Here is a 60,209-nt window from a genome sequence, read left to right as displayed (position 1 = left end):
CGGTTTTTGCTACTGACACCCACATGTAATAGCCCCACTGGTTACAGTCTTTTGAGGTCTGTTTAATTCGTGTTACAGAAGGCGTGGCACAAAGTGCACACTTACTATTTCTCATCAACGAACAGTAAGTATTCCAAGAGTTTACATCCCGACATTCCCTCCAATTCCTTTCGGTTTTGGTTTATGATACAAGGTGAAGGCTGAGTTCAGAAAGGTCATTAAGTTTGAGGACTGTCCTGGCTACTTTGAAATGTCTTGTATGAAATAATAATAACAATAGAGATGATGGTGATGATAATAATCACTCTTAAGCCTCGGGAGATGGCTTAGAGAGGAAATGGTGTTTGCCACCACACCTGAGGTCACCCTGGAAGTTACACAGTAGAGCAGAACCAACTCCAGAAAGTTGGCCTTTGACCGACAGACAGGCACTCATACTCAAAAGAAATACAATTTCTTTATTTGCTAATTATTACTTTTTGTTTTTTTCAAGGCAGGGTTTTTCTGTGTCCTTTTTCTCTGTGGACCAGGTGGCCTGTAGCTCAGAGGCCTTTGTTTCCTGAGTTATGGGGTTAGAGCTGTGCGCCACTACGCCGGGCAAATACACAGTCTTTTTTTTTTTTTTTTTTTTTTTGGTTTTTCGAGACAGGGTTTCTCTGTGGTTTTGGAGCCTGTCCTGGAACTAGCTCTTGTAGACCAGGCTGGTCTCGAACTCACAGAGATCCGCCTGCTTCTGCCTCCCGAGTGCTGGGATAATACATACAGTCTTAAAAAAAGATTCACTGTTGCTGGTCACCTTTTTAATTTGTTCAGGGTGCGGAAAGGCCAATTCAAGGCAATTTACGAGCTCAATTTTAGAAGCGCATCGGACAGAATTAAGGGAAATCAGGCTTCTGCATGTTGCTCTCAGCCACCCTGCAGAAGCAACGCATTTGAGAGAAGAAACCATCCACCTGACACCGCCCTCTAAGAGGATTTAAACCACCCCTCAGTCGATCAACCTCAGCCTCGACGGGCAGTCCGCGCAGGCTCGGAGCCGGGGCGTCGGAATCGCTCCCCCGGGCCGAGCCATTTCCCACAAGGCCGCGTTCCGGAAGCCGCCGGTCCTGTAGCGTGACTGGCTCGGTGGGGTAGCTCTCTCTTCGTCATCAGGAGGAAGCGGAGCTGGCAGCCGGCTCCCGGCCCGTCACCGAAGGCAGTTATGGGCGCCGTGCTCCCGGGTGAGTACCGGCGGCCGCCGCTCGCCCGGCCTGCCCACCCCGCCGCTCTCCGCTCCTCGGCCGGCCGGCGCCGCGGCGCCTTGGGCTGCGGGTGCTGTCAGTCCCCGGGGGCGGCGGGGGACTCGCGGGGCCCGCGTCCCCGGCCTGTGCGGCCAGCCTGCCCCGTGGTCACCGAGCAGTTGGAGGGGCCGGCGGGCGCCGGGAAGGGGGCTGGCAGGGCGGCTGGCGTGCGAGCTCCGGCCAGCGCCCGGTGACAGCATGCGGATTGGAAGCGCGCCCAGCTCTGTCACCTGTGGGTGACAGCCGACGTCCAAACGCGAGAGCCACGTTTCGGGGAGACCTGCTGACAAGGTTCTCCACACGCCTTTGCCGCGGCGCCGCTCAGGCAGAGGAAGACCGGGAGGGCAGGGGAGGAGAGCAGCCGGCTTAACATGAGAGGGAACAGGAGGAGTTTTGATTTCAGCGTGGCATGGAGTCGCGAGCGAGTAAATTGGGTCCAAGAGGCCCATTCATATCTGAAAATTCACCCGACAGAACATTTATGTTTTATAGCACCCCTTCCCACGATCCTTCAGTTGCCCTCTTAGCCGTCAGTAGCATCGACTGACTCCTCCACTCCTTGCCCTAATTAAAATTTGCCTTTCAAGTTTGCCTGTGCTGACTCAAAGGAAAAGGCAGGCAGTCCTTCAACCAGATTTTCTGGTGCTGTTTTCACAACTGTAGGCTTTTGACTTAATTGTCTACCTGCGTCCTTCCCACCTGCGGTTGTGCCTTCTCTTTTCAGGCGCTCTTCGTGTTTGGTCGTATGTGTGCCTGTTTTTTTGAGACAGCCTCACTCGGTGTGTAACTCTGGCTGGCCTGGAACTTTCTAACCGCCAGCTTTGCCGTAGCAGTGCTGGGTTTAAAGGAATGTGCCGTCGTGCCCAGGCTCCGGTACTGTGATGTATTAACGCAGGAAGTTTTTCTTGAGGACCCACTATGTACTGACAGTCTGCCGCAGGCATAGAAATACTGCCCAGAATCAGTTCTTTCTCCTAAAGTTCCAGATTGCAAAGAGAAAAACAGCATGTTTAGATTGTAGATTTGAAGATTTGAAAAGCAATTTACTACAGTAGAGAAACAGGTAAAGGAACAAAGAATAATGCGTATTTTCTTCCTTCCCTTCATTTCTCCTTCCCTTCCTCCTTTTTCTTCCCTCCCTTCTTTTCTCCCTCCCTTGTTCCCTCCCTCCCTCCCTTCTTTCCTCCCTCCCTCCCTCCCTTGTTCCCTCCCTCCCTCCCTTCTTTCCTCCCTCCCTTCTCCCCTCCCTCTCTTCTTTCCTCCCTTCCTCGTTCCCTCCCTCTCTTCTTCCCCCCCTCCCTCCTTCCCTCCCTCTCTTCTTTCCTCCCTTCCTCGTTCCCTCCCTCTCTTCTTTCCTCCCTCCCTCCTTCCCTCACTCCCTTCTTTCCTCCCTCCCTTCTTCCCTCCTCCCTCCCCCTCCTTCTCCCTCCCTCCCTTGTTTTGTTTTGAGACAGGTTTCTCTGTAGCTTTGCAGCCTGTCCTAGAACTTGCTCTCTAGACCAGGCTGGCCTCGAGCTCACTGAGATCACCTGCCTCTGCCTCCCAAGTGCTGGGATTAAAGGCTTGCGGCACCAGGCCTGGCACCAATGCACGTTTTCTTAAAGCTTCATTGAAGTGGAGAGGGAGGATTGCTAGGATGTGGCCTGAGGGAGAAAGCATTTTAGGTATCAGGCAGAAGTGGGCCAAGGAAGCACTGAAGAGATGATCTTGGTTGAAAGAGTTGTGCTCTCAGAACCAAAGAATGGAATTGTAGCGGCAGCTCCATTTTTGTTTCGGAATTTCTTCTTTCAGTGAATATCTTCATTTAAAAGGTTATTGCGAAAATCAGATATGGTGGTTTTGGAAGGGCACTGTCTAATTAGAATTCGTTAGCTGTTTATATTGATTCATTAACTGTTTATATTGAGGAATTATGAGTGGCAGGACTGCTAGTGCTTTGGAGCCAAATTAAAAGGGACAAGCCCCAGAGTATGATCTTGCACCTTTAGCTTTTTAATGAGTTCATTAGAGTGACATGATACAAATTGCATTTTTTGAAGATGAATCTTAATCTAATGTAGTAGAGATTAGAGGGGGGTTAGATTGGAGGTGAGAACTTGGATACTATTTATTTTTCTAAAATAGGATTGTATTTTTACAGCCTTACATGCTTTGTTCTCCTTTATTATGTTTTTATATTTATGGCAGAGTCTCATCAATCACAGGGTGGCGTCAGACTCAGTATGTAGTAATTGAGGATGACGCTGAATTCTTGACCCCCTGTCTGCACCTTCTGAATACCGGGATCACTGATGCCCCACTCCGCCTGGCTTGTGTGGTGCTGGAGCCTGAGCCAGAGCCCTGTGTGGTAGGCGAGCATTCTGTGTGGTGCTGGAGCCTGAGCCAGAGCTCTGTGTGGCAGGCGAGCATCCTGGGTGGTGCTGGAGCCTGAGCCAGAGCTCTGTGTGGCAGGCGAGCATCCTGGGTGGTGCTGGAGCCTGAGCCAGAGCTCTGTGTGGCAGGCGAGCATTCTGTGTGGTGCTGGAGCTGAGACAGAGCTCTGTGTGGCAGGCGAGCATCCTGGGTGGTGCTGGAGCCTGAGCCAGAGCTCTGTGTGGCAGGCGAGCATTCTGTGTGGTGCTGGAGCTGAGCCAGAGCTCTGTGTGGTAGGCGAGCATTCTGTGTGGTGCTGGAGCCTGAGCCAGAGCTCTGTGTGGCAAGTGTGCATTCTGTGTGGTGCTGGAGCCTGAGCCAGAGCCCTGTGTGGTAGGCGAGCATTCTGTGTGGTGCTGGAGCCTGAGCCAGAGCTCTGTGTGGTAGGCGAGCATTCTGTGTGGTGCTGGAGCCTGAGCCAGAGCTCTGTGTGGCAAGTGTGCATTCTGTGTGGTGCTGGAGCCTGAGCCAGAGCCCTGTGTGGTAGGCGAGCATTCTGTGTGGTGCTGGAGCCTGAGCCAGAGCTCTGTGTGGTAGGCGAGCATTCTGTGTGGTGCTGGAGCCTGAGCCAGAGCTCTGTGTGGCAGGCGAGCATCCTGGGTGGTGCTGGAGCTGAGACAGAGCTCTGTGTGGTAGGCGAGCATTCTGTGTGGTGCTGGAGCTGAGACAGAGCTCTGTGTGGCAGGCGAGCATCCTGGGTGGTGCTGGAGCCTGAGCCAGAGCTCTGTGTGGCAAGTGTGCATTCAACACTTGAGCTACATCTTTAGCTCCCAACCCCCCCCACACAATTTTTTTTAAATTTATTTTATTTTACATTTTAGGTGATCCTTGGTAAAGGGAGGGTTACCAGCTTAGACCAGTGGTTGCCTACCATTTGCCCAGCATGCAAACAAGGCTTGGATTTATAGCCAGCACTGGGAAGGACGGAAAGCTGGGTGAGGATTTCCCTTGGACAGGATGGTTGTTTCACTTAGCTGTCGCTCTTTCTTATATACAGGTGTCTTGAATGTCTTTAATAATACTATCTCATCAAGTCCTGAAGGATGGTGATGAAAGTTAAGGTTAGAATGAACTTAAAGTAGGCCCGAGTTGTAGTTTGTGGTAGAACACCTATAAAAAAGAACTAAGAGGAAACATTTTCTGCAGACACTACTTACCATTTGTGCAGTCAAACTTTTAGTAAGCGTCTCAGGTAAAAACAGCTGTTTAGGGGCTGGAGAGATGGCTCAGAGATTAAGAGCACTGGCTGCTCTTCCAGAGGTCCTGAGTTCAATTCCCAGCAACCACATGGTGGCTCACAACCATCTATGAGATCTGGTGCCCTCTTCTGGCGGGCAGGCATACATGCAGACAGAACATTGTATACATAATAAATTTAAAAAAAATTTTAAAAAAGCTGTTTACAGTGCTCATTGAGTTTTTAGTCATAATAAATGACTCTGAAGCATATAAAACACAGCTCAAAATCAGTATATCAAGATAGACTTGTAAGTTCTTTTAACACTCTTGATATTTTCTAATTTTGAGATTTTAGCTAAAAGGGCAAAGGTTTAATGTGTGGTTAGATTAGCCATAGACTTCCAAACTGGGTTTGTCAGTGACATGATTTCAATAGGCAGTCAGTTCTCGTCCATACCCAGAAGACAGGCTAGTAAAGAGAATTTTATGTTTGTTTTTAAGTTACCTTGCAAAACTTCAAACTCAGCAGATAATTTTCAGAACAATATTTATGTGATGAGGAGTTGAATATTTTTTAATGTTAGGCATTGAAGCATTTTAAGATAGGTCTAAGAAGATTGGGACCTTTGACCTTAACATTTCTTTTACAAAAAAAAAAAATCCCTTAGTCACTTCCCCATAGTCTGAACAACAGGATGATACTGTATTTCTATGCACTTAAGTGTTGTTATTAGCTTAGCTAGGTGGTGGTGGTACATGCCTTTAATTCCAGGAGGTAGAGTCAGGTAGATCTCCTGAGTTCGAGGCGAGCCTGGTCTATAGAGCAAGTTCCAGGACAGCCAGAGCTACACACAGACACACAGAAACCCTGTCACAAAAAAAAAAAAGAAAAGTTATTATTAAAACTTTGATGGTAGTGCCTTCCCTCTCTGAGGAATGAATGGGGGGGTGGAGTGGGGGATTAGGTGGAAGGGATGGGAGGAGGGGAGGGAGTGGGAACTGGGATTGGTATGTAAAATGAAAAATGATAGTTTTTTTGAAAAAAGAAAAAAATATATATAAAGTTTGATGGGGTATCCGTGGTGTTCCTGACTTGTAAGGTGCAATAGGCATGCAAAGCATTGAATGTGGCTTCTAACCATGGAAATCTTTCTTTTGTTTTTGTCAAGCCCGGTTTATCTTGTTCTCTAGATTGTAATTTTGTGTCAGTGAGCCATCCATGAAGTGCCAACATGGGAAAGAAACGAACAAAGGGGAAAAATGTTCCAGTTAAGGCTTCCTCAGAATCTGCAGGTATATTTTACCTTTTGTTGTTAAAGCCTGTTACTATACCTAAACGAATTTTATGTTAGATTTATTTTTATGTATACTGTGTAGGCAGAGTTTCTCTGTGTCTTTGTAGCTCTCCCAAATAACCATTCAGAGACTTATTAAATATAAATGCTTGGCCAATAGCTCAGACTTCTTACTAACTAATTAAATAACCCATATTTCTTATCTGTATTCTGCCACATTGCTCAATACCTTTTCTCAGTATGACAAATTCTTCTCCTTTCCTCGTCTCCTCCCAACTCTGAGAGACTCCTCTCCTTCACTCCTTTTTTCCCTGCAAATCCTGCCTAACCTCTACCTGTCCAGCTATTGGCCAGTCAACTCAACTTTAACCCAGTCACAGTAACACATATTCACACAGTGTAAAGGACTATTCCACAGTACTGGGTGCTTTTCCTTGTATGCATGTCTGTACTGTGTGAATGTAGTACTCGCAGAGGCCAGAAGAGGGCATCATATTCCCTGTATTAGCCAGTTCTGAGCCACTATGTAGGTGCTAGGACTCAAACCCAGGCCTCTTAGAAGAGTAGCCATTGCTCTTCTGATCATTTCTCCAGCCCCCCTAGGTGATACGTTAGGTGAGGTATATATTATTATGTAATCAGTGTTTTACTATTTATTTTAAAATTTTACTTTTGTTAAATGTACTGCCTGCTTGTAGCCTGTGCACCATGTGTGTGCAGTGCTTGTAAAAGGCCAGAAGAGGGTATCAGAGCCTCTGGAATTAGAGATAGTGGATGCCATGTTTGTAAAGGCCAGAAGAGGGCATCAGAGCCTCTGGAATTGGAGATAGTGGATGCCATGTTTGGTCCTGGGATTGGAACCACAGGGGCTTTGGAAGGGCAACACGTATTTCTGAACCACTGACGCGTCTTTCCAACCCTATTTACTTTTAAAAAAATTTTAATTTTATGTGTATGGGTCTTTTTACTGCATGTATGCTTTATGCATCATATTTGGGGAGTGCCTGTGGAGGGCAAAAGAGAGCCCTGGATGCTGGGAAGCTGGAGTTAGGCATGTTTGTGAGGCATCATGTGGCTGCTGGGGTTGGAAACACAGGTCCTCTAGACAGGGTTTCTCTGTGTAACAGTCCTGGCTGTCCTGGAACTTGCTTCGTAGACCAGGCTGGCCTCAAACTCACTGAGCTCTGTTTGCCTCTGCCTCCCAAGTGCTGGGATTAAAAGAGCATGCCGCCACTGCCCAGCTTGCTTGATTAGTTTCTAAGACTCTAGTTTCCATCAAACAATGCAAACCCTTCATCCCGAAGCCCTTCATTGTCTTGTCCTAACTTGATTTCCATTCACAAGCTGGCTGTCAGTTTTGCATTGTGTATGACTTCACCATTTAGGGAGATAGCATACATTATTTTTACATACTTTTACATGGGAATTAGTCCTTTCAGGTTGCCTTATTTATTCATTTATTTGAGATGAGGTCTTTTTATATAGTTTTTGCTGGCCTAGAATCCCATGTATAGACTAGACTGGCCTGAACTTACCAGAAATCTACTTGACTCTGTCTCCTCAGTGCTGGAGTTAAAAGGTGTGTACCCCCAGCCTGGTAGCTTTTCACTATTTGAGGACGTAGTTTTCAGTGTGGGGTGTAAGGTGAAAAGACCTGACTCCAGGGGCTGGAGAGGTGGCTCAGAGGTTTTGAGCACTGACAGCTCTTCTAGAGGACCTGAGTTCAATTCCCAGCAACCACATGGTGGCTCACAACCATCTGTAATGAGAGACCACAGAGTGCCCTCTTCTGGCCTGCAGGCATACATGCAGGCAAACGCTGTATACATAATAAATTAGCATAGTCATTCAGTAGTTACTTGCTCTTACATACTTAATTTTCTCATTTGTCATTAGGAATAATAGTGTCTTCCTTCTAGGTAATTATGAGGATTAGATGAGATGAGTATATGTAAAACAGTTTATAGGATCTATTTAACCAGTGTCAGAGACTTTGAGTACCGTAATACCCTTTAGTACTTGACCTTATCTACCTCGTGAAATTTTTGCGTCATTAGACTTTCCTTCTGTGTCAGATAGTCAGTTTGGGAAATTGTAATGCTTGCCTTATGTTTCTGCTCCTGATGGAATGAGCTGCCCCAGAAGGAAGAGGCGTGACTTGGTTACTTTTAGGTTCTCAGAATTAGGCTAGTGTCTGGTCTGTAATGGGATGTGACAGTATGAGTGAAGAACCCCTTTTCCTGTCCTTCAAAATTTAAAACAAAAATATGAAAATAACAAGATAAATGAAAATGAATTTACAGATGTGATTATATTTAAGGCATCACAACAAAATTTCTGTCCTTGAGAGATGGCTCAATTGGTTCAGAGTGCCTGCTGTTCAATCATAAGGACTGGAATTTGGATTGCAGCACCTACAAAACAAACCAGGGCTCCCACAGATGCTCCAAGAGATCAGCACTCCCCTGGCCTCTGGGCTCGCTCTGCATGCACACCCTCCTGTGCACGGTCACACACATACACAGAAATAAAAATAAGTCCCAGAAAATCCACTTCAAATTTGTGAAAACTTTTTCTCAGGAGAGTTTGGGTGTAGCTCAGTGGTAGTGTCTGTCCATGGTGTGAGGCCCCAGCCCTTCCCGTGTATCACAAAGGAGAAAGGAGATAGGAAAGTGCCGCTCATCCTTGTCATAGTGGTTCCCTTGGGAACATAGAGCTCAGTTGATAATGCCCGCCCTGACTTAGTGCCACTGCCACTACTCACCGTTGTGTAATATTCAAATGCCCGTCAGGGCAGTGAGTTCTCTGAGAGTCTGAAGCTCAGCTGTAGAGTAAATTTAATGTTGAAATTTGTATACATTCAGTATTAACAAGAAGGCTAGTTTGATCTTATATATTGCTCTCCCTCCCCCCTTTTTCCATAGAAACAATGTGCAGACACCTTAGAAAAGGGTTGGAACAAGGTAATTTGAAGAAAGCTTTAGTGAATGTGGAATGGAATATCTGCCAAGACTGTAAGACTGACAATAAAGTGAAAGATAAGCCCGAGGAAGAAGTGGAAGACCCTTCAGTTTGGCTCTGTCTTAAATGTGGCCACCAGGTACGCTTGAATTCTAATAGACATGAGATTGTAGGAAGCGCTGAGTTTTTTTTAGTAGGGCTTATGTAAAGACAGTCTGGTGGGCTGATGGCAGCGGGCACAGGTTGTGATCTCAGGCCAGCTGAATCTGAGACTAAACTTTTTCCTATGTTGGTATTTTGGGAGGGTTCTTTCAGGTACCGTGGTTGCAACAGTGAGGGAGCAGGAACAGGCAGAGAGAGATTAAGAAACAGTCGCAGGAGGACATTTGTATGTTGCAGAGAGACTCACTCTTGGGATGTGTCCTGAGTAGAAGAGAGGGGCTAGGCTAGGCCTTTGTGCCCATGCAGAACGGGCCCTGGTCCTGGAAAGAAATTATAGTCTTAATCACAGCAGCTCTGTAGATGGACCTTCTCTTCAGGAACACCAGCTCTCCAGTAACAAGAAGACTTATTAATTATAAAAGCTAGACCACAGCTCAGGCTTGTTACTAACTAGCTCCTACAACTTAAATTAACCCATTTCTACTAATCTACATATTGCCATATGGCTCATGTCTTTCCCTGTCCTCCAGCTTTCTCCCTCTGCATTTCCTGGTGACCTCTACCTTTCTTCTTCCCAGTATTCTCTCTGCCCTGAAAATCCTGCCTAGTTATTGGCCATTTAGCTTTTTATCAAATCACTCAGAATTACATTTCTTCACAGTGTACAAAAAGATTATTCCACAACACAGCTCCCTTCCATTGAGGATAACTCTGGGGTGGGTGGGTTGGGTTGCTACTGTCATCAAATTACATTTCAGGCTTCTAGAGAATGAGTACCTTGGTCTTAAGGCCTGATCAGGAATCTGGTATGTACTTCTCTGTAAACAGACTGTTACTTTTGTTTCCTGGCTGCCCAGACCCAAATTATCACACAGAAACTATATTAACTACAGCACTGTTTGGTTAACGGCTCAGGCATATTTCTAGCTAGCTCCTACATCTTAAATTAACCCATTTCTATTAGTCTGTGTATTGCCTCGTGGCTGTGGTGTTACCTCATTTTCTACATGTCTTCTTTCCTCAGTGGCTGGCTGGCGTCTGACCTGACACTGCCTTCTTTTTTTCTGTGTCTCTGCTTGGATTTCCCACCTGACTTTACTCTGCTAAGTCACTGGCGAAAACAACTATATTCATTAGACAATAAAAGCAACACATATACAGAAGGAAACCCCACATCATGTCTCAGTGTCTACTATGTATCATCCTGAATTACAGATAGTGGATGATACGGTCATGTGTTCAGACCCTTGGTTATCTGAGACAGGGACTTGATATGTAGCTCTGGCTAGCCTGGAACTCACTTTCCTGGAACTTACTATGCAGGCCAGGCTTGCCTTGAACTCACAGATCCACCAGCCTTGGCCTCTTCAGTGTTAAGGTAAAAGGCCATGCTCAACTGATGGCAAGTCTATGTTAGGAAACTGGACTCCTGGTCAGTCGTACCATGAAAACTACAAGATGAGACAGACAACCAATTATTTTAATTTTTGTTTGTTTTTGTTTATTCAAGACAAGGTTTCTCTGTGTAGCCCTGGCTATCCTGGGACTTGAACTATCATAGATAACTTGCCTTTGCCTCCCAAGTGCTGGTATCAAAGATGTGTACCTGACTTTTGCTCCATTTTTTTAAAATAAAAATATTTCTAAAATAAGAAATTAAGATTTTATTTGTGTATGTTTTTCTGGACAAGGTTTCTCTGTGTAGCTTTGGAGCTTGTTCTGACACTCGCTCTATAGACCAGGCTAGCCACAAACTCACAGAGATCCTCCTGTCTCTGCCTCCTGAGTGCTGAAACTAAAGGCATGCGCCCAGCTGAGTCTACTTTTTTTTAAGATTTATTTATTTATTTATTATGTATACAACATTCTGCCTCCATGTATGCCTGCAGGCCAGAAGAGAGCACCAGATCTCATTACAGATGGTTGTGAGCCACCATGTGGTTGCTGGGAATTGAACTCAGGACCTCTGGAAGAGAAGCCAGTACTCTTAACCACTGAGCCATCTCTCCAGCCCTACTTTTTTTTTTTAAACATATTTATTTATTTTGTGTGCATGTGTGTGTGGGCAAGTGAGGGATAGATCATGCCCTGGTGTGCCAGTGGAGGTCTGAAGACAGCTGGAAGGATTACTTTTTCCCGCCGGTCCTGAGGAATCAAATCCGAGTCTTGCCCATTGAGCCATCTTCACTAGCCCCTGACACTTTATTTTTAAGATCATGAGAATGACAAAAGTTCTTGAAGTGCTTCTTACTTTGTAACTGTAATCCCTGGGGGTTATATGTCAGTTTGGTGAGCTCTGGGGCTTTGAGTCTTATGATTGTAACTCCCTAGGGCTGTGGCAGAGATTCCCAGGAGCAGCATGCCTTGAAGCACTACTCCACACCAAGATCGGAGCCTCACTATCTGGTGCTTAGTTTGGACAACTGGAGCGTTTGGTGAGCTTCAACCCCTGTGCTGTTTGACTGGAGATTATTCAAAATACTGGAGAATGAAACTTTGGGAAATATTAAGAGCAGAAAGAAAGTAAACTGGTATTCATTTGTCTCTTAGTACTGCACAGACACAAAAATAAGTGCATAGAAGACACAGGGATCATTACCCCTTTAAAGACAGGGGCAGCGAGAACAAATTTCAAATAAATGCGCATATAGTAAAAGGATAATTAATTTCCACAAATCCATTGTCAGACCATTATGTTGTATTTCCAAAATTGTAATATTATTAAAACATTTTTATTTCATTGAAAACCATCTTTACAGCATGTATTCACTAAATCTCATTTGTCACTTTTAAAATGCATTAATTTTGTTGGCATAAGTCTGTAGTTTAAGTAATCCATACAAAAGACTGTGTGTAAGTCACTTATGTCAAGGTCAAATAGCATCTTCCTCTGTTGCTCACCACTTACAGCCTTGAAACAGTCTCTCTCACTGAAGGGGAAGGTTGTTGTTGGTTAGATGGTTCATTGGTTGGTTTGACTGGCTAGCCAGGGACAATCCTGGAGTTACAGGCAGGAACAGGCATACGGGGAATCAAAGCCAGATCCTCAGGCTGTGTAGCAAGTGCCCTTATTACACTGAGCCATCTCCCCAGACCAGAAAAGATTTAATGGACCGAGAGTGCAGCTCAGCTGCAGGGCACTTACCCAGCATGCATGAGATCTTGTGTTCCATTCCTAGAACTTCATATGGAGAGAAAAAAGACAAAAAAACACCTTTCGATTTAAAGATGTGTCCTGAATTTTGAATTTCCATGATAACTGATGCGTACGTAGTGCCATTGTAGTAAATTTTATTACTAAATCAGTCTTAAAATATACCTAGTTGTATTAAAGAGAACATGTTTTTCTTTTTAACTATGTCTGTGTAGATTTGGCTCATAAGTGCAGGTACCTGCAGAGTTTAGAAGTTAAAGGCCTCAGGCTGGAGAGATGGCTCAGAGGTTAAGAGCACTGGCTGCTCTTCCAGAGGTCCTGAGTTCAATTCCCAGCAACCACATGGTGGCTCACAACCATCTGTACTGAGATCTGGCGCCCTCCTCTGGCGTGTGGGCATACATCAAGGCAGAATGTTGTATACATAATAAATAAATAAATCTTTAAAAAAAGAAAAAAAAAAGAAGTTAAAGGCCTCTCAGAGCTGGAATTGTAGGTGGTTGTGAGCCGGCCAGCAAGGGTGCTGGGAACTAAACTCGACTCTTCTGGAAAAGCAGTGCATACTCATAACTATTGAGCTGTTTCTCCAGCTCTCCGAAATCAGTCGTGTATCTTCAGTTTCTCTCTCCGTTTCTTAGGTTATCATGTTCATGATGTGTTTGTGTTGTGTGTGTGTACATATGTGAGCACTCTTGTGCAAACTCAGGCTTGCCACAGTGCATGCGTCAAGAATCAGTTCTCGCATCCATTGGGTTCTGGGGATTGAGCTCAAGTTTTCAGGATCTTGAGGCAAGCACTTTTATCCACCTAGCCATTGACAGCCCTACTTTCATTATTTTTAGTAGAATAATTGGACAATTAACCATCTTTGGTTCTCCAGAGTAAATAATTTGTCTCTCCCTCTTATAGTTGTCCATTTGTCAATTTTCTTCTCTGGTTGTAGGTGCTACAAGTGTGACGAGGAAGTCAAGTACTGTAGTTCAAACCGGCTGGGCCAAGTGGTCGACTTTGTTAGAAAACAAGCTAGCGCTACAACTCGAAAGCCAGGTGAAAGTCTGTTTCCTAATGCATACACTGACGGTGATTTGTGTAGCTGCTTTTATTTACTCATTCATTCCTTTATTTTATTATTATTTTTTTTTGAGACAGGGTTTCTCTTTGTAGTCCTGGCTGTCCTGGAACTTGCAATGTAGACCAGGCTGGCCTCGATTCTCTTGTCTCTGCCTTTCAAGTCCTGGGGTTAAAGATGCACCCCAGTGCAGCCAGCCGTTCATTTACTTTTTTGAGATCACACCTTTCTGTAGATAAAGCTGTCCTTGAGTTTGTGAGGCACCTGCCTCAGCCTTCTGTGTACTGGGATCACTGGGATTACTGCTGCATGGCTCCACACTGGTTAATTTGTTACCTTATTACACATAGCAGGTAATATTAACTATGATGTGTTTTAAACTGAAAAGCTATTTTTGTTATAATTAAATAGGATGTAATAATGATCTATTCATAAGTGATTAAAAGGCCGGACTAAGGTCCTTGGAGGTCAAAGGAAGTAGGCACTGCTGACTCTGACCGAGAACTTACTGCAGACCATGTGTGTGTATAAAGGAATCATAATTTTTTTCTAGTTTTCTTCTACTGAAAGTAGTTTTTTTATCCAATATATTCTGATTACCATTTTCACCCTCCCAATCCCTAACCCCTCTCAGATTCTCTTCACGTTTCCTCCCATCCAAATCTACATCCTTTCTCCTTAGAAAACAAACAGGAATCTAGATGATGATGATGATGACAAAATAATAAGGTAAAACACAAACAAGTTGGCAAAGGACAAAACAAACATAAGGAAAACATCCAAAGGAAAATCATAAGAACACATGTTCACAGAAATCTCATAGAAACACAAAACTAGAAATCATAATAGATACTCAAGGGCTGTAATGGGAAAAACAAGCCCAGATATAGCATTAGTAAACAGAGAACCCTCCAAAGATGCCACTGAATTCATTGTGTTGGTTAGGTACTGCTGGCATGCTAGAGAGGTGGTTCAGCAGTTAAGAGCATTGACTGTTCTTCCAGAGGTCCTGAGTTCAATTTCCATGGTAGCTGACCACCACCTGTAATGAGATCTGGTGCCCTCTTCTGGTCTGCAGGGACACATACAGGCAGAACATGAATCTTTAAAAAATGAATCTTTAAAAAAAATGGTTTCCGGGTAAGGCTTGATTTTTTTCATTTTTTGAGTGGTTATCAATTAGTGATAGCTTCTGGGTTAGGGGTGGGGTCATGTCTACTTCCATTCTCAGTACTGGGACCCCATCTGGTAAAGACCCCTGCAGGCCCTGTGTTCTGGAATCTCAGGAGATTGTGGTGGCTTCTGAGACCCTATCAGGTTGGCCACTTTGGATTTCTGGATCCCAGGTAGAAAGTGTTTCTAGGTATTTGGAGTGGGCTGGAAGGGGATGGTGCTCAGAGGGTCCACAGGAGGAAGGAAAGCTGAGTAGTCCTCTGGGAATGGGCACAGAGGAAGGAGAGGCCAGAGCAGATAGTCTGCCACAAAGCTGGGGGTAAAGACTGGGAAACTGGAGTTCGAAGACAGGAAGGAGAGTAGATCACCTACCTGATCCCCTGGCTGTCTACAGGCCTTTGGCTTTCCTGGAAGGGCCTCCTGTTGTTAATCAGACTTGAGACAAAGGGATGGTTTGAGGGGAGCTGTCGGATATCTGCCCAGACCCCTGGGAATGGGGCCAGAGATGGTCTGCTGCAAAACTGGGGATAAGATTTGGGGATTGGACTTGGAGGGTAGGTAGGAGAGTGAAGATTGCCTACCTCATTTCTTGGCCGGTGTGGGAAGCAGGTTTCTAGGGAATGCTATAGACTTAATTTTACTGTATTTAGTGATACATTTTTTAATAGAAGATTTTCAGTCTATCAGTAAATAACATGAACACACACATACATTGGTTTTTAGGCAGAGGTTGTGTTTTGTATTGGGGAATGGTCTCTTGTACACTAACTAGCCTGAACTTACCTAGGTCCACTTGCCTCTGCCTCCCAAGTGCTGGGATTGAAGGCGTGTGCCACCATGTCGGGCTAGAGGTAACTGACCTTACATGTATTCAAGAATGACACTGTGCTTTTCACTCAGCAGCAGCCTCTCTAGCTCTCAGTGGCATTTTCTAAAGTCAGCTTCTTAGGTATTTCTGAGAAGTAAATGAATTGGCATGCTGTACAGCATTTGCTTTAAGTTTATTTTTTAGATACTTGTGTTGACAAGTATCTTTTTTAAGCCAGAGTTGTTTATTCACGTCAGAATTTAGTTTTGGTTAGTAGAATTCATTTAAACATATTGTGTTTGCATTCTTGTTTTATGTCCTAATTCTACAAAGTAATATACATAAATGTATAAAGAATATTTATGTAATGAGGGATGATTTTATACCAAAGCATATGCTACTCTCACACCTGTCAAACCAGCTTCTATCCGCACTTCTGCTTGTTTATCTCTTCTGTGAGTTTACCACTACTTACTAAATATCAGTCAAATCTGTGCCAATAATTGACACTAGCTAAAATAGAAAATTCTAGTACATTGGCATGTGCATATTCTATACTTTGCCAACTCTTCTTTTTCTCCCCTTTAAAGCAGAGAAAGATAATGGATACATTGAACTTGAAAATAAAAAGTTGGAAAAAGAGAGTAAAAATGAACAAGAGCGAGAGAAATCGGAAAACATGGCTAAAGAAAATATTCCCATGGACTCTGCTTCCCAGATAACCATGAAAGGACTCAGTAATTTGGGAAATACTTGTTTCTTCAATGCTGTTATGCAGGTGACAGAGTTCTTTCTCTTCTTCCCTCAGGCTCTGAAACTTAGAGTTGTATTCCCCTCCCCTCCCCAGAATATGTTAATTCTGCATATTCAAAGTAACACGTGTTTATTGCATGTAATAAACTCTGGTAGCACTGGTGATAGAATGGCATTTTAAGCAGTCGTGGCCCCTGCTTTCATGAGTCATGAGTTTGGATCAGGAAAACACAGGGCAACCTGGTACAGAAAGAAGTATATTGTCAGAATGGTAGTGAGTGGTGACGAGACCGTTGAGATGTGGGAACAGGTATCTCCGTCCCAGTCTTAGCAGGAGACCGAGTCTGTGAACCATGGAGAGCCGGGAGAAGAGCCTGTTGTAGTGGCTCCTTGCCTAGGTAGAGAGATAATAAAGAGTCAGTGTTGGTTGTGCTCTGTTTTGCTAGAACAAACTCTTCAATGTTTGAATGACTTGATTATGTAATTAATCGCCCTTTTATTTCCACCCTGCACTGTAGAATTTGTCCCAAACACCAGTGCTTAGAGAACTACTAAAAGAAGTGAGAATGTCTGGAACAATTGTGAGAATAGAGCCACCCGACCTGGCACTTACAGTACGTATTTGATTCCATGGAACTTGATAACTTTTATTTTTGAGACAAGATCTCACTTTGTAGCTCTGTCCTGGAATTTGTTCTGTAGACCAAGCTGGCCTTGAACTCGGAGAGATCCATCTGCCTCTGCTTCTGAGTGCCGGGATTAAAGGCTGCATGACCACCAGTCATTTCTAACTCATTTTAAGAAAGGTTCTTAAAAAAAAAAGAAAGAAAGAAAGGTTCTTGCTTCTGGCCTGACAGTTCCTTTGTATCTGACCTCAAGTCTTGGCAGGCTTTCTGTCTTAGCCTTCCATGTTATGGGGTTGGAGGTGTGTGTATACCATCATGCTAAGCCAGATTTTTTACATAACTGACCTGGGAAGATGTCTCTGTGACAGGCTTGCTGCCAAGCCTGAGTACCTGAGTCTAGTCATTGGGATTGAGAATTCACTCCCCAGATATTGTTTTCTGACTTCCACACTTGTCACAGCACAGCGTGTGTGTCTACTTCTATGCATGAAATAAAAACATGTCAATAAATAAATAAAATTGTTTTAAGTATCTTCTTTGTAAATGTCCATATTCCAAGTTGTTTTGAGGAATTGAAACTCATTCTACCTTTTCTCCTTGGTTTTATTTCAATCTAAGGTAAACAATTCAGAACTAATAGCTGTTACAAGGACCTTATGTTTGCTTGCTGTGAGCTTACCATGTTTCTTTTGTGCGTGTGTGTGTTTTCTACCCTGTTTTGGGAATGTTGATAATTGTGAAGCCCAGTTCTGTACTGGGGTTTTGTTTTGTTTTTTTTAAATTCTTATATTTATTTATTATGTATACAATATTCTGTGTGTATGTCTGCAGGCCAAAAGAGGGCACCAGACCTCGTTACAGATGGTTGTGAGCCACCATGTGGTTGCTGGGAATTGAACTCAGGACCTTTGGAAGAATAGGCAATGCTCTTAACCACTGAGCCATCTCTCCAGCCCCTTTTTTTTGACATTTTCAATGAGACCTAAGTGCTATGTAGTCAAATAAATTTTACCTTCTTCATTGTTGTTAGATGCATTTTGCCTTTGCTTTCTTAATTAATAGTGTTAAGTTCCTATCCACTTAAAACTAAGATAAAGCTCAATTTTCCTTTAAAATATTTTTTATTATCATTTGTGTGAGGGGTAAGTGTGTCTCTGTGTGTGTGTGTGGTATGCCATGGTGTGCGTGTGGAGGTCAGAGACTTCATGGAGTGGATTCCTAACCTTCCATCTTCGTGCACGTTCTGGGGATTGAACTCAAGTTGTTAGGCATGCCCAATAAGTACTTTAATCACTGAGCCTTTTTGTTGGCCCAGAGCTGAATTTTTGAACAGGAAGTTTATCTCTTGGTTTATATTTTGGATGTTTACATTGGGCAGCTCCATCAATATCAATTGGCTTGTTACATTTTGGGAAAGTAAATGATCGTAATGTTTGAGTGAAATAATTTTTATTCCTACTTTTAGGAACCTTTAGAAGTAAACCTTGAGCCTCCAGGACCTCTTACTTTAGCTATGAGCCAGTTTCTTAATGAGATGCAAGAGAACAAAAAGCGAATTGTAACACCTAAAGAGCTCTTTTCTCAGGTCTGTAAAAAGTGAGTATCCACTTGGCTGTGCTTTCAGTGAATCAGTAAGATGCTGAGAAAACAATTTCAGAACCATATTTCATTCCAAGTTAAAGAAGCATCCTTCATGTGGTAATTAAATCTGCTTCGGGTGTTCTTATAGTAGACACAATTTTTTTAATATAATTTATTTAACTTTATATCATGTGTGTTGGTGTGAAGGTGTCAGATCCCCTGGGACTGGAGTTACAGACAGTTGTGAGCTGCCATGTGGGTGTTGGAATTGAACCTGGATCCTCTGGAAGAGGAGCCAGTACTCTTAACCCCTGAGCCATCTCTCCAGCCCCAGTAGACACAAATTTTGAGAAAACTCCACTTTTACTTGGGATGAAACTCTAAGACTTTAAAATGAGCTTTGTAAAGTAGTAGAGTCATCAGTGCTTTTCTTTCTTCTGTTTTGTCTTCAGAGCAACACGTTTTACAGGGTGCCAGCAACAAGACAGCCAGGAACTACTTCGCTACTTACTGGATGGCATGAGAGCGGAAGAACACCAAGTTAGCATACTCTGAGAATCCTGTGTTGTAATTTCATGGGCTCACCTGCCATTTCCTGCCAGTCACAGAGGCCACTGTGCTTTTAAACACTTACTTACCAGGTTTTCCAGCCAATATGCTTCTTCATTAGAATAAGTGAAGAGGATTAAAATGGTTCTCTTAATCTAGATGTTTTTGTTTACTCGCTGCTTGCAACGATGCCGTCTTTAAAGGCTCGCTCGTTACACTAGACCCCACCTGGAGAGACGCAGAACACTTGGAACTCCTTGTTGCAGCGCATTCTCACTTTACTAAGAGTCTGGGGACAGTTTTTGTAACTGAAAACTTTTGTTAATTACCAGTATATGTAATGCATTTTGGAAGTATGAATTTAATTAATTGCACTAGTAACAGTAATGATTCATTTAATTCTGTACTTATCCCAGGCACTGCTCTGTCTCATATGAATTATCTGAGTTCTTGAGCCATCCTATGAAGTAGATTATTTTCTTACCCCATAGGCTGGTGTAGAGGTGTTCCATCTTAGTTCAAATCACTCGGTGATGACAGAGCAGGACGGTGTGCTAGAGCTGGTTCTTGTAGCTGTGCTGTGGCCTCACTAGCACTGTCAGTGTCGTCCTGAGGTGGTGGCGTGTTCTGTAAAGCAGTGTTGAATAGGTTGAAGGTCTCAAAATGCTAACACCATACCTGTATCCAGAAGTTTGCTTTATAGGCTTAATAGGCATAATTTTTCTTAGCTCCTTGAATTAATTTTGATTTATTTGAATTAATTTATGATTATCTTAGTAAATTTGGGGAGCTACATCTCGATCCTTTCTTGAATTTATTACATATTTTCTAAGGAAAATAACTTTAAAATTTAATAGTATATATATATTCATTTTATTACTTTTAGAGAGTGAGTAAAGGAATTCTTAAAGCATTTGGTAATTCTACTGAAAAATTGGATGAAGAAGTAAAAAATAAAGTTAAAGGTAATGTCTGACTTTTTGAACTAAAACACTATAGTTGAATTCTTCTGTACCATAGGACAAGATTACTGGCACATATGTTTGAAACACTGAATTATTTTAAACACAGTTTATCCATGTCACTATGAGTTTTAAAAATTAATTGGTCTTCCCAGTGGTCAATATTTTAGAGAAGTTTAACTTGTGAAATATTCTTTTTATACATTAATATATTGAGACCTATAAAGATAGAATTAAGATAACATCACAGTTTTTCAAAAATTGAATTATGACTAACCATAGCTCAGACAGGCCTAGAATTCACAGCTCTTTCGCCTTAACCACTTGAGTGCTGGAATTATGGGCGTGAGCCATCACAATTGGCTTTGTCCATAGGACTCTGTGATGACGGGGTTCTCCTGCAGAGACAGAACTACCTACATGTAGCTACCGAGCACTGGGCACAGGACTGATGAAACACAAGAACTACCTTTGATTTTCATTTAATTTTTGTCAAATGACCATGGTGACTAACGGATACCTCCTTGGCATCCTGTAGAGCCTGGCCAGTAACCAAATAGTGGCTACTGGACTGTCTGTTGTAATACCACTTGAATAATGCTTATGCATTTCATGAATTTTGAAAATTAAGTGATGAGATATTAAGCTACTCTGACTTTAAACATGTCAAGTATTGCCAGTACTGGAGGAAATCAAAGGGAACATTCTGCCTGATAGTGTGCAGAGTTTGTTTTGTTCTTAATTATAAAAAAGTTCAGTTTTAGAGCTCATAAACCAAGTTACGCATTTTCTTTTCCTAAACTGCAGTCTCTTGTCAGTTGTATTCAAGTGTTCATGCTGGATGGAACAAGGCAGTGGTCCTAGCAGCTAGCAGAGTTCGAGCCTGTCATTTTAGACACGATAATAGAAAGTCTTACTGAGTTGTAGCTTGTTCTTTACTAATAAATAGACTTTAAATAACAAGGTTGGGCTGGAGAGATGGCTCCATGGTTAAGAGCACTGGCTGCTTTTTCAGAGGTCCTGAGTTCAATTGCCAGCAACCACATGATGGCTCACAACCATCTGTAATGAGTTCTGGTGCCCTCATCTGGCATGCGGGCATACATGGAGGCAGAATGTTGTACACATAAAAAAAAAAAACAAACCCAAAAAACCCAAGGTGATTGTGTTAATTGTTTGCTCAGTGGTAGAATATAAAGGCTAATTTCCACAGCTTACAAATGCAACACATAATTATGAATAGTGGGAAGAATGTTTAGGGACAGAACATTAAAATTTAGATAAGTAATTTAAACTCTTCTCAATTTTAAGAAATTGTAATTTTGTTGTTGCAGACTATGAAAAGAAAAAGACAATCCCAAGTTTTGTGGACCGCATCTTTGGTGGCGAACTGACTAGTACAATCATGTGTGATGAATGCAGGACTGTAAGTGGGTGTCATGTGCAGTGGGCTTAGGCATTAACACTCACTGAGGACAGATAATCTAGAACAGATGCATCTGATTAAATATGGGGTTGTTGGTTTGTTTTGAGATGAGGTCTTGCTGAGTATTCCACATTGGCCAGGAACACACACACCACAGAATGCATCCTGCCTCAGCTTCTTGAGTGCTGGGATTATAAGTGTGTACCTCCATGCCCAGCCCTTATAGGATATTCTTTATTGATATTTATGATTCTTCACTGGAAATATAGCACCCCTAAAATCTTTGGTAAATTACAGTAACTATAATTTTTTCCCCAGTTCAAGGTCCTCAACATTCTGTACTTTTTAATTTCAAATTTTCTTAGTCATTTGCTTATTAAATCCCACCTTCTACCCTTCATCCTAATAGGTAATGTTTAATGTGAGTGTCTTTCTCTCCAGGATGGGGATAATCTAATAGTAAGATTTAACATGATTTTTTCCTTTTCCTTCCATTGCCTCTTTGATCGGTTAAGGTCTCCTTGGTGCACGAATCTTTCCTTGATTTGTCTCTCCCAGTTTTAGATGATCAGGTAAGACTATCCTATTTTATCAAACAAAATTTATTTACTTATGTGTTTATTTTGCCTTTCTTAGCTTTTATGAGGAACACCCTCACACTTTGTAAGGGTGTTTGTATTACCAGCAGCATATGAAGAAAATTTCCAGGGTCTGTTAGAGAAGGAATAATTTTTAGGATTTGAAAAAAAAGAGACTGCATTCTTTTAGGATTTTCAAGACAGGGTCTCTCTGTAGCTTCGGAGCCTGTCCTAGAACTCCCTCTGTAGACAAGGCTGGCCTTGAATTCACATTCTCCTGCCTCTGCCTCCTGAGTGCTGGGATTAGAGGCATAAGGCACCACTGCCTAATGGACTATATTCTTTATTAGAAAGCTGTGTTTACAATTCTTAATAGGTATTAAATTGATTGTATTACACATAGGGAAGTATTTTTTTCTGTTTTCATTGTTTAAGACTAATCACAAGTTCCTTGTAGTCTTAATTACATAAAGAATAAATAGAAATTATTATCTTAGTTTTATACTGCATTAATTTGGTTCCTTTTAAGTGGTTATAAGATAACAAAAGAGCATTGCCTGGTACGGTTTCCCATGCCTTTCCTTTAATCTCAGTTCTGGGGAGTCAGAGAGAAGCATATCTCTGAACTCAAGGCTGGCCTTTTCTATATAGGGAGTTCTAATAAATAAATGAGCATTGAATAAATTATTCAAGTTAGTGTAAATTAGGAACCCTTTGCTCTGTTACTTAAATAGTTAGTCTTACCAAACTAACTTTACTTACTTCCTCTAAGACTATCATTTACGTGCAGAAAAACAAAACAAAAAACAAAAAAACAACAACAAAGGAATTCTATGGTGTGATGAAGAAACCACTTAAAGTACATTTACAAAAGGACATTTATACAACATTTTATGACTTGTATCCGATACAATTCATCACACTCATTTCTAATATACTTACAGATGACACGTCTTGCTTGAGATAATAATGTATGTATGTGTTTATCTTTGGGTGTATGTGCCCTGACTGCAGGTGTCTTTGGAACGCTGGAGCTGGAGATATGGTGGTTTGAGTCAGCTGACATGAGTGCCGTACCTAGCTACTGAGCCGTCTCTTCAGCCCCTGATATTGCCCTTTTACTGTTGTGTTTCATATTTTCTCAGCATGTGATGATTGCTGTCTTTATATAAATTTTCATGTATCATGAAATTAAAAATGGTAAGAGGGTCTGGAGTGATGGTTCAGCAGTTAAAAGCACTGGCAGCTCTTCCAGAGGACCTGGGTTCACTTCCTGTCATCCATATGGCAGTGCACAGCTGTAACTTCAGTTCCGGGGGATCTGGAACTCTTAAGTAGACATAGATGCAGGCAAAACACCAGTGTACATAAAAAATAAATCTTAAACAAATGATAAGGGAGTAAAATACTAAGCTACATAAATTTTCTTTCAACATAATAGTGGTAATATTTTGTTTTTCTTCATATTTTAAGAGTGGTAAGAAAAACACAAATGATAAAAACGTGAAAAAGACAATGGAAGAAGAAGATAAAGACAGTGAGGAAGAAAAAGATGACAGCTACATGAAAACAAGAAGTGATATGCCTTCAGGAACCAGCAAGCACATACAGAAAAAAGCAAAGAAGCAAGCCAAAAAGCAAGCCAAGGTGGGTAACTACAGGGGAGTTATGCTTTTTCTTTATTGTGTATTTACTTACTTGTTAGTTTTAATTTAAAAGATTTAGTTAACATGCAGAATGGTGGCTGTTAGCACTGTATTTTTTGTTTTGTTGAAATTTTATTTATATTATGTGAATGGGTGTTTGGTTTACATGTCTGTGCAGCACACATACGCCCGGTGACCATACAGGCCAGAAGAGGGCATCAGATTCCCTGATGTTACAGATGGTTGTGAGCTGCCCTGAGGATCCTAGGTCTCGAGAAGAGCAGCCTGTGCTTTCAACCAGTGGGCCATTTCCTTAGTCCCTATGTAGACTTCATTCTTATTTGCCCTTTTCTTCCCCACCTCTCCCCCTATGCAGACAAAAAGGTAAATTCAGTAGGGAAATTTTACTGGCCTTGTACATATAGCTTCTTTATGTCTTTTTTCCTTCAAGAATTTTTATGTATCCTGTATCCAAAATAAGTTGTCAGTTTGTTGTCTTTTTAGTGAGACTGATTGGTAATTGCAACTCATAGATACATATTCCTGCAGAGTTGCCATAGTTCCTTTTCTATTGCTCCAACAATATGCCATGAACAAGGCAACTTAAAGTGTTGAAGTTGGCTTACAGTTTCAGAGGATTAGAGTTCACATCTTTTGTTTCTTGAGACAGGGTTTCTCTGTGTAACAGCCCTGGCTGTCCTGGAATTCACTCTGTAGACCAGGCTGGCCTTGAACTCATGGAGATATCTTAATACCTCTGCCTCCTGAGTGCTGGGATTAAAGGTTTGGACCACCATCACCTAGCCCAGAGCTCACATCTTGATTTTACAACCATGAAGCAGAGAAAGAGCACTGGGAATGGCATTGGCTTTTGAAACCTCATTGCCTGCCCTCAGTAACACACCTCTTCCCACAAGGCCACACCTCCTAATCCTTCCTTTCTACATGGTTCCACCAACTGGGGATCAAATACCGAAGCGTGTACCTATGAAGGGCATTTTCATTCAAACCACCAGAGTGTTGTGAGAACCACCACTCTGTCTAATTCTTGACTTATCAGTTCTAAGTCATAGAACTCATAGCTCACTTCTCAACAGTACGCATCATCTCTTGTATTGTTACCTCCACAATAGCCCGGTGTTTGGTGAATAGTAATTATTATTGATTTCATTTAAAAAACTTATTGTTAGGCCGGGCGGTGGTGGCGCACGCCTTTAATCCCAGCACTCGGGAGGCAGAGGCAGGTGGATCTGTGTGAGTTCGAGACCAGCCTGGTCTACAAGAGCTAGTTCCAGGACAGGCTCCAAAACCACAGAGAAACCCTGTCTCGAAAAACCAAAAAAAAAAAAAAAAAAAAAAAAAACACTTATTGTTATAATTTATTTGAACTCTGATAGTAAAGGAATTTTTAAAATCAGAATTTGAGAGTGAACATTTCTTATGATTTTTTTTGAAAAGCAACAAAACCTGATGTGGGTGGTATCTACTTTCCCTACCTTTCTCTCTTTACTTCCTTCTCTCTCACTTTATATATATTATACTTTTTACACAGAACCAACGAAGGCAACAAAAAATTCAAGAGAAAGTTCTTCACTTAAATGATATCTGTACCACTGACCATACTGAAGACAATGAACACGAAGTCGAAATGTCACTTCCGGGAGAAGCGGCAGTGGATATTGAGTCCAACCATGGTTCTCAGGAGGTTTTACATACAGAACTTTATGTTATTGAGAAAGATTTCAATGGCCAAGAGAAAATGATAGAAAGTACAACTGACAGTACAACTGACAGTCAGAAATGTCCAGAGGCACTAGGTGTGAAAAGTGTCAACACTGAGTGTGATCTGGTGATTTCGACACCTGCTACTGAATGTACTAGGGTTTTAAAGGATGCCTTTCTAGAGGAAAGGACCAATGGAGAACTTGACATTACCAGTGGTTTAAAAAACCTTAATTTGAATGCTGCTATTCATCCTGATGAAATAAATATAGAGATTCTGAATGACAGTCATTCTTCTGTGACAAAGGTGTATGAGGTCATGAATGAGGACCCAGAAACTGCCTTCTGCACCCTTGCCAATCGGGAAGCTTTCAGTGCTGATGAGTGTTCAATCCAGCATTGCTTGTATCAGTTCACCCGTAATGAGAAGCTTCAAGATGCAAATAAACTGCTTTGTGAAGTATGCACAAGACGGCAGGGTCATGGACCAAAGACAAATATAAAAGGTATTTAGAGTTTTTCTTGCTCTAAAAATTGATATTAAAGTGTATATTCTGCAAGGAGAATATTTGTAAATTATGGTCACATTGGGATTTGGAGAGTTACTAGTGCCCTCTTGCATGTAAATGTCCTAACAGAAGGAAAAACTTTATTGGCGTGGCTAGTACACTGGCAACTAGCAGCAATATAGTGGACTAGCTTTTCCCAGTCTCTTCTGTGTGGGTACACTTCCCACTGGAATGCCGTCATAACAGTGACCGATTCTCTGCATCCTCGTTTCCTCGTTGGCTCTAGTGATGGCCTTCATCTCCCTTACTCCCAGGAAGTCAGACTTGAAGTTTTCAGTGTACTTATGTGGCACATTCAGAATAAAGGGACCAGGCTTTCTTATCTCCCTTAAACATGGAACTGATAATATCCTCTTGCCTTGCCCAAAAGGGGCAGGGTGTCACAGATTGTTAAAGATCTTCATTAGAGTTGAAATATTTTTTTTTAAATATTTGTTTATTATGTATACAATGTTCTGTCTGTATATGCCTGCAGACCAGGAGAGGGCACCAGACCTCATTCCAGATGGTTGTGAGCCACCATGTGGTTGCTGGGAATTGAACTCAGGACCTTTGGAAGAGCAGGCAATGCTCTTAACCACTGAGCCATCTCTCCAGCCCCAAGAGTTGAAATATTTTAAAGTCATTTATTTACATGTAGATACAAAGAATAAGGAATGTTGCTTTTAGAGACTTTTAGAGCAGACAATGTGAAGCAAGCCAAAATCTGTAGACCTCTTATATTCCACTTTTGATAGTTTGTAAATTAAAATGTTTTTTCCTTAGTCATTTTTTATGGAGGGAGATATGCCATACCTCCACCTCCAGACATCTTGCTGATGTTCCAGTTCTTAAAGACTTTAGTTTTTGGCTAAGAATGAATTTAGCAACTTGTACATTTTACTAGTGAGTTGTACTTTAAGCCTTTAAAAGAAAGTTTTTTTGTTTTTGTTTTTTTTTTTTTTTTGAGACACTCTCTTCTTCGGTAACTCTTGTCTGTTTTCAAACTTGCCATCCTCCTGCCTCTACCTCCCAAGTACTGGCATTATAGGCATGTGCCATCATGTTTTTCCACCCCTCAAAAACTTTTTTTTTAGGCCGGGCGGTGGTGGCGCACACCTTTAATCCCAGCACTCGGGAGGCAGAGGCAGGCGGATCTCTGTGAGTTCGAGGCCAGCCTGGACTACAAGAGCTAGTTCCAGGACAGGAACCAAAAGCTACAGAGAAACCCTGTCTCAAAACAAACAAACAAAAAAACAAAAAAAAACGTTTTTAGTGGTGGTATAAATGATTTGATGATGTAGAACACTTACTTCCATCCCCAATTAAATGTTTGGCTTTACTACATGACATTCTTCTGACGCGGTGCATTCAGAGCCAATTACTGTTTTTGTTGTTGTTTGTTTTGGTTTTTAGAGACAGATTTCTCTGTAGCTTTGGAGTTTCTCCTGGAACTAGCTCTCGAAGACCAGGTTGGCCTCAAACTCACAGAGATCCGTCTGCCTCTGCCTTTTGAGTGCTGGGATTAAAGGCGTGCGCCACCACCGCCTGCCGCTCACAGTCAATTACTGCTTCTAAGTTTATATTTATACCAAGAAAATACCTTGATTTTGACTCTTGTTTAATAGAAACACAAATATTACCACATTCTTTGTAGAAGTTTGTTAATCCTGTTTTAGAATTTGAGATGATTTTATAGCAAACCGATTGTTTTGTTGCTAGCATCTTGCGTTTCTGTAGGTGAGAGGAAACATGTTTACACCAATGCAAAGAAGCAGATGCTGGTTTCCCATGCTCCTCCAGTCCTCACTCTCCATTTGAAGAGATTTCAGCAGGTACCCATGCAACGCCTACTTTATCTCTTTCTGTATTTGCTGCTGCTTTTTCTTAATTCTAACTTCAAAAGGAGTGGGAAAATCAGAAGAGACATATATGTAGGTTTGTCAAAGTAAGAAATTTAGATAGTCCTAGGTTTCTAGAACTCATTGAGATTTATAGTATCTTACTCTAAGCTTAACTTCAGATTAGAAAAACACAGGTTTACTGCCTAAATGTTTTTCTGTTTTGTGTATTATATCTACTTTTACTGATTGATAAAAAGACATTCATTGGATTTTCATATTTTTTTTAATTTTTATTTTTATTTTTCGAGACAGGGTTTCTCCGTAGCTTTTGGTTCCTGTCCTGGAACTAGCTCTTGTAGACCAGGCTGGCCTCGAACTCACAGAGATCCACCTGCCTCTGCCTCCCGAGTGCTGGGATTAAAGGAGTGCGCCACCACCGCCCGGCGATTTTCATAATTTCTATGGCATTATCTTTCCTGAAAGATTTGGTATAATACAACTTTCAAATCCTCCAGGATTTTATGGGTGTTTTCCCTCTTACTGGTCAAGCATTGTCTTGACTTACTGGTTGTATTTTACGAGGAATTGTGTAAACATGGTAAGAACATGAGCTGAAAAGTATTTCACAGGGAAATAGTCTGCTATTGCTGAATTTTAGGAACACATTGGAGGTGACTAAGGCAGAATCCGGGAGATCTCATCAGAGTAGTTTCGGTGGTATGTGGTACTTGAAGAAAAACCTAGGTCAGGCGGTGGTGGCACTCGCCTTTAATCCCAGCACTCGGGAGACAGAGGCAGGTGGATCTCTGTGAGTTCAAGTCCAGCCTTGTCTACAAGAGCTACAGGCTCCAAAGCTACAGAAGAACCCTGTCTCAAACACACACACACACACACACACACACACACACACACACACACAGTCTCCTTAGAAAGGTGACTAGGGCTGGGTGTTGGGAGTTCTTTGGGCTTTAGAGGGGATAATTATTTATTCTATACAGTTTTTCCAGAAAAGAACTTAATCTGTAATCCTCCTCCTTTAGGCTGGTTTTAACCTACGCAAAGTTAACAAACACATAAAGTTCCCGGAAATCTTGGATTTGGCTCCTTTTTGTACTCTTAAATGTAAGGTATGTAAAAATGGTTTTTAAAAGAAATTGTTGAGAAATCATAACCCACCAAATATGTATTTCAAATTAAATGTAAAGCTGATGCCAGTTTTGAAGAAAGGCTGGAGATGAAGCTCAGTGATTGCTTAGAATTCTTTTAGAGTAGTACTTTGATCATTATACCTTTATAATTTTAAGATCTGTGATGAAGGCACCATGACTTTGTCTTTCAGAAGATCTCAAGATTAGAGAAGCTATCTATGCTGCTGTGTTTGCACTATGTTAATGTAAGCTTATGAACCCCTGATGTGTAAAAACTGAAGTGCTGAATGCCTTCTTATTCTGGAACGATTTCAGAGTTGAGGTGTAGTGAATTGTCATTTTTACTACTAGGTGCTGTGGTTGCTGCTTCATAGGCTACTTCAGACTATACAGCAGACAATCAAGACTCAAGGATACTTGAGGTTAAAGACACAGAGGAGTTGAAGTGAGAGTTGAAGGAGTAGACCATTAGAGAGACTGGGCTGGGTCTCTGGACTGAGTTCAAAATCCAGTCCATTATGGCACTGAAAAGGCCAAGCGTGTCACCAGGGCATGTACCTCTGGGGAAATGCAGGAGGTACAGAATGCAGAGTTGGACTGGTAAAGAAGTGACTTTCAACAAGGGCACAAAGGAAAACAGCCTCTGCCTGAGGGAATTTGCATTTGTCAAGGCCTGTGGTACCTTGGGCCTTAATAAGCAGCCTCCACTCTGGGTGGGAAAGTAAAGTCCAAGTAATTTTCTTTTTGCATAATCTAAATGTTAGCCTTCTACAAGGTTTATATTGGTGGAGAACCAGGATTATGGCCAGGGGTATTAAGGAATTCTAAGGCATTAAGCAATTCTTTAACTGGAGAACAGAAAGGTGTTGTGTAAGACACTGTGAATGTGTCTTGCCAAAGCATCTGTATAAATGGGGTAATAATAACACTGGGTTATTATTATTTTTTAAAGAATGTTGCTGAAGAAAGTACAAGAGTACTGTATTCCTTATATGGAGTTGTTGAACACAGTGGTACTATGAGGTCAGGGCATTACACTGCCTACACCAAGGCAAGAACTGCAAGTAGTCGTCTTTCTAATCTTGTTCTTCATGGTGACATTCCACAAGGTAAGATAATTCCACAAGTTATCTTGGATAGCAGAGACGTTTTGTAGATTATGCCAAAGCCAAAATGACTAGCCTCAATCTTTCCTTTTGTGTTTCCTAACAGACTGTGAAATGGAATCGACTAAAGGGCAGTGGTTTCACATCAGCGACACATTTGTGCAAGCTGTGCCTCTAGCCAAAGTACTAAACTCACAAGCGTATCTCCTATTTTATGAGAGAATACTGTAGTAACAAAAGTGCTTTCTCTGAAATACATCTATGGCTTTTATATTGGCTACATAACAAAGATAACAATAAAAAGTTAAACTATAAATTATGTTCACATAAGTAAACAACAGTTTATTTAAATACCTATTCATAAGTTTTTGTATTGTCATACTGATTTTTATTGTCTTATCAAAGGAAATTTGAAATACTAAAATCCTGTTTTTAATCTGATTGGGTGGTAGTTCTCGACCTATCAATAAAATGATTTTTAAGTTATATATTAATAACTTAACTTTTAAGTTATATATTACTGTACCCCTACTTGCAGCAAAATGTTTCATTTTTCTAGTGTTGGTTATAGATCATCTACATTATGTTTGCAGTAGTGACTGGAAACAATGTGAAATCCTGCCGTCAGCGTGCACTAACTGTAGCATGGTTCAGATGACCCGAGCAGACATGCAGTTATCTCATAGCTATGCTGTGGACTCAGTGCTGCCTCTACATGCCAGCAAAATCTTGTTAAGTATGTGGTGGGAAAGCTTTCAAAGCTGTGGGTTTGAGGGAATAACTTTGGAAATTTAGTCTATAGTCTAGAGGTTAACACATTTAAAAAAAAATATTTTCCAGTCTGTTTTGGTGTCTGGTAACAATTATTTAATCTGCCATCCCTTTGTAGAAAGCAACTGCCATACATGGTATGGTTATAGCAACTTATTTTCAGAAGCAGATCAGGTAAAGCGAACAGTCATGTAAGCAACTTGCCTTGTTCATAGCTTATGTGTTTAAAAAGCTTGACATAAGCAGTAATTGATCAGATAGGTATAACAGTAACACATTTATTTTACCATCCAGGAAGAATACAAACACAAATACTTCTTAATTTAGGGAGACTAAGAAAAGATTAGGGAAGTTTCCGCTCCACAAATAAACTGCTTCACGTACAACAGAAAGTCCCTCAGTCATTTTGGTCATCATCCCAGTCTTTCTTCCCACTTGGAGGTTTGGGCCCACCAGCTGGTTTTGCCATGATGATCTGAAAAACAAAAAGCCAAGTTAAGTCCAGTAAACTCAAGCTTTGCAGTGAAGACAATTTTCTGTCAGCAATGTTAGAATTACCATTCGGTATCAACACTCTTCATCTCTATAACCACAATCAGAAGTGCTGTATCTATTATTAAGTTTCACGAAAATTTCTCCTATGCCCTGCTGCCTGTCACTCTCCATCCAACTTTTGTTGAACCTCAAAGTTTCCTGTCTCGTCAGTGCTGAGTCTCCCTGGGATGTGCCTGTTTCTGACCCTTCCAGGCCAAGTAGAGAGATTACAGATGTACTCAACTTTAACTTTTTTACTTAGGTCTTCAGGGCAAGCTTTCCATCTGAGCCATTTCCCCTAACCTGAAAACCTATTAAGTTTAAGACAAGGTTTTGCTTTGTAGAACCGGCTGGCTTGGAACTCAAAGATCTGCCTGCCTTTCTCCCAAGTGCTGGAATTAAAGGAGTGTTACACTACTTTTGAAAGATTCAGTTTTCTCACTCACCTGATCCACTCTAAGTACAGTAACAGCAGCATTAGTGGCCAATTTAATAGCCCAGTATTTTCCCAAGTAAGTATCTAAAATACTGGCTTCTAGCATATCCTTTACAGCCGGAATTTCAGCCTGTCAACACAAAACTATGTTAATTTCTTGCATGTGAAAATGTTTATGCCCAACATGAAAAAACTACAAGGCTCCTAAAATATATCTTATATTTTATACAACCCCACCCCAAAGCTGTCAATAAAACTAAAATTTCCTATTAGATAAACTTAACAACCATTAAGAAAATTACTTGTAGAATCAGATGGCTAAGTTACAATTCCCCCCTTTACACATGCTACTTCTATGTTTGAACTGTGTATGCACAGAAATTAAATTTAATAACTACCTCAATATCCAATCCCACATTTTTGTTTCCTTCTTGGTGCACTGCATAAAGTTTAGAGATAACTTCGTTGGCCTTCACGCCAGAATTTTCTGCCAATGCACGTGGAATAGCTTCGAATGCTTCAGCAAACTTCTTAATAGCATACTGTTCAAGTCCGGGACATGTCTGAAACAAAATGTGTGTATCAATGCATCATATTAGAAAAGGGTTGGGCAGTAGTGGCTCACGCCTTTAATCCCAGCACGCGGGAGTCAGAGGCAGGCAGATCTCTGAGTTCGAGGCCAGCCTGGTCTACAAGAGCTAGTTCCAGGACAGGCTCCTGAGCTACAGAGAAACCCTGTCTCGAAAAACAAACAGAAATAGACAGAAAGTGAATTTATTAAAGTGATACCTCTCCATATGATGTAATTTGTTTGGCCAATTCAATTTCTGTTGCTCCACCTCCAGGTACAAGACGCTTATCCTATAAAAAATGTAAAACACTAACATGAATTATTTCTTCAAACCATAGTCTTTAGAGCACCGTTGCTCAAAACTTGAGTATACATTTAGGGAAATCAAGTGACTGTCAAACTTTGAAGGCTAGTAATCCATAAATACAGCACTGATAGTGCTTCAGCAGTGGGAGGCAGCATACACTCAGGAATAGCTTTGCCTGCTACTTTCTAGTTTGTACAATTAGTTTTTGAAGGTAATATATTCATTAGCAACTGATGTGTTAAATCACATACATTTGAGTCTGCCAACTGTGTTTTCAAGAAATCAAAAATTTCTGAAATTGCGAATACTGACCCTTGTGAGAACTTTGAAAGTATTAACTCCATCATCTACTGCCCTTTCTATATCATCCATCAGATTATCTGTAGAACCTCGAAGAACTATAGTAGAAATGGCACCATCTTCTTTCTCTGCCAATAAATAATTTTTAGATTAAATGAAAGAAAGCATACCTTATAATTGTACAAAACACACCTTACCATTATGACATACCATGCTTAAAAACAACCACCTGTGTGTCTCCAACTTCTGAGAGGTAAACACTGTCACAATGTCCCATTTCCTCAAGGACTGGAGGAGTCTATAAGAAAATGATCCTTATAGTAAAATTTCAAATGTGTTAGTATAAATTCAAATGTATTCACGTATTTGTTTTTTTAAAATACATACCAATCTAGGAAGAGCTGTAGCACCAACTGTTTTACACAGTCTTCTGAGATCCCACTTTGAGTTCAGCCTTCAAAAGGAAAGTTAGTAGAAACTTTAATTCAATCACATTAACATAAAATGCAGAAAATAACTGGACAAGGTGGTACATGCCTTTAATCTCATAAGATAGGAGACAGGCAGATTTTTTTGTTTTTGTTTTTTCTAATAGCACCGGCTGTCCTGGAACTCGAGATTCACCTGCCTCTGCTTCCTGAATGTTAGGATTAAAGGCATGCGCCCCCACCACCCAGCAAGATCTCTTTGCCTTCAAGGTCAGCTAGAGCTGTATCAAAACTACATCGCTTTATTCTAACTAAATACATCCACACTGGACTGAATTAGGAAGCCAAGACGCAGAATGTTAACAAACTAGCCAGCAATGCCACATCTGAAGTATATAACAGTTAAAGATATAAAAGCTGGGGCCAGTTTAACAGTGCACACCTTTGATCTCAGCACTTGGAAGGAGAGACAGGTACAACAGTCTATGTAGTTCCAGGCTAACCAGGGCTACATAGTAAGAACCTGTTTCAGGTAAGTACTTAAACATTTACAGCATTATCTTAGGAATTAGCAGGGTACTGTAGTCTCATAGACTTCTAACCAGGGGCCGTGTGTGTATGTGTGTATGTATAAATAAAAATCCCCTTTAATATGTGCAATTGTACAATCTGTAAGAAAGAGCACAGATTTTACTGTGTCTGGTTTGGTGCTAGATAGTAAAAAGTTTTTGCATGTGCTCAATGAAAAGGCATTTTTCCTGACTCTCACCCTCGCTGATAAACAATTCAGTAAGATGGTACCTTTTTGCTTTTATTTATTTATTAAAGATTTCTGCCTCCTCCCCGCTACCACCTCCCATTTCCCTCCCCCTCCCCCGATCAAGTCCCCCTCCCTCATCAGCCCTAAGAGCAATCAGGGTTCCCTGACCTGTGGGAAGTCCAAGGACCACCCACCTCCATCCAGGTCTAGTAAGGTGAGCATCCAAACTGCCTAGGCTCCCCCAAAGCCAGTACGTGCAGTAGGATCAAAAACCCATTGCCATTGTTCTTGAGTTCTTAACCCTTAAGCTGTTCTTTTGCCCGAAATGCTTTTTTTCTCCCCTCTGGTTCTTGGACCCCCACAGCTTAATTGTATGTTCTACCTGCCCCTCCTTGGTAAATCCTTTCTGCTTGAACTAAGACCTTCATTTTCCATTTCTCAACTGTCTATCAATTCAATTAGCTCAGCATTTCCCCAAGAATTTTTAGTATCAGACTCTTACCTCACCAACATGATATTGTACTTGTTAGCATAATGAAGAGCCATGTCTGCCACTTTGCCACCTGTTACTATGACATTTGCACCAGTGCTGGCAATAGCTTTCACCTGCGCATCCATAAGATTTTCTTCTCCCTTGCTAAAGTTCATCAGTTCTTCAGCAGTCTTTATCAGCACTGTTCCCTGGAAAACAATCAAGCTCTCTAAAACCATTTGATTTTAGTGTTCAAAATTCTAAGATGGTTTACTTAATAACTTAAAGACTTGGAGAAAATAAATGCTTTATTATGAAACAAAACACATAACGTATAAATTTAGATCCTTGGAGCTTGTTCCTATACTTCCTTATGCTAAAGTCAATGCATGTGCACTGTGATATGCACACTGATGCAGTTAAAAAAACAATTCTCTTTAGAAATGTCAGCCAGATAGTTATCTTTTTTCAAATACTAATTAGTATCACCGAAACAATCAGTCCTCAAATTTTCCTTGAAACCCAGACTATACAACCATTTCCCCTCAATCCTGTAAAATCAACAACTTCAATCTGCTCTTAAGAATGTTTGGCACAAATCCAACTACTTAGGAATCCAAAACATGTGGTTCATTTTCAAATTAATATTTTAATCAAAAGACATTTATGAATGTCAACATTCATAAAAAGTGATTTCACCAAGGGTTTACAAGATGCTCATAGTATGAGCTGTTTGAATATGAAGAGCTGTACATAAGAATACAAACACTCCTAGCACACAATGTCTTTAGTATTTGGTAGCTGAAGCAAATATTCATACTTTAAAAAAATCTACAATTTCCAGTTTATTATGAAGTACATACTGGCTGAAGAGCTAATCCCACTTCAACCCAAACTTACTTTTCAATCTCATACCTTAGTCTCTGTAATCATGCCATCAAAGGGACAAGAGTACACTGCTATTTTTGCATCTTTGACAGATGTTACATCACCTTCGGTTTCCTTCTTAAAAACCATGCCATGCAATACTGAAGATGAATAGATCCCAGAGCCCTAAGGAGTCAAAACACCAAAACTGTCAATGAAGTTAAGTTTTAAACTAAAGTATGCTAAGGCTAACAGGATCAGACAGTGGGCATAAACAAACCATTCCTCTCAAGGTTACACAATAAGCTACTACTGTGGAGGGAAGGCACTTCAGCGTGTTGGGAAAACTAAGTTAGATAGCAATCAAGCCATGTATTTGTCTAATGACCAAGCACTTTGCACTAATGCACCAGGTAGAATTGTTATAACAGACAGACTAGAAAATCAAAGGCAACCATCACTGCAGTCCCGTTCTATTACAGTATTCTAATCCCTAAATATCAGGGGGAAATGATGACTTCACAAGAAAATGCACTTTAATAGCTAGCAACATCATAATTTATTAACACCAAATGTTATAAAATGATGCCATAAAACAGTGGGTCAGAACCCCTTTGAGAGTTGCATATCCTACATATCAATATTTACAATTCATAACAGTAGCAAAATTAAACCTATGAAGTACCAACGAAAATAATGCTACAGCTGGGGGTCCCCACAACATGAGGAACTGTATTAAATGGTTGTGGCATTAGGAAGGTTGAGAACCACTGCCTTACAAAGATAGTTAAGTGTCGGGCGGTGGGGGCGCACACCTCGAATCCCAGCACTCGGCAGGCAGAGGCAGGTGGATCTCTGTGAGTTCAAGGCCAGCCTGATCTACAAGAGCTAGTTCCAGGACAGTTAGAACTATACAGAGAAACCTTGTCTCGAACTAAAACCAAAAGACCATTAAATACTAAGTCTAAAACAGGGTGAAACTTAGGGGCAGAGAAATGGCTCAGTGGTTAAGAACACTGGTTTTCTTCCAGAGGACCCAGATTTGATTACTGACCCCCAAAGGGTAGCTCAAAACCATCTGTAACTCTAGTCCCAAGAGATGATGCCTTCTTCTGGCATCCACAGAAACTGCAAAGTTTACAGACATAAACAGCTGGCAAAACTCACATAAACAAGTCTTTAAAAAAAAAAAAAGGAGCAAAACAATTTTGGAGCAAGGCAATAGGCAAAATAATCGATCTTGTACTGAGAATGTAGCTCCATGGTAGAGTTCTTCCCTAACACACCCAAAGCTCTGGGTTCAAGTCCCAGTACTGAAAAAACAACCCCCTCTTCCAAGACCTATTTGGATAATGGCAATGCGTTTTTGAAACTTACCAGAATCTTACATACTCTGATGTTATCAACATTGAAATTGCCAGAATCAGGAAAAATAGATACTGTCAAGAAGATGAAACATATTTTTTAGACAACAAAGATATCTCAGTCATAATTAAAGAGAATGTATTTTGGATTTTTTTCTTTTACTGGTATAACTTACCACATGCCTGAGCAATAAGCTTGGCCAGAAATGCTTCATTCCCGTACTGCTTACTCATTACAGAGGTTCGAAGCAGAGATGACACTTCATCAACATCTCGAAGGTTTTTTGCAGAACAACATACCAAATCAGGAAGAATCTCATGAGCTTTTTTACAAGCTATTTCATAGCCTGATATTACCTAAACCATGAAGAAAAATACTTACTTTAATAGACATAATTTTGACATGACATACTCTGATAACCCAATAAATGTATTTTCAACATAAAGTAACAAAAGTGTTTGTAGAGGACACATGGTAGAGCCAATAGTATGGACTATAATAGCTTTGACAACAACACAAAGTTCAATTCTGATTCTATCACTTAAGTGTTATAGGGTCCTGAGCAAGATTTCTCTATCTCAAATCTCTCTTCATATGAAATAGATTGAGTTTAAGAAGGTTTAGCAATAGGATTCTTCTGAGGACAAAATCTGTACCACATGTGAAGCATATGGTCATTGCCTAGCACAGTGTAAGCTACTCAATATTAGCTATTACTAGTGGACTTGAAGTTTATTTTAAACTTAATTCATTTGTATATGGTAAATATGGGAGAAATGTGAAGTATGTGTACAGTGTACGCTTCTATAAATATCTATAAATATCCAGGTGTAGCATGACGGCTGGAAGGAGATTTCAGGTGTCCTGCTCTATCTCTGACATATTCCCTTTACACAGACTCTCAATCTGAAGCAAAATGGCTGACCAGCAAGTTCCAGTGCCTCCCACAGTGCTGTAATTACAGGCATACCTGAGCAATACATGGGTTCTAGGGATCTGAACTCAGGTCCTGTGCTTGTCCTTGAGTTATCGCCCTAGTCCTGAACCTTCAACTTTAAGCAACAAGTAATCAACTAAAGTACAGAATACTTGCCTCTGATACTGAAAGACCAATCCTCAAAAGTTCTTCAGCTAGTTCCAACAGAGCTCCAGCAAATACCAGAACAAAGTTTGTGCCATCCCCGACCTCTTGTTCTTGCATATGAGAGGCCATCACGATCATTTTTGCAGCAGGATGTTGTACCTGATATAAAGAGATTATCAAGTAAATACTTTTTTTGGGGGGAAGGCAGTTCAAGACAGGATTTCTCTGTTACAGCTCTGGCTGTCCTGGAACTTGCTTTGTAGACCAGACTGGCCTCAAATTCACTGAGATCCACCTGCCTCTTCTGAATGCTGGTATTAAAGGCAGACTTTGAACTTTTGATCCTTTTGCCTCCGCATCCCGAGGCAAAGATTAAAAGTGTGTGCCAACCATGCTCAATTTATAGTGTAGGAAATTAAACCCTAGGCAGACACCCTACAAACTAAAATGCACCCTCATGTCTGAAAGTAAATTTTAAAAAATAATGAAAATTCCTGAGTTCTTAGGAGTTAATTTTAGATACTCTTCAATTTAATGGGGACTGAAGCCAGGTTTTGTGTTTGCTAGGCAAGTATTGTTATCACTGAACTATATCCCTAGACCACCTTTAGATTTTTCCAAACCAAGGAGGAAGACAAACTCTAAGCCAACACTGCAGTTTCTACACTTGGACAGTACCCCCATTTCTGAAAGTGCCTGGAGACCACAAGAGCATGTTAGAGCCCTCAGAGTTGGGGTTACATGTGGCTGTGAGCTGCCTGATGTGGGTGCTGGCAACCGAGCAGTAAGTGCTCTTGATCATCAGGTCATCTCTCCAGTCCTACTCAGTACTTTTTTTAATTCCTGAGAATGTTAACATGGTGTAAGATACACATTTACCACAAAAATTCCTCCACAAATATTCTGAAGCTAATTTGTCCTTAGCATATCATTTTTTAAGATGTTAAAGGAATGTTACTTTTTTCCCCCATTTTCTTTAAAGCAGACTTAAGTTTTCGTCCAGTACTTTTAAGGCAATGCTTTGGAAAATTCTCTAAAGCTGAGCAAGTACACATAAAACTACAGTTTAATAGAATGAGAAATAGGTGTCAAACATTCCTCTTATCCCTGCTTTAAGTATCTGTTCTGCAGACTCTTTGACATCAAAATGGCAGCAAAACAAAGTTCCAACTGGTTCTTTAAAAAAGCATCAATATTTACCATCTAGTTTTTTATCACGAGGACATCAGTATTAGTATCACTCTCCAGAGTAACAAGTTTGCTAGTCACAGCAGCACTCCACGACCCTCCATAAACAAGTAACCGACAGTCAACTGTTGGCCACTTACAAATCTTCAGACCAGCTTGAGGAAGAAGCAGCCCTTTACCATCTAACTGAAATAAGGCTACACCAGTGTCAGAACTGGGTTTCTTTTTGGATGGCTTTGGAAAAACTTACTTCTAGCTCTCTTAAAATAGTCGCTGCGTCATTTGTCACGAACAACTTCTCCAGGCGATTGATGACCATTTTATTCATTCCTCAAAAAAGAGTTGCAAAGAGAAATAATTCATTATTATTCAAACATTCTCCTCCATAATCCAGAAAGAACATGGTCCAGAAGCTGTACTGATTTTCACCCTCCATGCGCACACATGCTCTGCATTTTCAGATCTATCAAGAGCCCATGGGCTTTCGCTGACTGAACATCCAGTTAGCATGTAGGAAGCACTCAACACATAGAAATTAACACACACAAAATTAACATACTTAAAAACACACTTGCCTTATGCTTAATTCTCTAGTCTAGCTTTAGTTCAACTAAGAGTTTGCTTAAACTATGTCAAATTTTGAAACTGCTCAGCCTTTTCCATTATAAAGAGCTATGTCAACAGTGAAAGTGCTGTATTTTCCTATCACCTAACAGTACCATTTTTAAAAATTTTTCTAGAAAGCTAAATTTCAGATGGAAAGTTAGAAGCACACCAGTGCCATCAAAACAACTGGCAAGAATTGCCCTATAATTTACCGCCCTGAGGACAAACACAAGACAGAAGTTAACACACAATCACCCCAAGTCTTTTACAGCCTGAATTTGGCCATTACCATTTGGTCCATATGCTGTACGGGTGGTCTGAGCAAGCTCCTTGCAGGCTTGTATATTTCTATACACAGCCTCTTCTAATCCTGAAAAATGCTGAAAAGGAAAACATCTGCTTAAATAGGGTCATGAAGAACTCCCAAACACAGAGGATCTGCTCATCATGTTTCTAACAAAGCTCTAGGATCACATAAGCACTTAACACGGAGTCTGGAGTCAAACAGTCTTTGAGTCCCCCCCCCCCCCCCCCCCACCAACTTAGTACAGGGCCCAGGCAATTTTTCCTGTATGTAAATCAATGAAATAACTAACATTCCCTACTTGACAAATTGTTCAGAAACACCTACCTGTAGAGATTATTTCATTTGTATTTTAATAAATAAAGCTTGCCTGAAGATCAGAGAGTAAAACAGCCCCACTGGTCAGCATTATTAAGACCAGGCAGTGGTGACACACACCTTTAATCCCAGTAGCAACACTAGCTTGCCACAGAAACTGGGCAGTAGTGGTGCACACCTTTAATCCCAGCCCTAGAGAGGATTATAAAACAGGAGGAAACAGCTCTCACACACAGTCTCATTCTGAAATTCCTGGAGGTTAGAATCACCATTTCAGACTGAGGTAGAACTTAAGAGCCAGTGACTGGCTGTTTTGCTTCAGATTTAACTGCAGTATCTGTTTCTGGGTTTTTTACTAATCGTCCTACACATACCTACTGAAGAACTATCCTTCCCTCTCACCTCTACCCAGGGACCGAACCCAGGAACTCAATCTACCATTAAGCTACAATCCCAGTCAATTAATACTAGCTTTTTATTTGAAATTCTTTTGGGGACTTGGGTTGTCTTCACTTCAGTCTTCAGCACCGATTTACACGTATCTCCACCCATCTCCGTTAAAGTACTAGTTTCTGAATGAGACAAATGCTTTTAAATGTATCATTTTCTCAATCTAAGTGAGGGAGGTGCAAACCTAAGCTGGAAGCCATGACACCCATTCCACATCAACACAAAGGAAATTGCCAATATCATTAAATACTGACAACCACTTAGTATACACAAGCTATCAGCAAAATGCTCTCTTAAACTGTTAAGTCTCCTCTATTTCCCCTAAAACTTTAAATTCAATTCATCTGTCTATTTCTACAAGTCTTAGTACTATGGGAAACAAAGAAATTATCTGGCTCCATATACAGTGTGATACTTTAGAAAAAAAAATCACTTTCCTGAAATTATATCCAAGAGAGAACACTATTTTATCTGGGTCGGGGCTTCACTTGTCCTGTGGGCTACAACGTGGGATAGTCAGAATTCAAAGATATTACTACTATCTTTTGGCCTAGTCTACTCAATTTAGATAAGATAAAGAAAACACGATCTCGAGAGGTAGGTTTTCAGTAAAATTAAGTTGGGGATCAGGTATCTACGGAGGATCATATGGAAGGAAGCCACCATGAGCAGGCCCAATGGTTGCTATACCATGCCGGGCTCTGTCCCTTCCATCTTACAACCCCCCGAGCCGTGCACCAACCGGCTCATCAGTCGCGCCCAAGTCGATCAACTGCACCGCCAGCTCCCGTTAAGGGCGGGGCCCTGAGCGCCATCCCACAGAGAGGAATGCAGAGCTGGGGTGCGAACCCGCCGCCTTGCTCCGTCCGCTCGGGCCAACCCTGATCGTGGAGTAAAGGCTTGCCCGCTAGAAAGGGAGGCGTGCTGGGCGTCAGCGGCCCGGCATGAAGAGCACGCCTCCCTTTCTGGAACCTTCCCTCTCCCAGTCTCACGCCCGCAGTCCTTTCGCGGGCGCCTCAAGCGCGGGCCCGCTCTTCCACCGCCTTCACTCTCGACGTCACTTACTTTTGCTCCATCCTTGAGCATCTGGGCAAAGCCCGGGGCCTTGGGGACGTGGAGCGCCATGGCTAGCCCGCAATCAACCGCTCACGCGCTCGGAGGAAGCGAGGTGCGCGCACAGCCTGCTGGGAACGCCGCTTTGCGTCCCCTCACGCTTGTCTACGCCGGCCGCCCCGCCCCTTCCCCCGCCCGCTTTCCTGAAGGGTCGCGAGAACGAGCGTGGGGGAGCGCTAGAGCGGCTCCGGCAGCCAGACCCAATCTGCAGATCCCCGATCAGGGCGAACGATTAGGCCGAGCACCGAGCGCGCGCTCTCGGCGCCTGCGCCACCGCCGCAGACGGCGGTGCCTCGCTCGCGCTTGTTCTAAGTAAACTCTGGTCTGGATGTTTGGCTTGTGACGGTTTCTGAGGCGGGCATTCCACTTCTTAACCCTGCAGATCCAGTTTGCCTTTTCCTCTCTGCCCTTCGTCCCTGCAAACTCCCACTGGCCGTCCTCTGTGTGCTGGCCACTGTAGGAAGCACTGAAGGCTGGAAGGTGATGATTAAAGTGGTATTAGGGATTTCAACCTGTGGAGTGCCCACGTGTGGGCATTTCTGTGTGGTATGCCTAAGTGTAGTTATCTTTGTTATTGGTCAAACTTACACATGAATATTATCTCCATTTTATAGGAGGGAAATTGACGTTCACTATGTTAGTAATAAGCCAGAGGTTACCAAGCCAGTAAATTTTAAGGCGAGGATTCCTACCCCAGGCTGGCTGATTGCAAAGTGTGCGTAGTTAAGCACTTTACTTTCTTCCCCCAGGCGGTGGTGGCGCACGCCTTTAATCCCAGCACTAGGGAGGCAGAGGCAGGCGGATCTTTGAGTTCAAGCCAGCCTGGTCTACAGAGTAAGTTCCAGGATAGCTAGGGTTGTTACACAGAGAAACCCTGTCTCAAAAAACCAAAGAACAAACAAACAAAAAGTTTGGAAAGAACTGTGAGTGCCACTCTCTAAAAAAAGTTATTTTTAATAGTCTTATGTTAGCCTGCGGTGGTCACTGTTACATTTTTAATGTTTAGTCGTTTGTCTGATTTATAATATTAACAACTATTGATAACTAAAGTACACATGAACAAAAGATTATTGACGGGCTCTATATTTTAAAGCACATATAGGCATTCTATAACTGTAGAGTAGGTGAGTCCTGGTTAAGGAGGACAGTCCAAGACTTTCTCAAGGATTAGCTAAGAAAATTAAAGCTCCTGTCTCAGAAGAACATCATTTATGAGCATAGCTGGCACCAAAGCGAAAGGGGATTTAAAATGATAACCTGATTCGTTAAAAGTGACTACGAGGAATTAAATCTTGGGAAAAATTTAATGATTAGATCATGAAAATCAAACTTGAGTTCAAGAGAACTGATGAATTTTCACTAAAAGTTTACAATAAAATTGGACTTTGCCTTAGTTGTAATAAACAGTAAACGGGAAGAATTAAAAATCACTTTAAATCTAGTATATGATCTTAGATTTTAATTGCCAATAATTCCTTTTAAATGAAGGTTTGTTAATTCCGTGTAATTTGGGTTAAACTGTATTTGTAATTGCAGAGTCGTGATAGCAAGGGGGAAATTTCTACTGGGCTTAAGCAGAATACGTGTCACCCAGAAAAGAAAGCAAACACAAACCCTTAGTGTGACTCCAGTCAGGTCTAGCCCGGGCTGTCACACTAGTGTCTCTGCCTGCTTGGTTCTACTCTGGGTCTTCTTGCCTCGGTAGCCAAACAGCTCACCCTGGTTTCTTCCCTCCAAGTTTCATTCTCTAGGCAGGGCTCTCTGGAGGCCTCCAGGGTCTGGGACATGACAATGGCTTTAACGTGCAGCCTGAGAGGCCAGTTGTTCCTGATGCCCACTGTGCCTAGCAAACCTTTCCATCTCTTGCGGCTCAGTCAACTCCATCCACAGAAGTAAGCCTAGCGTTTTCCTTGACAAGCCTGGTTATCATTCTGATGGCTTCTGCCCTTCTCCGTCACATGTCACTCGGTTGCAGTGATAAAAGCCTCTCTCAACAGAGGATAAGTGCTGCATGAACTGAACTTCCAATTGGATATTGAGTGGAATAAGAGCTCCATATCTAATTCCCAGGTGGACTGCTGCCCAACAAATGAGAATCAAAATATTAGTATCCTAAAATTCACAGGCTGAAGTCCTCCCCATCAACAGCGTGAGACATTTGGGTAGGTAATTGGCTCATAAGAGAAAACACTTTTGAGTGGATAGCACCCTTATAAAATATATTTAAGAGAACTTCTTGCTCTTCCACCGTGTGATGGCACCTAAGAACCAGAAGGTAGGCTTTCACTGAACCTATCCACACTTTGATCTTGAATTTCTCAGCCCCCAAGACTGAGGAATGAAATTCTGTTATTGGTGAGCCACTCAGGGTGGTGTTTTGTTAGCAGTCTAGTACGGGGAAGGTGTGGTCTCTGTCTTCTTACCTACTTATCATACAGTCAGACAGACAACAGAACACAGCAGAAAACGTGCCCCATTTATAAAAGATTAAGGATTCAAGATGTCTGAGATTTAAATTCAAGAGTACTTGCTGTTAGCATAGTGGTTCTCAACCTGTGGGCTGCCAGCCCTTCGAGGTCTCATTAGAGCTTTACAGTACGATTCATGACAGTAACAAAATTACAGTTACGAAGTAGCAACAAAAATAGTCTTGTGGTTGGGGAGCACCACAACAGAGGAATTCCACTAAAGGGTCGCAGCATTAGGGAGATTGCGAACCACTGTATTAACAACTGGAAATAATAGCCTCCAGCCTTCAGGAACCAACTGAAGATCTTGGAAATCAGAGCTGCTGGCTCCTTCTGCTCCCCATTCAGGAAGAATACAACTATGGACTTGGGGAAGCATAAGCCAACTCAAGATCAGTAAACCTGAGCTCACTGTTTACTTTTTCATTGCTTTCTTTTTCTTTGTTTGCTTTGATTATTATTTTTATTTCTGTAAGAGACAGGGTCTGGGGCTGGAGAGATGGCTCAGTGGTTAAGAGTGACTCTTGCTGAGGACCTGAATTCAGTTCCCAACACCCAAGGGAGCCTCACGGTCACCTGTAACTCCAGCTCCAGTGGGATCTTGTGTCCTCTTCTGACCTCTGTGGTCTCTACACTCGCATAAACATACACACACACACACACACACACACACGCACAAAACATATATATGTATATGTATATACATACACCTACATAAAATCTTCAAAAAGCCAAACCAGTGATTGAGTCAAGCAGCCAGAATCGCTGGAGAATCCAGCAGATGTGTCTGTGAGTAATTGTTACTTGACAGCCCGTTAGAGTGGAGGAGCAGAACAGACAGGCAAGGGGGTCACATGTCAGTCACCCCGGCTGAATAGCGCCCTCTAGGAGCCTTACAGGGAGGCATAGGACTAAGAGCTCCCCTCAAAATGTAACTACTTTTGTTTATTTATTTATTTATTAATATTACAATTAATTTATTTGGTTTTTCAACACAGGGTTTCTCTGTGTAACAGCCCTGGCTGTCCTGCAACTCACTCTGCAGACCAGGCTGGCCCTGAACTCACAGAGATCTGCCTACCTCTGCTCCCAAGTGCTGGGATTAAAAGAGTGCACCACCGTGCCCGGCTTACTTTTATTTCTTAATATACTCGCATTCCTCCCTATCTTTGCCCAGTCTCTGTGGCTTGGGAATGAGGTTGGGAGGACAGCGGGCTACAGACTAACATGTCTATCCTTCGTGCGTGACTGTCTTCTGAGCCAAGCAACTGCTATCAGTTGTGTCCCAGGCAGGACTCTACACACCCGAGAGTAGAGAGACCTGGAGTATAGCACGAGACTCTGTGTATCCAACAGCTCCCTACCACCCGGCAATGCTGCACATAGCCTGGATGAAGCAAGGAAAGAATAGAGCAAGGGCCCCATCTGTGCCCTCTTCCCTGCGGGACAAGGCTTTCCAGGTGGCTGGTTGGGGAAGGAGTGTCCGCACCCCTCTATAAGGAAGCCTAAGAAACTCATTGGTTCCTCAGAGTGAACTTTGGTGGAATCTTGCCTCCGTTTGTCACTGGGACCTTGGGAGGAGGGCGGAGATGTTTCTTTATGTCTTCCAAAGGGAAGAAATGTTAGTTAGCACTACCATCTAATAGATTCTCTTAGTTTTTGTCAAGCACACAGGTTATAAGGCCACTTCAAAGTCAAGTCTCAAAGGGCTATGCTGGTGAAAGATAAAACACTTGGCTGTAGATATATATATATATATATATATATATATATATATATATATTGAGACAGGGTTTCTCTGTAGCTCGTTTTGGTGCCTGTCCTGGAACTAGCTCTCGTAGACCAGGCTGGCCTCAAACTCACAGAGATCCGCCTGCCTCTGCCTCCCAAGTGCTGGAATCAAAGGCGTGCGCTACCACCGCTACCACCACCTGACCTTGTTTCCCAACTCTTAAGAAATGCTGGCTGCTAAGACTACCAAGGAACAAAGATAATGTGTTAGATAAGACAAAGCTGAGTTTGTTTTTACTGTAGCCATTGAGAGTCTATCATTATAGATGTTCTGGTTAGCTTTCCCTTTCTTGATAAAATACACGAGATTATCAGCTTAAACAGAAGAAATGCTTATTTTGGCTCCCGGTTTCAAGAATTTTCAGCCCATGATTAGCTGGTTCCATTGTCTTGGGGTCTGTCTGAGGACATCATGGTCGGGCAGTTTTGTTGATAAAGCAGGGCTCTGCTGGGTAGGGAAGTGATCTGCAGTCAGCTGGCTCCTGGTCTGGCTGGAGATGGCAAGTGAGGGGGTCTCAGCTGGGATTGCTCAGCTCTGCCTCACAGTGGCTTATGCCTGAGCAGGCTTCCGGGGCTTGTTCTCAAGGAGATCGAAGGTTCCAAGAGAAAGGGGACATGTGCAGACACCTTGTCAGATTTGCTACCATCTCCTTGATCAAAGTAGGTCACCTGACCAGCCCCTGAGTTCCTGTAAGATGGGGGAGAATCAAAGAGTATAGATAGAAGGAAATAGGAATATTGAGGACAGTAATGCCATCAGTTACCACAGCTACATAACCCAATCAGCTAAGAAATTTTAAGCATTTTTTTTACTTTGTCTTCAATAATTCCATTCAGCAAGCCATCACAGGAAAAACTGTAAGTCATTTGACCTTGCAGGATTTTCTATAAATCAGCAAATAAACGTGTTCTTTTGGTGTTTTACTAAACTTTTTTTTCAGTTACAGTGGGCAATGACTATATTGAAAAAATACTCCCCCAAATTGAAAATGGTCACTGTTTTTTTAAAAAAAGGATTTTTAAAAATTATTGTAATGTTTTGTGTGTATGAGTGTTTCCCTGCATGTCTCTGTGTAGCTTGTGCATGCAGTGTCCACAGACGCCAGAAGAGGGCATCAGACTCCTGTAACTGGAGTTACAGATGGCTTTGAGCTGCCACATGGGTCCTCTGAAAGAGCTGCAGTGTTTTCAATCCTGAGCCATCTCTCCAGGCCCTAGTATAGCCCTTTTTACAGGACTGTACATGTGTGTTATCAGGCGTATGTATAGGTGGGTACCTGTGCCTGGTACCCCCATGCTCTCTCTAACTCCTCTGAGACAGAGTTCTCCCTGGACCTGGACTTGCATTCTGTAAACTGACATGGTCATCAGGAACCCTCTTGTGTCTATCCCTCTCAGGGAAGGGTTACAGATGTGGATCCAGCTTGATGCTTGGTGCTGGGCTTGCATCTTTCTAGCCCAGTGCAGTCACTGTTGGTGGGCTGTAGTGTCTTATTTTTCTACCTTTGTGTTCTGAGACGATTCAGAGCATTTTGGAGAGTACCCTATCAGCCATTCCTAAAGGCACTAGCTTCTTTGTCTTTGTTCATGTCAGTTTTCTCTACCCTAGGTTATTGCATAGAATAGCCATACTGTTCTGATACTCTATTCAAATACTCTGGATTTGAACTTGGTTACGTTTTTTTAAAGCATTCCTCTCCGATTCATGTTAGAAGTCTGAAGTCTATGTTAAGAGTAAAATTCTCTGGATGCCATGTGCTGACTTCTCATTCAGTAATAAATTAGTAATTTTGCCTTTGGATCAAGCCAGGCATCAAGGGTCTTCTTCTTTGGAGAATTAAATTTGATAAGTTGTCCTTTAAAAACATAATTTATTTTTTTATGAGTATGGGCATTTTGCTGGCATTTTTGTCTATGTACTACATATTTACAGTGCTCGTGGAGGCTAGAACAGGACATTTGATCCTCTGGAACTGGAGTTACAGATGGTTGTTAGTGGACATATGGGCACTGCGAAGTGAACCCAGCTTCTCTGCAAGAGCAACAAATGTTCTTAACTGCGGAACCATCTCTCCAGGCCCACAAGCTGCCTTTTTTTCTATCATATCTTTTTTCTTTTCTTTTTCTGTTTGTTTGCTTGGTTTTTGATTTTTCAAGACAGGATTTCTCTGTTTATGTAGCTTTGGCTGTACTGGAACTTGCTCTGTAGACCAGGCTGGCCACTAACACAAGAGATCCGCCTGCCTCTGCATCCCAAGTGCTGGGATTAAAGGTGTGTGCCGCCATCACTGCCCAGTTTACATAATATTTTTTTTAACATTTATTCTCCTTACTTTCTTGCTTTTCCATCTCTTTTTGCCTCAACTATCTCAGTTTAATAACAGTTTTGCCAGGCACAGTGATCCACGCTTATATTAGCAGCAGTGGAAGGCTGTGACCAGCGGAGATCAAGGCCAGCCTAGGCTATAGGGTGAGTCCCAGAACAAGGCAGCAGGGTGAAATCCTAGTTGGAGTTTTAAATGCTAATGGTTCCCATAAATTTGGGAAGGGTTAGGAGGCCTGGTCTTGGAGGAGGTGTGTCACTGGGGGTGGGCTTCACAGTTGTAAAATACTCTTGCCTTTCCAGTATGTTCCCTTTCTGCCTCCTACTGTGGAGCAAGATGTGAGCTCTTAGCTATGCTTGCCACCATATTCCTGCTCTCAGCTTTGCCAGCCACCATGAACGCTAATCCTCTGAAACTGTAATGCTTTTGTAAATTGCCTTGATCATGTTTTGTCACAGAAATAGAAGAGTAACGAAGACACCCTTTCTCATAAAGAACAACCACCAAACATCTTGACAGATTTTGTTTTTTATGAGCTAGATTAAATCCTTGATGAATTTCAGTGGGATATTCATTTCTCATAGTTACTAGTATATGGGTTTACAGATGTTTTAAAAGTGAGACTCTTCATTTCAGAAGTTTAAAAATTTAGCAGAGGAAGAATTTATTATTTGTTTTGAATTAATTACATTTATTCTCTCTCTCTCTCTCTCTCTCTCTCTCTCTCTCTCTCTGTGCGTTCGTGTTCATTCAACGTGAGGGAATGGATTCTATACTTTGACCACGTGGGTCCCACGGATTGCACTCTGCTCATCATGCTTGGCTGGAAGAGTCTTTCCCTGATGAGCCATCTCCCCAGCCCAGAATTTACAGATGTCTGCTTGAACAAAGAAACACAACCACACTATGAGAGATACGATGCCAAAGTATGAAACTTGAGGGGGTCTTACATTGTTATATATAGATGCCATTAAAAACAGAGAAACTGGAGGATCAGTGTAAATGTTGGTGCATATAAGATAGTACCTGACTTATTCCCTCCCTCCATCCTTTCCTCAGAGCTGGAGAACAAACCCAGGGCCTTATACATTCTGAGTGAGTGCTCTCCCATTGAGTGCTCTCCCACTGAGCTACAGCCAGCTCTCAGGCTTTGGAGACAAGATCATAGTATGTAGCCTAGGCTGACTCACTTCTGACTTGTGAGTCTCCTGCCTCAACTTCCCAAATGCTGGGGTTGTAGGACATGTCCCCTGTCCAGCTGGACCATAGTTTCTTTTAGGAACTTAGTCCATGAGACAGTGATTATTTTTGGGGTTGGATTGGTAAGGATGCTCGATGGTCAAATGCTTATTAGCCATTGTCATTCTCACTTGGCCTATTCTTAAAGTTTTGGCTATTTTTGTTGCAATGATTTCCACTTGGGTTTTCAGTGCAGTCAGTCATTAGTCCTAGGAAGTAAAATTAAGAAAGGATCCGTGTGTCTATTTATGTAGCAGTCTGCTAGAGCAATTACATTTTCTCATTGCTATGCGGCAGCCCACTTCCTGTTCCTTAATAGATCCTCGCTCTTCTGACTGCATGTCCAGCTGTATCACAGAGGAGAATGTTAAGTCACACCAGCAATTTCCGTGCAGATGAAGAGTAGTGGCTACCAAAATTACCTTCCCAAAGATGTTTATCTCTTTAATGTGGTTACCCAGTAATGACATAGGAAAATAAAGTCTAATGATTAGAAATGAACTCTGAGAAGAAAAGTATCTGTATTTAGAAACTGTAAGTGAGAAAGGAGAGGTGTAATGGATATATATTTAGAAGACCTAATCGCAATCATTTATCTTAAGATGACATTCAACTTTGTCAAAAAAAAAAAAAAACCCAACAGGAAGCAAAAGAAGTAAGCAAGGAAAATGTTTTTCTCTAAGTCTGTATATTTCTTTCTAACCCATGATATGGAACAAGTCATTGGCCCTTCACTGAAGCCTTTTGGATCAAGAATTGTTGTAAAATACTTTTACATTTCATTAAAATTAAAGGACATTGAGTGTCCTTCCTCACAAAAAAGAAATAAGAACAGATATGAGAATGCCTGAGTCAGAAGTTATTGATAGTAGCCAGAGTGACAGGTAATGACAGGCACCCAGATGAGGACCTGTCACCCGTACAGAAGACCCCAAAGCTAGAGAACGTAGTTGAGGTTACAGAAGCCATTGCATTTAAATCGCTTCAGGTGATTGTCTATGATGATCAGAGCACCCAGGGAGTTGCAGTCATTGCACCTGTAGTTCTTTAGGATGGGGCAGCTTACAGGATGCTCACCCATCATCCTAATGCTCCTTCCCACAACACCCAACCGGAGTCTTGTTTTCGGCAATAGAGTGGGAAAAGAAGGAAGATCACTGAGAAGATACGAACCCGTGCTGTCTCATAGTTAACAACTGCTGGCGGTAACCTCTGGGCGATTGAGGGAGGTCATAGCCTATTTGTTAAGGTGCTGATTGAGACTCTGGGACACCGGTTCCTTCCCTGAATATAAAATCAATTTTGAGCCAAGTCATTTAAGACCTTTTGAAAACTGAGTCTAAAATAGCATGTGATATCCTGAGGAAAAAAATAAACTAGATGATCCAGAGGGAAAGGGCAGCTTTATATGGTGTTCTTACAGAGAGGGAAGGCATGGTTGATAATGAGAGGCCAGAAAAAACAAAACAAAAAACCACCTTGGCACAACCACATGAATTCCAGCTTGGAATGGACATTTCCGTGTCTGCAGCCCAGTGAGTGCTGTAACCAGCCCTGAGAACGGGTGGAAGGATCCTCATTGAGCTTATAAAATGGACAGTCTACTAATCAACAATGCTCTTAGGGGATGATGGTGCCATTTCTTTCTTCTTAAAGAAATACTTATTGATATTATGTGCGTGTGCAGGAACATGTGCGATTGGGTGCCCCTAGAGGCCAGAAGAGGCTGTTGGATCCACTGGAGCTGTGGGTAGAAGTGGCTGTGAATTTTCTTATGAGGGTGCTATAAATGGAACTCGGGTTCTCTGGATAAATGACTCTTAACTACTAAGCCACGATATGATATTCTTTTCTTTTCTATTGAGACAGGGATGCACCATATAGACTTAGCTGGCCTGTATCTCCCTGCATAGTACAGGCTGGCCTTTAACTCGTGGTGATCTACCTGCCTTGGCCTACAAAGTACTGAGATTAAATGCCTTGGTCACCATGCCCGTTGAAATGATATCATTTCTTGATGAGCATAATATTTAGAAGTGTTCCTTCAGAGTCGTCTTGCCACAGGCAAATTACTGTTTCACTGAAATGCTGAACAGAGCTGACCTTCAGTTTCCCCGATGATAATGGTGATGTCGAGAATGAAGATGATGATCAGACACACAGTAAAGCAGGCTCACCGTAATTTTGGCCATATGGTGACGCGCAGTTGACGCCTACCTGCTCCTCAGCCTCTGTTCTCACTTCATTTACCTAGTAATGACTGTATCCTGAATTTTATATAAGAATTACTGCTTTTGAATTTCATGGTATTACGGTTCAGGATTTTATTGTACAAAGGCGATGACGGTGATAATATCACTAAATGCCAAGTGTTGCTGGGCTGAGGGCTTTGTGCAAGTTATTTCATTTGCTCTTCAAAAGCACATTGACAAAAAACCTTCAATGCATTCCCATTTTACTTAAAATAAAAGCAAAGCTCCATTCGAGGGTTTGTAGGACCCAGCGTGACCTATGCCTGCTGTCTTGTGTACTGTGCTTGCCACGCGTCTCCACGGCTGTGCTGTGTGCCTCAGAGTCTTGAACTGTGCCGCTTTCAAACTCCTCCCTCCATAGGGCTCTTCCCCGCTTCCTCACGTTCAGACTCTCCTCCTCTCACACCTTACCATCCATGACTCTTTCTTGTTATTTAGGTGCTGGGACAAATCTCACCTCACCACAGAGAGTTTCTTTGAAAACTGTCTAAAAAACATCATCAATCTCTCTCAGAACATCTTGTGTGCTTTTCTTTCTAAGACCCAACACATCATCTCTTAAAATCTGGAGACATGGGCCCTGGGATCTCTACAGAGATCAAAATCCATGGATGTTCAGTCCCTTATAGTAGACGGTGCAGTGTTTGCTGTAACAGGATCATCTTGTGCATTCTACGTCATCCCTAAAGTCATGAAAACAGTAGTCATATGTACCGTTTAGTAAGGTCTGAACGTGTTTTCTCCAGATGCCACTTAAAAAGTACTTTCCGTCTGTAATTGGTTGGACTCACAGGTGGGAAATTCACAGATGTGGAAGGATAATTGTAAGTCAGCAAATTTCTTTTCTTTTCACAAAGTTTTTTATATTTATTTATTTACTTAGTTATTTATTTGTGTGTTTGCTCTCTCTCTCTCTCACACACACACACTCAGGACAGTGTGTATGTAGAGATCAGAAGATAGCATTCAGGATCCAGTTCTCTTCCACTTTATGTGGGTTCTCAGGGTTGAATTTAGAATGCCAAGGTGTAGCTGAGGATGACTTTGAACATCTAATCCTCACGCCCCCACTTTCTGAGAGCTAGAATTCAGGCATGTTCACACACTAGGCTTTTGCCTGCTGAGCCATCTCATCAGATCTGCCAGTACAATTTCATGTTTCTTAAAAACATTCTGCCACAAACTGACATGCTCCATGGTCATGCCTTTCCTATCTCGATGGACTGATATCTCCAGGAATCATGAACCACAGTAAATCCCTCTCCCCCCTTAAAACAGGAACAAGACACCTTTTTATTCCTACCAATTGGAATTCAATGTTATTGATAATTTGAAAAAAATCTTTTCTTTATTATAATGTTCTCTTTTATTCTCTGTGGGTGGAGGTCTTCTTTTCCTCTATTGAAAATGCCTCTTCTTCGGACTCCCAAATACTTACATTGCGGGCACGTGCCCCACCACTTCCTGCCAAGGTGGCAGGTTTTGTTTGTTTGCTTGTCTGTTTGATTTTTGTTATTCAGACAGGGCTGGGACTGCAGGGCAGATGAAGATGACCTTGAACAGCAACTTAGGCTCTTCCTCCTTCTTCCTTTTTGTTTTTCTTTTTTTTCTTTATTGAGAAAAGGAGAAAAACAAGTTTCTGCCTCCTCCCAGCCTTCCATTTCCCTCCCCCTCCTCCCACCCTTCTCCCCCTCCTCTCACCCTTCTCCCCCTCCCTCACCAGTCCAAAGAGCAGTCTGGGTTCCCTGCCCTGTGGTAAGTCCTAGATCCTCCCCCCTCCGTCCATATCTAGGAAGGTGAACATCCAAACTGGCTAGGCTCCCACAAAGCCAGCACATTAAGTAGGATCAAAACCCCGTGCCATTGTCCTTGGCTTCTTTTTTTTTTTTTTTTTTTTTTAATAATTTTTTTATTAAGAAAAGAAGAAAAAAAACATAAACAAAAAACAAGTTTCCACCTCCTCCCAGCCTCCCATCTCCCTCCCCCTCCTCCCACCCTTCTCCCCCTCCTCCCACCTTCTACCCCTCCCCCCACTCCTCTCCCCCTCCCTCTCCAGTCCACAGAGCAGTCCAGGTTCCCTGCCCGCTTGGCTTCTTATCAGCCCTCATTGTTCGCCGTGTTCAAAGAGTCCGGTTTTATCCCATGCTTTTTCAGTCTCAGTGGGTGGGTGCACCCCTCGTGGTCCCGACTTCTTTGCTCATGTTCTCCCTCCTTCTGCTCCTTTTTGTTTTTCAAAACAGGGTTTCTCGCTATAGCTTGTCCTGGAACTCGTTCTGTAACCAGGCTGGCCTTGAACTCATTGAGATCTGCCTGCCTCTGCCTCCCAGGTGCTGGAATTGAATTTGTATTATAATCCTCATGCTTCCACCCTTTACAGGCTGGAATCACAGATGTGGCTTATATGGTGCTGAGGATGGATCCCACAACTTTGTCAGAGTACTTTGGCAAGTACTCTGCTAACTAACTACATCCCAATTCATTTAAAGTTTCTTTAAAAAAATTTTTTTTGAGATAAAATCTCATGAGGGTCAGGCTGTCCTCAAAATCTCTGTGTATCTGAGGATGACCTTGAGCCTCTGGTTCTCCTACCTCCCTAGTGTTGGCATTAAACACACACACACACACACACACACACACACACACACACCTCTCTTTACGTGCTGCTGAGGACTTCACCCACGGCCTCACGCATCCAAGCAAGCGTTCCATTGCGACTCATCCCCAGCTCCGTCAAGGCTTGATTGAAGGACTGTGTATCAGCGCAGCTGTGTTTCTCAAGTGTTGAACTTGGGAAATGCCTGTGCACCCAGGAGAGAGCAGAGCTGCAAAGACATTTCACTTGTGATCTGATAACGCCCACTTACCTTCCACCACCAAGGCAGAAGTCGTGATTGTTTTCACCAGCAGAAGTGAAGCTCAAGTAGAACACAATTTAGCTGTCAAAGATTGGTGAGTTAGAAGTTTAAACACGAGCTTAGGGAAAGGCAATCAAGGCAGGTGGCGGCGGCACACACCTCTCATCCCCGCACTTGGGCGACGGTGGCAAGTGGGTCTCCCAGGCCAGCCTGGTCTGCAGAGTGAGTTCCAGGACAGCCAGGGCTGTATAGAGAAACAAGTGTCTTCCTGTGGAAAGGGAAGGGAGGGGAGCAAGAAGGAAAGGAGGAGGGAAGATGGAAGGGATTGACACGGCCCACCAAACTGTTCCCTTGCCTTTATTTACATCGTTATTAAGTCAGTGATAAAGACAGTATATCTGTATAGATAGATATAGTATCAACTCCGTTGTTTACATCACGTTCATACAATTGTGCTGATTCTGCTCTAAAGTATACTAAGTGGCCGGCAGAGGGTGCACTTTCCTTATGTTTACACCTCATGCTTAAACAAAAGAAGAGGAAGTTTTAAAAGATTAAAAAAAATCTCTAGTGAATAAGCAGAGAGGGTTCAACTTCTTTTTTTCTTTTCTTTACTAAATGTTGGAAAGTGGAACATGTAAAAGGTATATCAGTGAAGGCACTCTCTTACTAGATTTTTCAGTAACGAAACATCAGGAAAAAGAAATCCTGACTGGATGGTGCCCAGCCCATTGACACATCTACAGCACGGTACAACGCAGCACAGTTCAGCTCAGTACAGCACAAGAGAGTACAATACAACCCATCACAATACAATCCCAACACCTGAGCCTCAGGGGACACTGCAGAAGAGGTGGGTAGCAACAGCCAGAGGACAAGGACGCCTACCTGTTATAAGATAGTGTAGGGCAGCTGCACCCGTGAAATCTTAGCAATATGGTCACCTAAACATGACAATAACAATGATGTCTGGAGTGGTCGAGGGAAATCTTGAAAGGCTCCACCCTTAAATGAAAGAGTCACAGACAACGCTGGCTGCTAAGGAAGGGAGAACCAGTCTTCTGTGGCTACTAACCATTAATTAGTTATTCAGTTTGAAGTAGCTATGAATCTGAGCAGAAGTGGAAAGGCCAGGAGCCAAAAGATGAGAGAGCGGGGTGGAAATGACGTAAATACAGCACTCAAGCGTGAAATCCCCAACAAACAAAACTGTGATCTCATTCACTGACTGATTCTCTTCCAGCTCTTTGCCGCCCTGCGACTTCCTCTTTTACCTTGTTCTTTTTTTTTCATTTAATTTTTGTTCTTGAGACAGGGTCTGTCACTGTGTAGCCCTGGCTGGCCGGGAACTTGCTATGTAGACCGGTGTGGCCTTGAGTTCAGAGATCTGCTTCTCTTGGCCTCCTGAAAGCTGAGATTGATGGTGTGGGCAACCATGGTCAACCTTTATCTTACTCTGTCTTTGTCTTTCTCTCTCTGTGTGTGTTTTCATGCTGAAATATGCTTTTAACTGCCCCCTTTTCTGTATGGGTATTATCCAGTGGAAATACAGTGCAGCTGCAGATATAATTTAAAATGTCTTCATAGTCACATTAAACAATCAAAAGAAACAGGTGACATTAATTATATGTATTTTAATTTTAGGCTTTTTTAAAAATCACTTCCACACATAGGCAATATAAAAATATGAATGGATATGATTTTTGGTGGATAAGTTACATTTACAGCACATTCCAAATTAATATGATCGTATTCAGGTGTTCAGTAGCCACATGGGAAAAGCATCTACTGTATTGGACGATGCATCTCTCTGACTTCCTTCAGTTGCCTCATCCCAACCACACTAGCATCCAGGAACCACTCATGTCGGATTATCCACCAGTTTCGATAGAGTAGGAAACACAAGAAATAACCCGAGTTTCTTCTGAGCCTGTCAGCAACATCTGTAATCTTCTTCCTAGGAAGGAAGTGGCATCTCTTAGGCAGTCAGTTTTTCGTGCCTCAGATCCCCTTTTAGGTGTTTTTATTATCTGTCCCCTCTGTTTTAAAGACGAGGAGACAAGCGGGGGAGGCTTAGATTGCTGAGCTGAGCTCTCAAGCGGGATACAGAGGTGTCCACATCTAAGGTCTGTAGCTTCACTAATAGTGTCTCCCAAAAAAGGGGTGGTTATTGTAACTGACAAGCAAAGCAAGGGGTCGCTAATCTTGTAATCAAACCTTTCTGTTTTTAAGGGAAAAAAACCCCACTTTTCTGAGGGATGCTGAGTGGCTTCTCCCGCGAACACCCAGGATCGGAGCTCATGCTGTTGACTTGGTGCCCTTTCTCTTTATTAGAAATGTTTCCGGATTTAAACCCTAGTTTATAAAGACCATTTCGTGACCCGTTCCAAAGAGGAAGCAAGAGGTTTCGGATTCTCCCCAGAGCAAAAAAGGCCTGACCCGAGAAGGTTTGTGTGAGGTCACCGGTCTCCTCGCGACTTTGACTTGGCCTTGATCTTTTTTTAGTGTTTTAGTTTTGTGTTCTGCAACAAGTTTGGCCATGTTGGAGGACCATCCAAAGGTCAGTGAGTTGGCTGCTGCGGATTGGGTGCTCACCCTCACGCCAGCATCTATTACTGTGCCGGTGGAAATCCCCAGCTCACCTCAGGACGGTGTTCCAGCCGCTTTCCGAAAGTCACGGCTTTGCAGGCTTTTTGTGCACTACTGCGTAAGAACTCAAGACCGTGGGGACCTGGATGAGAGCGGTGGGCGAGAAGCAAACCTGCGGATCTCTTCTGAGTTGTCCTTCCCTCTCCATGGGTCAACTGATGCAAGAGTCCACTTGCATTTTCCCACCATAGGGTGCGCTTTGAAGTGGAAAGGTTATTCCTAAATAGTTTGTGATGTTTTTTATCTCTTTGATTTGAGTACACATATTCTGATATTTTAAAGGATCACAGTGACTTTCAAAAGATTTCTTTTGAAAGGTTATCTCACAGTATAATTCAGGATCATCTGCCAATGGTGGTGGTGCAGGCCTTTAATCCTAGCACACAGAGGCAGGTGGATCTCTGAGCCAGCAGCCAGCCTGGTCTACAGCCTGAATTCCAGGATAGAATACTGATAGAAATTTGGTTGTTGTTGTTTCCTGTCTCGAAACAACAACAACCAAACAACAACAAAACACTCAGACCATCATCGGAATTTGAACTGATTTTGAATTATACAATAGATTCTGTTGATCAATCTGTTTAAGAAGCTGTTGTTTCTTGGCTAATAGATTTGTTAAGGGTTATCTGTGAATTCAAGGCCAGTCTATTCTCATAAGAAAGTTCCAGGAGAGCAGGATAACCAAGGCTGTACAGCGAGACTAGAGACCCTGTGCCCATTACTCATTTAACAAGACAGTTCTCTTTATCTAGGAAGACAAATGCCTTAGCTGAGTTCCGGCTGTGATGTTGAGCACATCAAGTATCCTGATTCTCAGGTTTCCTTATACTAATACTTGAATGTTAACTTACTTTTCTTTCTTTCTTTCTTTCTTTCTCTCTTTCTTTCCTTCTTTCGATGTATCTTTATTTTACGTGCTTGGGTGTTTTATCTGTATCTTTGTGTACCACATACGTGCCTGGTGACAAAAGAGACCAGAAGAGAGTGTTGGATCCGCTGGAATTAAAGTTACAGATGGTTGTGGGCCACTGTGTGACCCTTGCTCCTCTCTTCCCAGCCCAAGGGTCTATAGAAAGGCAGGAGCCTTTTTTAGGAGCTCTTTCTGCTCAAGAGTCAATCCCGGCCGGGCGGTGGTGGCGCACGCCTTTAATCCCAGCACTTGGGAGGCAGAGGCAGGCGGATCTCTGTGAGTTCGAGACCAGCCTGGTCTACAAGAGCTAGTTCCAGGACAGGCTAAAAGCTACAGAGAAACCCTGTCTTGAAAAACAAAAAACAAACAAACAAAAAACCAAAAAACCAAAACAAAACCTAGGAGGTGTTGGTGTGAGCTTTAATCCTAGCACTGGGGAGGCAGAGGTTGCTGAATTTCTGTGAGTTGGAAGGCAGCGTGCGACAAGTTCCAAGACAGCAAGGGCTACAGAGAGAAACCCTGTCTTGACACCGCCCCCCAAAATCGAAAAGAAAGCCTCTGCTGATGTCAGCTGACCTATCCTTGCATTCTTCCCTGTGGCGTGGCCCCACTCTGTGCACAGGGAATACCAGTTTTATGATTTAAAGTATCTTTCTAGCTTGTTGCTCCACGAAGAGTTGGGAGTTATCCTTTGGTGTCAATCTAGAGTTATTGTTAAAAAGCAGTTTTTGATCTTGTAGGTTCTGATTCTGGGTTGGGGTTTGCGAGTCTGCATTTCTGAGTAAATCTTTAGGTGATGTTGACGTCACTGGAACCAGAACTATGTTTGGAGGAGCAAGACTGAAGATGGAAGTAACTAAAGATTTTCAGGGGCATTAGGATAGTCGTTAGTATTCAGGCATCTGCACTGGCCCGCCCTTAGGGTCCTGACAGGACACGCCCTCAGCTGCAGCCACTAAGAGCACCTCCTGTGTACATTTGCTGCGTTCCCCGCTTCCTGCCTCTTTCTCTCTCTCTCTCCCTCTCTTTCTCTTCCACCCCTCTTGTCTTCAGGTACCAGTCTCTGCTCCCCCTTCTCTTTCAATAAACCTCCTTCCCATGTGAGCCTTGTTGAATGGCGTGACTTCTCTTCGTTGCGTTTTTTTAAATTACACAATAATTACTATAAAACAAACAAGACAAAGTGATTCTACTGTTCCTAAGAGAAATAAATATACAGATTTTGCAACAGTGATGCTTAACCCTGACCCCACAGGTGTTTTTTTTCCCACAGAAAATACTTTTGGAAACAGATGTTTATAGAGAGAACTGAGCTGGATTGGGAGTTAAGGGAGGCGTTGAGAGCCTGCTATCTGTAAAATGATTCCGTTAAGAAGTATAATTGAAAATATCTACTGTGCTTCAAAAATGTATTGACAAAAGCATCAGCTTGTTGTCAGTTTCAAATGAGAAAGTAGAGGAGAAAACACCATTCGTTTGCTTGTTTATTTGTTCGGTGTTGATTCTGGGACAAGCCCTCTTCTTGGCACTGGGGAACAGGGCAGATGCGATTTCCTCCTCTCGTGAAGCTTAGAGTCTGCTGACCAAGACAAGCTACTGAGATGTAATCATGCTAAGTAGAGTGAGAATTTTGATTTTTCATTTGTTGTTTTGTATTAATTATACAAAAATTCCAGGCTTCACTGTAGTATTTTAATATGATCTTTGGTCATATTAGAGATAAGAGAATTTGAAATGGTAAAAGGCCTGGGTGCCAAGGAGCTATAGAAGGTGAATGATCTTTCTTTAAATATCTGAGGGGGACCTTCTTTATTTTTATAATTAGATTTACTTGTTTTATTTCATGTGTGCTTTGCCTGCATGTA

General features: G+C 42.1%; 2 protein-coding genes across 7 annotated transcripts; one reads left to right on the top strand and one right to left on the bottom strand.

Moving 5' to 3' along the window:
- The first annotated feature begins 1,072 nt into the window (after nt 1–1,072).
- Usp16 (ubiquitin specific peptidase 16) lies at nt 1,073–30,423 on the top strand. Of its 6 annotated transcripts, none has more exons than XM_041678501.1 (19): nt 1,102–1,220; nt 4,514–4,627; nt 6,041–6,164; nt 9,091–9,266; nt 11,621–11,724; nt 13,387–13,490; nt 16,084–16,271; nt 16,765–16,860; nt 18,338–18,468; nt 18,906–18,993; nt 19,889–19,967; nt 21,299–21,390; nt 21,906–21,962; nt 23,442–23,615; nt 25,167–25,842; nt 27,607–27,719; nt 28,769–28,855; nt 29,829–29,985; nt 30,089–30,423. In XM_041678501.1, the coding sequence occupies exons 3-19, from the start codon at nt 6,104–6,106 to the stop codon at nt 30,211–30,213; spliced, it is 2,508 nt and encodes an 835-aa protein (XP_041534435.1). In that variant the 5' UTR covers nt 1,102–1,220; nt 4,514–4,627; nt 6,041–6,103; the 3' UTR covers nt 30,214–30,423. The 6 variants fall into 6 exon arrangements, with proteins under 6 accessions (XP_041534439.1, XP_041534437.1, XP_041534438.1 ...); XM_041678502.1 differs by lacking the exon at nt 4,514–4,627 and adding an exon at nt 2,005–2,343 and having other exon boundaries at nt 1,172–1,220; XM_041678505.1 differs by lacking the exon at nt 4,514–4,627 and having other exon boundaries at nt 1,073–1,220; nt 16,087–16,271; nt 27,625–27,719.
- A 594-nt stretch (nt 30,424–31,017) lies between these two features.
- Cct8 (chaperonin containing TCP1 subunit 8) lies at nt 31,018–41,946 on the bottom strand. The gene is made up of 15 exons (XM_041678506.1): nt 41,809–41,946; nt 39,961–40,051; nt 39,316–39,395; nt 37,887–38,036; nt 36,969–37,149; nt 36,806–36,867; nt 35,477–35,614; nt 34,592–34,770; nt 33,289–33,355; nt 33,112–33,199; nt 32,914–33,029; nt 32,513–32,584; nt 32,122–32,286; nt 31,734–31,853; nt 31,018–31,228 (listed from the first exon to the last, which is right to left on the bottom strand). The coding sequence occupies exons 1-15, from the start codon at nt 41,866–41,868 to the stop codon at nt 31,151–31,153; spliced, it is 1,647 nt and encodes a 548-aa protein (XP_041534440.1). The 5' UTR covers nt 41,869–41,946; the 3' UTR covers nt 31,018–31,150.
- Nucleotides 41,947–60,209: the final 18,263 nt, after the last annotated feature.

The sequence above is a fragment of the Microtus oregoni genome, unplaced genomic scaffold (genome assembly GCF_018167655.1).
Source record: "Microtus oregoni isolate MIOR12 unplaced genomic scaffold, Mior012 000030F_ref0000283, whole genome shotgun sequence".
Lineage (NCBI taxonomy): Eukaryota > Metazoa > Chordata > Mammalia > Rodentia > Cricetidae > Microtus > Microtus oregoni.
The sequence above is the reverse complement of the archived record's forward strand: the minus strand, read 5'-3'. Positions and strand labels throughout refer to the sequence as shown.

Excerpts from the sequence above, each read along its gene's own strand:
- Usp16 (XM_041678500.1), top strand. The coding sequence starts at position 6,104 with ATGGGAAAGAAACGAACAAAGGGGAAAAATGTTCCAGTTAAGGCTTCC. Across the intron at positions 16,861-18,337 it reads CACCCGACCTGGCACTTACA|GAACCTTTAGAAGTAAACCT; the intron begins GTACGTATTTGA and ends TCCTACTTTTAG. Across the intron at positions 18,994-19,888 it reads TGAGAGCGGAAGAACACCAA|AGAGTGAGTAAAGGAATTCT; the intron begins GTTAGCATACTC and ends TATTACTTTTAG.
- Cct8 (XM_041678506.1), bottom strand. The coding sequence starts at position 41,868 with ATGGCGCTCCACGTCCCCAAGGCCCCGGGCTTTGCCCAGATGCTCAAG. Across the intron at positions 39,396-39,960 it reads TACAGCATATGGACCAAATG|GAATGAATAAAATGGTCATC; the intron begins GTAATGGCCAAA and ends CTCTTTTTTGAG. Across the intron at positions 35,615-36,805 it reads TCAGAGTATGTAAGATTCTG|GGCTCTGGGATCTATTCATC; the intron begins GTAAGTTTCAAA and ends TTGACTCCTTAG.